This window comes from Equus przewalskii, chromosome 14, assembly GCF_037783145.1.
Source record: "Equus przewalskii isolate Varuska chromosome 14, EquPr2, whole genome shotgun sequence".
Classification (NCBI taxonomy): Eukaryota; Metazoa; Chordata; class Mammalia; order Perissodactyla; family Equidae; genus Equus; species Equus przewalskii.
This window is the reverse complement of record NC_091844.1, coordinates 16,339,851-16,411,939: the sequence shown is the minus strand read 5'-3', so window position 1 is coordinate 16,411,939 and position 72,089 is coordinate 16,339,851. Positions and strand designations below refer to the sequence as shown.

Below are 72,089 nucleotides of genomic sequence, written 5' to 3'. Positions count from 1 at the left end.
CACGCTTACCTGCATAACTGCTCCTCATAATTAGAAATATGTTTAAAGTATTGCTACTGAGGAATCCATGGAACTCATTCACTCGAGATTGTTTTTTGAGTTCTTCCTATGTGTCAGGAGCAAAAATATCTGCTTTCATTCCAGTTGGGGTAACCAGGCAATAAACAATTGCATCACTAAATGTTTATTGCAGTTTTCTAAGTGCTGAAAGAAAAGTAAAGCAAGGAAGAGGGTAAAAGATTGTGGGGGTAAGAGTGAGGAGAAATTTTAAACTAGATGATGCAGTAGTTAGCTATTGTCATGTAATAAACCAGCCACAAAATGCTGTGGTTTAAAATGGTGGCATTTTTATTGCTGTTATGCTAATGGACCAGCTGATTAGTTCTATTAATATGTGCCATACTCTATTGATCTTCACTGGCTTGCTTGTGTGCTTGAAGTCAGCTGAGAGGTCAACTGGGTGCTGATTAATACAGAAAGGCTCAAATTTCTTTAATCTCTTTCACATTTCTGTAGTTGACTGACTGGCAGCTGGAGCTATTAGGGTGACTAGGCCTCATGTCTCTCATTGACTGACAGACTAATCTCAGTTTTCTAAGGCAGTTGGCACGGTCTCAAGAGAGAAAGTCAAATGACCTAAGGAATCTTGTAGCCTAGATTGAGTGCTGTCTCAATGTCCCAATTGATGCATTGTAAGGATCAGTGTAATTTATCCTTTTGAAGGAGAGGATAAACAGCCCTCACCTCTTGATAAGAGGAACTACAAAGTTTACTGTAGGAAACATGGATTTGGGACTGATGAGGGATCCCCTTAAGAATGGGGGATCCCTTTTTGCAGTGAACCTACCATAGAATGTCACAGAGAGGTGAGAATAAGGTGTGACTATGAAGGTCTAAATGTGGTGTGAAAATGAGCCATAGAGATATCTCCAGGGAATAGAGAGAGCTTTAGCTAGAGGAAATAGCACTGCTCTGAGGCAGAAATGAGACCAGCATGTTGGAGAAATAGCAGGAAGGCAGTGTGAGAGAAAGAAAGAATTTACTATGTCTGGTACGACAATCAGAAATCTTTTGTTCCTGTTGGCTCAAGTGTTGGAACATAAGGTTTGAAGAATGTTTTTTCTTAGGGAACTGCAGAGGAAAAGGACCAGTGGAATGTATACCCAGAGAGAGAGATTTATGGAATTGCAAGTGTCAGGGCTGGTAAGTCAGAAATCTGTAGAGCAGGTTGGCAGGTTGAAAATTCATGTTACTGTTGATGTTGCAGCCTTGAGTCTGAAATCTGCAGGCTGGAAACTCAGGTAGGACTTCTAGTTTGCAATCATGAGAAAGAATTTTGTCTTCGTTGGGAAATCTCAGTTTTTGTTGTTAAATGTCTCAACTGATTGAATGAGGCCTACCCACATTATGTGGCATAATCAGCTTTTTGCAAGGTGCTGATTTAAATGTTAATCACATCAAAACATGCCTTCACAGCATCATCTCAACTGGTGTTTGTCCACACAACTGGTAACATAGCCAGCCATGTTTACACATAAAATTAACCTTCATAAGGGGAAAATTGAAGGCAGAATTGATCCTTTGTGAGGGCTGAGTTATTGATCTCCAGCTAGGGTCTACTTGATACAGAGCACAGCATGGTCTCAGGAAATTTCTCATTCCAAGAAGCAGTGCAGAGAACAGATGGACACCCATAGATCACCCCATATGCTGCCTGATAGAATAAGCGTTGAGGATCTCCCCAACTCTGAGAACAGATTGGCTAAGTCTCAGTAGCTGAACTTGTAGTACACCTGAAGCCACAGTAACCTGTGCCTTTTAAGGGATTTTCCCTTCACTCTGCCCTCTGTTTTAGAATGAACAGCAGGACTAGGAACAGGAGTAGGTACAAAATCTTACATAGTCTCTGTGACCAGAGGGGGTTTTGATAGTTATCCTGAGCTGGCTTTTCAAACTACTGGATGCAACTGAATTTACTTGAAAGCACCTAGATTTAATTACTTGGTTAATTCAACACATAATAGAAATATTGTGCTGAAAAAATAAAATAAATAAAACTCAGGATTCCACCAACAGATTTCACAGTTGATTAAACTCAGCTCAAGAAAAGTGAGTTAACTAAAAAGTAGATTAGAACAAAATTGTAGAATCAAGAAGAGACAAAAGGAAGGAAAATATAGAAGAGAGATTCTTAAATACGCGGGATTTTTTAAGAAGGCAATGTGCAATTGGAGTGACAGAAAAAAAGAAAGCAATGGAGGAAAATCAATGTTTGATGATATAATGCTTGGTCACTTTCCAGGCTGATGAAAGACATCAAGTCATAGATTCAAGAAGCTGCAAGAAACATAATCAGGATAAATAAAAGGGAAACTCAACCTAAGACCATGATAGTACAGTTGCTTCAAACCAAAGAGGAAAACAAAGCCTATGAGGCCAGACCTCTTGTGTAGTGCTTAGGTTTGGCATACTCTGCTCTGCTTAGGTTTGTGGGTTTGGATCCTGGACGTGGGCCTACGCCACTTGTCAGTCATGTTGTAGCAGCATCCCACATACAAAATGCTGGAAGATGGCACAGATGGTAGCTCAGGTCTAATCTTCCTCAGCAAGAAAAAAGAAAACAATGCAAAAACAAAAACAAAATAACAAAGCCTTAAAAGCAACTAGAGAAAAAGATAAGTTTCCTTTAAAAACACACAATGAAAATTAGAGCTGATTTCTGAGATGAAACAGTAAAGCAAGAAGACAATGAAATAGTATGTATTCAAATTGCAAGAAAAAATTCACTGCCAAATTAAAATTACCCACCAAAGGAAAGTGTCTTTCAAGAATAAAGACAAAATAAAGGCACATTCAGAAAATAATTGGAATACTTTATTACCAGCAGAGCTACAGTGACAGGAAAGCTAAAGGGGATATTTTAGGCAAGGGGAATACAATTGGAAACTCAGAGAACTTTATTCCTAGCCACCAAGAAATCTCCCAACGTACCCTGCCTCCTGGTATTCCTTTCTCCTGATATTAACACCCTCCTCTTCACATTAAATCAGGATAACCTGTGTAACCAGTACAATATTGAGGAAATAACAGTGTGTGATTTGAAAGGCTGGGAAGTTAAAGAGACTGTGACTTCTTACTACTCTCTTTTTGATAATTTTCAGTAGAGGAAGCCAGATGCCACCTTGTGAGGACAGAAAAGTAACTTTATGGTCAGAGCCACATGTTAAGAAACTGAGGCCTCTTGCCAATGGCCATCACTAACTCGCCACCAGATGAGTGGGTCACCGTGAAAGCTACTGGTCAAGTCCTTTGCTGACTGCAGCTCTGGCTGACATCTTGACAGCAACCTGATGAGAAACCTCGAGCCAGAACCAGCCAGGGAAGCCATCCTCAAATTCCTGACTCACGGAACTGGTGTGAGACCATGAATGTTTAATATTTATGTTGCTGAAATTTGGTACAATTTGTTACACAGCAATGGATAACTAATGTAGAGATGCTGTAAGAAATGAAGTAAAATATGGGCAGAATTATGATGTCTATCAGCTGTATAAAGCAAAAATAATATTTTTCAGGTTTAAAGTACACATAGAAGTAAAACATATGATAATCATTGCATATAAATCAACAAGAAGGTAAATGGGATTGATGGATTGAACAGTCCTTGAATTGTCCATGAAAGTTTCAAGGTACTAATTCATATAAGATTATTTTTCTGGAAGATTAAGTGAGTGATTATTTTTTCTCTCCTTTGTTCTGTTTTTTCACTTGATAAGGAGTAAATTAAAAAAACTTATTTCTTGTGGTAAAATTAACATCCAATAAATTGCACATATTTAAATGCACAACTTGACATGTTATATGTTTATACTCGTGAATTAATCTCTATAATTAAGATAGTGAATGCATCTACAAAAATGTTGAATATTTTTGTGTATCCTTGAAAACATGACCTCTTTATCATTGCCGAATGTCCCTCCTTATCCCTGGTAATACTCTGCTCTGAAATCAATTTCATCTGATATTAAAATAACCATCCTTTTTTGTTAGTGTTACAATGGTTAATCTCTTAAATTTTAATCTATTTGTATCTTGCTATTCATTTTCTATTTATCCCATCTGTTTTTTCTTACTCTTTTTCTCTTTACTTTTGGATTAATTGAGTATTTCTTATGATTCCTTTTGATTTCTTTTGTTAGCTTATAATATTTAATTCTTTATCTTTTATTAGCGGTTGCTTTGAGATTTATAGCACGTATCTTTAATTACCATAAGGTATTACCACTTTCTATCTAGTGTTAGAATTTCAATACTATATTCCATTTCTACCCGTCTGAACTTTCTGATATTGTTATCATGCTTTTATATGTGTTATAAGTTCCACAACCTTGCCATAATATTTGATTACATAGTCAACTAACTTTCAAGTAGATTTAAGTGGCAAGAAAAATTTTGTAAATTTACCCATGCTGTTACTTTTTCCAGTGCTATTTATATTTTCATCTGCTATCATTTTCCTTTTTCCTGGAGGACTTCTTTCAGTATTGCTTGTAGTGCAGAACTGTTAGTGATGTATTCTTTCAGTTTTGCTGTGTTTTAAAAGTTTTTATTCAATATTTGCTTCTGAAATATCATTTTTATGGGTATAGATTTTTGGTTGGCGCTTTTTTTCAATACTTCCAATATGTCGTTCCACTGTCTCTGAAATCTGCCAACATCCTTAGGTTTGTATGTAATATTTTTTTTCTCTCACTACTTTAAAGATATTCTTCTTATCATGGCTCTGAACAATTTGTTACGATGATAAGCTTTGGTGCATTTTTCTTCAGTTTTCTTCAGCTTGCAATTCCTTGAGTTTCCTGGATCTGGTCATTTATGATTTTCTTCAAATTTGAAAGATTTTTGGCTATTATTTCTTCTAGTATTTTTTCTGTTTCTGATGCTCCTTCTCCTTTAGGACTCCAATTACGTGTATGTTATCCACTTGAAGCTGTCCTATAGCTCACTGATGAACTTGCCATTCTTTCAGATTTTTTCTTCTGTTTCCTATTGAATAGTTTCTATTGTTATATCTCCATGTTTACTTATCTCTCCTTCTGTCATATCCGATTAATTCTACCCAGTTTTTCAATGTCACCTTTTCTCATCTCTGATTAATTCCATTCACTTTCTATATCAGACATGCTGTAGTTTTCATCTCTATCAGTTCACTTTAACTCTGTTTCTTATAATTTCTATGCCTCTGCTTAACTTTTGAACATCTTTAATACAATTATAGCAAGTTGTAATGTTCTTTCTTGCTGATTCTAACATTCATGTTAGTTCTGAATTGGTTAAATTGATTAATTAATCCCCTCATTATGGGTCATATCCCTGCTTTTTTGCATGACTGCTAACCTTTCATTGGATACAAGACCTAGTGAATTTTACTTTGTTTGGTACTGGCACACACACTCACACACACACAAACACACACACATCCAGGAATGCAAATCTCTGCCTTGTTTCCTGATTTTCCCTGGAAGTGGAAGTCCTCTTCTATTGATGCTAAAGACTGAATGTTTGATCCTTAAAAAGTTATTTATAAGGGTTCCTGAAGACTTTGGAATGATAAGCCCTTCTCCAGAGCAGCTTTCATTTGGGGCCTGTATCAGTAGGAATATCTTAACATGATTCCAGGATTAGAGAGTCCCAGACCCATATGAGCCATGCAGATGTGGAGTAAAAATCCTTGCAAAGGACACTGGAACCATAACTTCCTAAGGATATCTTGTTTGTCTTTTTCTCTCTACTGTTGCAATGAATGCAGAGGCCTCTATTCGGTTTCTAGCAGTTGTGGGAAGGATAGGTTCCAGTTTCTCTTTGGTTGACAGTTCATCTGAGATTAGAGTCCCTCTTGCCCCTAGCTCAAATTAGGGCTCCACATGTGTTTCCAAATGAGCAATTTCTGGGCCTGTTTCTATCTCTCTGGCCTTTGTATGTCCCCTAAATCCATGCTCATGTGTTTCTGGTGTTCTTACATATCTTTAGGATAAAAATGTCTTCAGAGCTCATTTGCTGCTCACAGATACTTTTACACAATTGGGCCAAAATTTCCCCATTGTTTTTTTGGACCCTTCTTCCCTCCCTCACTGCCTCCCTCTGTTCTTCCCTCCCTCTGCCCCTTCCTTATTTCATATCTTCCTTCCTTCCCTCTCTTTCCCTTCCTCCTTTCTTGCCCTTCCTTTCTTTTTTTTCCTTTTCTTTCTTTCGTAGTTTTTTTTCCAGCATGCTTTTTATTCCACCAGGATTATTGACATGAGGAAGCTAGCCCATCATTTCTGGAAACTGAACTCATTTAAAAATGATTTTGAGTTTAAAATAGAAACTCTTCATCAGATCATCTAGCAGTTTGTAGTTTTAGAGCTTCTAAGTAGACTTCTGGGTCTTCTGGTCATACAACCACATTTTTGGTGATGATATTTTTGGCTCTTGATTTGCATTAGATGCTTTCACAGCCCACTGCACATGCAAGTTGCTTCTGTACTCATTGAGGGTTTTGCATAGACCCCTGCAGGCCCAGATCAGCTGTTCAGGTTTTATAAAAGGTCTTTGCAGTGTGGGCTGAGGTTCATCATGCAGGCAGGGGCAGCAAGATGATGTCACAGACACAGGTCCTCTTGTCGGTGTTTCTCTGGGTCTCAGGTGAGAAATTTATAAGTCTCAGTGCTTTTGGAGTAATATCATTTTAGAATTAAAAAAAAACTTTAAGATATACTAGGAAATACTAGCTATTTCCAAAATAGACCCAATTATGTGCTGACCTGTAATGCCATTAGAAAGCACATTTTAAATTATGTATTTCAATGTGTCTATGATAAAGTGTGTGTGTATCATCATTATCCATTTGTGATTGCAGGTGCCTGTGGGCACATCGTGATGACCCAGTCTCCAGGCTCCTTGGCAGTGTCTCTAGGACAGAGAGTCGAGATGAAGTGCAAGGCCAGTCAGAGTGTTAGCAGCTACTTAGCTTGGTACCAGCACAAACCAGGACAGGCTGCTAAGCAGCTCATCTACAGTGCATCCAGCAGAGCGTCTGGGGTCCCCGACCGATTCAGTGGCAGTGGATCTGGGACAGATTTCACTATCACCATCAGCAGCCTCCAGGCTGAAGATCTGGCCATTTATTACTGTCAGCAGTATAATAGTGCTCCTCCCACAGTGCTTCAGCCTCGAACAGAAACCTCCTCCCCAAACCATGGGTCAGTGAGTCTTTTCTTCACCAGCTTCTTCCTCCCAACACGGCCGTGAACCTGTACATTCCTCTCTCTACCTGAGAAATCTTATCTCCTGACTTATTCCTTGAAGGATTTTTGGGCCCAGGAGAAAATTAAGGAAGTTTGCTTTTTATGGATGCTTTTTTGTAGGAGATCCTTGGGAAAAAAAGCTGTAAAGATCTCTTAGAGATCTGGGGCTTTGTTTCACAGGCACCTGCACGTTTCTCATGGACTGATTGCATGACTGAGCCAATAAGGTTTGTCTCTACCCTCTGGAGAATGTTTCAGTGAATCTTACTCGCTGATCGATCAATTCTCACTTCTCTGTGTCTCCTTGACTCTGCAATATTTGTATTTTAATTCTTGATTCTCCTGGTCTCCTTTCTTTATCTGCCATTACCTTCTAAATCTGGACCATCCCAGTACTAAATGCTTGACACTTCTTATTCAAAATCTTCCACAAAGAAGATAGTATCCATCTCCTGCTTCTTTTCTTTTCCTTGGATGCTGTATTCCAGCTAAGCTTTTATGGTCACTGCCACTGAAGTTGCTTTCCTACTCTTTCTCCTTTTGTACCACCATTTAATCTTCTCTCCAATTCCTCCATTGTACTGATTCTTACAAAGGCAATTCTCTAGTTCTTTAACTCTGTCACTCTAGAAATATATATTGTTGTCTATTACCTTTTCTCATCATATGTCAACTTTCTCTTTAAATCCATCTCAATGGGCACTCAAGGCTAACTTTGTTACTGAAGGAAATCATGGCTCTAGGGGTGCTATAACTTGAGTCCCTTGGACAACATTTAGTTAACCTGCTCAATTCAGTGTAAAAGTGGAAAAAATGAGTCTTCACCTTCTTCTGAAAAACATGGGTTAATGAAATTTAGCTTCACAAATGATCCCAGCAAACCTGATCTATGTACTCTGAGCACTCTTACCTTCATAACAGCTTCTTATAATAATTAGAAATATGTTTAAAGTATTGGCATTGAGGAATACATGTCATTCACTCATTCAAGATATATTTTTCCAGTGCTTACTATGTATCAAGTGCAATAATATCTGCTTTGATTCTGGTTGGGTGAGCCAGACAAGAAACAATTGCTTTAGTATATATTTACTCTGTCCCTTTTTAAGTGCTATGAAGAAAACTAAAGCAAGGAAAGCGTAAAAGCATAAGGGGTAACAGTGAGTAGAAACTTAAAACTGGATGATGTAGTATTTAGCTATTGTCATGGAATAAACCACTCAGAAAATGGAGTGGCTTAAAATGGTAGCATTTTTATTGTTGTTATGTTTATGGGTCATCTGAGTAGTTCTGTTAATATGGGCCAGACTTGATTGATCTTGGCTGGCTTGTTTGTGTGTTTGAAGTCAACTGACAGGTCAACTCATGCTAGTTAGTATGGAAGGGCTCATGTTTCTTTCATCTCTTTCACATTTCTGTAGTTGGCTGACCATCAGCTGGGGTTGTCTGGGTGATGACCTCATGTCTCTCATCAACCGGCTGACTAGTCTCAACTTCCTATGGCCGTTGGTAGAGTCCCAAGACAGAAAGTAAAACCACATAAGGTACCTTGAAGCCTAGACTCAGCACTGTCACAATGTCCCATTTGATGCATTCTAATGATCAATGCAATTGATCCTATTGAAGGAGAGGGTAAATAGCCTCTACCTCTTGATAAGAGGAAATACAGAGTTATACTGCAAAAAGAATAGATAAAAGAAGACATGGAGGATCCCCCTTAAGAACAGGGGATCCGTTTTTGCAATCAATCTATATCAATGCAATCAATCAACTCTAGTTGGTCATGGAGAAGATAAGGCTGAGAAGATATGACTTATTCAAAGTCTTAATGTGGTGAGGTAATAAGCCATAGAAATATCTCTAGGCAATAGAGTTTTAGTTAGAGGACACAGCAAATTTCTAAGGCAGAAATGTGATCAGCATGTTGGAAAAATAGAGGGAAGCCATGTTGCTAAAATGGAGTGTGAAAAGGGGACAGTAGTGGAAATAAGATCAAATAAGTAATGAAGTTGCCACATTGTATAGGATTTAGGAGACTTCTCTATGATTTGAGTTGTATCTTGAAGGGTATGGTAAGGGGACAGTTTTGGACAGAGGAGGACATGATTTGATATGTAGTTGTAGCGGATCTCTCTGTTTTCTGGCCATTGCTATCGTCCATGCTAGAGAGGATGACAGGTTTGGTCTATGGCAATAGCAGTAGAGGTGGCGAGAAGTGTTATATTTTGAGGATAGAGATAATAATACTGATGGTTTTGACAAGGAGTGTGAGAGAAAGAGAGATCTGGGGACTGCAAGGTTATTTTCTGAATACCAGAACAATGGAGTTGTCATTTATTTAGATAGAGATAACTGTGGTGAGAGTAGATTTGGGGTGGAAGAGCAGGAATTTGGTTCTGGACATTTTAAGTTTGAGATGTGTGTTAAACCTTCAAGTGTGGTTGCAAAGTAGACCACTGGATATATGAGTCTAGAGTTCAGGGGAGAGAACTGGACTGGAGATTGAAATCTTGTAACTTGCTACAATGGGATAAGTGTTGACTTGATTAGATGCCCAGTGACTGAGCCCTGAAGCAGGAGAGATGAGCAAGAAGCAGTCAAGGAGTCTGAGAAGGAACAGCGGGTTGGAAGACAAGCAAGATAGTCTGATGTCCTGGAGCTCAGAGAAAAAGGTGCGTCAAGAGGGAGGATGTGTCAACATGCTAAATGCTGCTGATGGGTCTAGCGAGGTGAGGACTGGGATGTGAGCATTGAATTTGGCAATATAGAAGTTACTAGTGACCTTGAGCAGAACAGTTTCAGTGAGATGGTGTGGGTAATATCTTGAATGGAAGAAGCTAAAGAAAGAAAGAGAATAGAAGGTTTGAAAGTGGTGACTGTATTAGCTGTTTCAATGAGCTTTACAGTAAACAAGATGAAGCTGGCCACGACTGGAGAGAGATGTGAGGTCAAAGAGTTTTTACAAAAGATTTTGCATGCTGACACGAATAGTGCTAAAGAGAGAATACTGATAATTCAGGAAAGAGGGAGAAATGTCAAGCAATGCTGTTAAGGAGGCAAGAGCTATGGGATCAGAGGAAGTGTCCTCAGATGGGAGGGTCGTCTGCTCCTCTACAGTAACAGGAAGGAAAGTAGAATGTGGCAATACAGATGCCAGGGGACCAGAAGAACCTATGGGAGGGACCAGTGCAAGTTCTCTTCTGATTGCATCTCTTTACCTCGGAAACAGGAAATGGGGTAATTGGCTTACAGTTAGGATGGAGTAGAGATGTTAGAACTTGAAGTAAAGAAGGAAAGAGAAAGAGTGAAAACTGAATCAACCAGGGAAAGGAAACGTGATAGCAGTGCAATATTTGGGGTCCTCAGGAAGTTCATGGTTATGAATCTGAAGTGAGATCTCAGAATTATTGTGTTTTTGTCCAGTCATATCAGAAATGTGAGGGAAGGCACATAGAGATTTGGGATTTTGCTGTATGTAACGAAACAATAGAAGACCAAGGGACTTCTTGTGTATAAGGGAGTCATTATAAAGAAGGATCATGGAATTTAAGGTGAGCAAGGAGGGAAATGAGAATATGAGGGGCTTAGGGACAGACAAAATGTAGAAAAGTCAACAGATTTGTTAAAAGATAATTTTCAAAGAACAGTAAAATTTTGACTCTCATAGATAAATAATAACAATAAACATGCATAAAATAATTTATTTTACTCACATGATATGAGTGAGATAGGAAGATGTATTTGGCTCAAGGGAAAAGTCAAAACAGCATGGATATATATGAAGTAATAGAAAGAATTGCAAATAGAGACAAACGAAGTGGTTTTTCCAAGTGGTGGTAAGGAAGTCAGTTAGGGCCTCAGCGGTTAATTGCAAAGTTCTGCTTTGGCAGTCTGGGTTTGTCAGTTCAGATCCCGGGTGCAGACATGGCACCTCTTGGCAAGCCATGCTGTGGTAGGCGTCCCACATATAAAGTAGAGGAAGATGGGCATGGATGTTAGCTCAGGGCCAGTCTTCCTCAGTAAAAAGAGGAAGGTTGGCAACAGATGTTAGCTCAGGGCTAATATTCCTCAAAAACAAAAAAAAAAGAAAGTCAATTAAATCTCTACTAGACAGGACAGAATTCAGGTATCTATCAGTTACCTACAATTTATAAAGAGTTACAAAACATTTCAAAGACAGTAAACAGGGGTAGACTCTGATAACCCAGAAAGGTATGTTATAGATATGCCTAATTTTCCATTGAAACACAAGATTAGTTTCCCTACAGATTTCAGGTCCTGATGAAGGCTAGAAATTATTGGCAATGGCATACCAGATGGAGAGAGCTCTTAGAAGTGGTCAAGAGTGAAGTGTTTAACATTTTGGTGATAAAGAAGTTGCAATTATTTTCTAATGCCACATCTAAGACATGGTCATGGAAGTGAGTGATCAAGACTGAGTAAAGAAGAGACAATTGGAGGAGATTCAATCAAAGAACTGACTGATCAGTATAATGGAAGGATTATATATGAGTTTATTGAAATTACCAGGAATAGTGACAGGCTTGGATTTGAAGAGAGTGTCTGTGAGCCAGGAACAAAAATATCCCCCAAATGAGAAGAGGCCTTGGAGCTGGTAGATGACTGCAATAAGGAACGATACTGGGTCATGTAGTCTACCTACACAGAATTCAAAGATTGTTTTTATTATTTTATTTTTTAGGTAGGAGATATGGAAGAGATCTAGAAGTGGCAAGTGAAGTGGGCAACAGGAACTCCTTGAGAAGGCTGCAGAGGAAGCACTGTACTCAGGGGAGACCAGAAGGCCAAAGAGCACACAAGCTAAGAGAGTATTCAGAAGAGATGGAAACTCTAGATCTTATCAGTGGTTGGGAAGGCGTGTGAGTTGGGGAGATTTTTAAAGTCCTGCTAGTTAGGAATGAGTCTTTCATCCCTCAAGTCTTCCATGTATTTGTTTGCTTCTCTCTAAATTTTGCTTTACAGTTGTTTTCAAACTTAAAAACTTTTCTAATTATAAAAGGAAACTGTTCTTCACTTCTCAGTTTTGACTAGGAGTCCTTTTTTTTTTAATGGTAAAAACGTATTGGGGGGTGACCTGCCCATTGGTGCAGTGGTTAAATTTGTGCACTCTGCTTCGGAAGCCTATTGTTCGTGGGCCCAGAGCCTGGCGAGGACCTGCACACTGCTCATCAAGCCATGCTGTGGCAGCATACCACGTAAAAAATATAGAGGAAGATTTGCACAGACTTAGTTTAGGGCCAATCTTCCTCATCCAAAATAAACAAACAAAACATATTGGGAAAAGTATAATTTGCATTGGTTCTATCACAAGGATAGGCAGAGATCTAGTGTTTTCTCATTCCTGGGATGTTTTCTCTGGAATCAAAGTTAAATGGCAAGTAGGGAAATAGGGATGCTCAGTGGACAGTGACTACAAACTTGCCTAGGGAGGAGGTTCTATCTGGGGAACATGTTTGGGATCTGAGTGGAGGGGACTACATTGGGCTGCATGACTTCACACTGAGACTCAGAGTTAGGGCTGAAATAAAATTTAAAGGAAGTGGATGGAAATATAGAAAAGGAGACTCACTCTCTTTTGGAATAAGAGGAGTCCCAGCTGAAGATTTTTAAACTATACCATTCCAACTCTTTTTTTCCCCAACAAACCAAACCAAACCAAATCAAACAAACAATAAAAAACAATCCTATGTTTGTACAAGTAGCTAGAAAGTGAAAAGTAGCTGGACACCTATCTCACTTGCCCTGCTAGGAAGGTTTATATTTGGGGTCATGTTGTTATGAGAATACATCTTGAGGTTGAAAAACAGTAATTAGTTGTACTATCTTTAGCTTCCAGGCTGCTGATGATAGGAGTGAAGTCTGTCCCAGACCCACTGCCACTGAACCCGGTGAGCATGCTGTTAACTCGAGTGGAAGCATGGTAAATGAGGGCCTTGGGGGGCTACCCAGGTCTGTACTGGTACCACGCTAAGTAATGCCTGACATCCACATAGAGGAGGCTTTCCGTGGCTCTGCAGCTGATAGAGACTCTCTTTCCTGGGGAGACAGGCAAGGACTCTGCAGCCTGAGAGAGCACAATCTACCCACTGGAACCTGCAATCAGAGGCACATGGGGCTGATCCAGAAATGCTGTGTAACTCAGGGATAGACGAAAAAATCAAGCTGAAATGTAGTTTCTGTGACAGGTGGACAAGTGTATGTTGCTTGTAGCCTTTATTTTATATCCAATTTTAAGATTATGGGTCTTTATGAAGAGGAGGATTACTTTGGAGGGAAAATTTCATTTCTGTGTTTGTAAATATTCTCTCATCTGAAACATGGTACAGCAAGAACCTGAGGATCTGGGCTGGTGACATCACCTTGTAACTTCTCTTTTTGCTTGATGTTGCTCAAGCTCTATCCCCCAGATATGGCTCCGTTTATGTGGCTCAGATCACCCTCTCAGGATGTCGTAGGGGCTGGAGGAACACATGTAAAGAACCAAAGAGTATGATGTGAAATTCATAGAGCACAGGCTTGTGTTTAAAAATCTTGTAAGCTGTGCTTTCCTTACTTTTTAAATAACAGTAATTGGTGCCTAAGCATTTGCTCTTAGATTCTTTGCCAAAACTAAGATGAAATTAGTTATGTTTTAGCATCCCTAGTACAGTTGCTAGAAACAGAAATATATTCATGATGAAGCATTTGTTGAAGTGTACATGTGGAAATTGTTTTAACACTCAACTCATAGAGTCTAAAATGTTTGCAAATAGAGCGATCTCCCAAGATGGCAGCAGTAGAGGCCTCCAACATCCAATGTGCCATGTCTGGTGTAGAGCAGTGGTGGTACCAGTAGGACTGCCACTGCCCATCTGTGGTGGCAGTGGTGTCATATAAAATCTCTTTCTGTGATTTTTCCTGGACAGTTATGCCATCCAACTCCCATGCCTTCTCTATAGCATGTTACCAGAACTTCCCATCAAATCTGTAAGTCATATAATAAGGTTCAGTCATTTCCTTTTGTGCTTAGGTTAGACCCGGTTGGTTTCTGTTGTTTCTAATCAAATGCCCGGACTGATAAAAATGTTTCCATATTTGACAGCATTATGTCTTCGTCAAAGTTTCTTTCCCACAAAATATTTATATTTGTACTAAACTCTTTACACTTCTATCAAAATTTAGAACAATTTATAGGGTTGCAAAAAACATCTCATTAGTATATTGCTTAAGATTATGTTACAATTGAAAGTAAACTTGATAGACTTGCTGTTTTCTTTCCTTTATTTTTTTTTCATTCACGCATTTCTTAAACAAATGCTAACTGAAGATCAACTATATTCCAGGTACTTTTCTGAGTACTAGTGTTATAATAATTGTGGTGACCAATGAAAGACATGATCCATACTCTCAGGAGTTTATGTGGTAGGGATATACACATTGGTAAAAGAATGCTACAAAAATGCAGATTTTGAGGTAGGAGATGTATATATGAGGCCATCCGGAAGGGAATTCTAAGTGTCTTTTTTGTTTATCCTATGCAGGATAGCAAGATTTGGAAGTCTTTTAGGCAAAGAGATGACATGATCAAATTTGCCTTTGAAAAAGATCATTCTTGTTTCAGTGGAGAACATTTTGGAGTGAGACAAGAATAGATGCAAGAACAGAAGTTAGGAATCTATTTTAGGAATCCAGAAGAGAGATGCTCATGGCTTCGTCTAAGGCCATGACTCTGAAGATGGAAAGAAGTGGATGGATTTGGGAATATGTATGTTGTAAAATTGGCTATGAGGATTGAGGTAAAAATCAGTGTCACAGATATCTCCAATGTTTGTAGTTTACTCAAGATGCATGGTGTCCCCTTTCTTAGGATGTGGTTTGGCCGATTGAGATGTAGAGGGGGAGACGATAGTGATTTATATATTAAAGATACTAAGTTTAGGGTGTCCTTGAGATATCCAAGAATAAATTTAATATTTTGGAATTTGAAAGAGAAGTCTGAATTGGATGTATCAATTGATGCAAGATGTACTCTTCTAGCCAATGATATGAACTTTAATACAATTAATGCTTTCTGCTATTCATTTTCTTTTTTATTTATTCACTTATTCAACAAATATTAATTGACCAGTCTATGGCAAGTACTGTGCCAGGTACTTTGTGGATATAATTTTTAGTATATATCAATAAAATTGTGAGATTATATTATAATAAATATATTTAAAAGTTTATTATTAATATAACACCAATATGTGCACAACATACACATATGTACATTTTTTATTGACTAATATTTTAGTACTCCTCAAGATATCATCAATATCTAGTATTTTTCTGGCCTCCTGCTTCCCTGAAATCCCATGTGTCCTTTAATAACCATAACCTTTCCTTCCGCTCAAAATTAAACCCTATCTCCAATATTTGTAGTGGTCGTTTCCTGCATTTTACATTCTAGATCTCTAAACCATAAAGCTTTGCTTGGTATGGTACTATATACAAATGGAGTCAAAAGACCCAGAATAGCCAAAGCAATCCTGAGACAAAAGAGCAAAGATGTAGGTACCACACTCCCTTATTTCAAAATATACTACAATGCTACAGTAGTCAAAATAGCATGGTACCTGCAGAAAAACAGACACACAGATCAATGGAACTGAACTGAGAACCCAGAAATAAACCCATCCATCTATGGAGAGCCAATTTTCGACTACAGAGCCAAGACCATACAATGGAGAAGGGAAAGTTTCTTCAATAAATGATGTTGGGAAAACTAGAAAGCCACATGCAAAAGAATGACAGTAGACTATTTTCTTATACCATGCGCAAAAATTAGCTCAAAATGGATGAAAGACTTGAATGTAAGACCTGAAAACATAAAACTCCTGGAAGAAATCATAGGTAGTATGCTCTTTGACATTGGTCTTAGCAGTATCTTTTTGAATATCATGTCTCCTCATGAAGGTTAACCAAAGAAGAAATAAACAAATGGGACCACATGAAACTAAAAAGCTTCTGTATGGTAAAGGAAACCATCAACAAAATGAAGACAACCCACCAACTGGGAGAAAATGTTTGAAAACCATATATCCGATAAGGGGTTAATATCCAAAATATTTAAGGAACATTCAACTCAACAACAAAAAGATGAACAGCTCGACAAAACGGGCAGAGGATCTGAACAGTTGTTTTTCCGAGGAAGATATACAGATGGCCAACAGGCAAATGAAAAGATGTTCAACCTCACTAATTATTAGGGAAATGCAAATCATATCATATATTTGTGTACATTCTTTTGTTACTAGCATTTTCCCCCAGATTTATTGAGATGTAAATGACATATAACATTGTGTTAGTCTAAGGTGTACAGCATGTTGATTTGACACACATATATTGCAAAAGGATTACTACCACAGTGTTAGCTAACATCACCATCATGTCACATAATTACCATGACTGTTTGTGGTGAAAATATTTAAGATATACCCTTATAGTAACTTTTAAGTATATAATACAGTGTTATAAACCATAATCATCAAACTGCACACTAGATCCCCAGGACTTTTTCATCTTATAACTGAAAGTGTGTACTCTTTGTCCAGCATCTTCTCATTTGTCCCACCCCCAGTCCCTGGTGACCAACTTTCTATCTCTGTTTCTATGACTTTGGCTTTTTCAGATTCCACATAGAAATGATAAGTGTTCCTGTTGTTCCACATCCTCACTAGCATTTGGTATTGTCAGTGTTTTGGATTTTGGTCATTCTAATAGGTGTGGAGTGCTATGTCATTGTTTTAATTTGCAATTCCTTAATGACATGTGATGTGGAGCATGTTTTCATATGCTTATTTGCCATCTGTATGTATTCTTTGGTGAAATGTCTTTTCTGATATTTTGGCTCTTTTAACTGGATTGTTCATTTTCAACTGTGACTTTTAAGGCTATTTGGATATTTTGGATATTACTCTTATATTAGAATATGCGTTTTGAAAATATTTTCTTTCAATCTGTGGCTTGCTTCTCATTCTCTTAACAGTATCTTTCATGGGGCAGAAGTTACTAGTTTTCTTTTTAATTTTTTTTTATTATTTTGAGGAAGATTAGCCCTGAGCTAACATTTGTCACCAATACTCTTCTTTTTGCTGACCAAGACTGGCCCTGAGCTAACATCTATGCCCATCTTCCTCTACTTTATATGTGGGACACCTGCCACAGCATGGCTTGACAAGTGGTGTGTAGGTCTGCACCCAGGATGCAAACAGGTGAACCCTGGGCTGCTGAAGTGGAATGTGTTAACTTAACCACTGCACCACTGGTCTGGCCCCCAGAAATTACTAATTTTAATGAAGTTCCACATATATATTTTTTCTTTTATGGATTGTGCTTTTGGTGTTATATCTAAGAAGTCATCACTAAACTCAAGGTCAATTAAATTTCCTCCTATATTATCTTCCAGGAGCTTTAAAGTTTTGATTTACATTTAGGTTTATGATCCATTTTGAGTAAAGTCTGTGCTAAGATTTATTTTTCTTTTTTTATGTGGATGTCCAGTTGTTTCAGCACCATTTGCTGAAAAAGCTCTTTTTTCCATTGAATTGCCTTTGCCGCTTTGTCAAAGATCAGTTAACCCTATTTGTGTAGGTCTGTTTCTGGGCTCTCTGTTATGTTCAATTGATCTGTATTTGTCTACTCTTTCACCATTGTCAAGTTGTCTCATTTACTGTAACTTTACAGTAGGTCTTGAAGTCAGGTAGTGGCAGTCCTTTGACTTTGTTCTTCTTCAGTACTGTGTTGGCTGTTCTGGGTTTTAGTTTGGTTCTTCTTAAAGACTGTAATATCATCATTTATAGTGTCCTTTTCCCTCTAGATATATCCATATTTGTTATTCATTTTTTAAAAAAATAAGCTATTTATGCTAATTTCAAAATCTGAAATCCTATGGGTACTTTCTTGTCTCCTTTCTGTGATTCTGTTGTTACACATGTTGTTCATGTTCAGGCAGTCTCATTTTCTTTTATTTCAAGAAACCTCTGACATCTTGCTCATGTTGGCCCTTCAAAAATTATTTGAGAAGTCTCCTGAGAGTTTAGAATGGATGTATCCTCCTCAAGAGGAGTTTTGTGTTTCTTTATCCAGGTGCTTGGGGGCTCTACTAGTTGAATGGGCTAAATCAAGTTCAAAGTTGGAAAGTTCCAGACTCACTTAGGCCATGTATGCTTGGGATGTGAAACCATGTGGGAATTGATCTACCGTCACAACTTCTTAGGGAATTTTTTTCTTCCTACTTTCCGTTACCAACATATAAAGGCCACCTTGAAAGCCAGCAGTCAAGTCTTTTGATGACTGCAGCTCTGGATGACATCTTGACAGCAGCCTGATGAGAAACCTGGAGCCAGAACCAGCCAGGGAAGCCATCCTCAAATTCCTGACTCACAGAACTGTGTGAGACCATAAATGTTCAATATTTATGTTGCTTAAATTTGTGGCGATTTGTTACATAGCAATGGATAACTAATGTAGAGATGCTGTAAGAAATGCAGTAAAATATGGGCATAAGTGTGATGTCTATCAGCTTATAAAACAAAAATAATACTTTGCAGAGTTAAAATATACATAGAGATGAAACATGATAATAATAGCATATAAATCAAGAGGTAGGTCAATGGCGTTGAAATTGAACAGTCGTTGAATTGTCCATGAAACTGTAAATATGCTAATTTAAGATTTTTCTTTTCTGGCAGAAGAAAGGGAGTGATTCTCTTTTCTCTCTCTCTCTTTTCTTTCTTGGCTCAATGATGTGTGATTAAAAAAAGTTTTATTACAGTAAAATTAACAAGCAATAAACTACACATATTTAAAGTGCACAACTTGACAAGATATGATATATGCATGTACCTGTGAATTAACCTCTACAATCAAAAAGTGAATGTATCCACATAAATGTTTAATAGTATTATGTCTTTTTGAATAATTGACCCCTTTATCAGTACAAAATGACCTTCTTTGTTCCTGGTAGTATTCTTTGCTCTCCTAAATCCATCTGATATTACAATACCCACTCCATTTTTTTTGGTTAGTGTTAGAATGGTTAATCTTTTAAATTTTAATCTCTTTGTATCTTGCTATTTATTTTCCATTTGTCCCATCTCTTCTTTCTTCCCCCTTTGTTCTTTTTCTGTTTACTTTTGGAGTATTTTGAGTATTTCTTGTGATTCCTTTTATTTTCTTTGTTGGCTTATCATGTATAATTCTTTGATTTTTCATTTAAGTGGTTATTTGGGGGTTTGTAGTATATGTCTTTACTTACCATACTCTATCATCACTTGCTATCTAGTGTTAGAATCTTTCAGCAATATATTCCACTTCTACCCCTTGACCTTTATGCTATTTTTGTCGTGCATTTTACTTTTATATATGTTGTAAATCCCATAATACATTGTTATAATTTTTGACTACATAGTAAACTAAGTTTTAAAGAGATTTAAATAATAAGAAAAATATCTCATAAATTTACCCCTGCAGTTACCTTTTCTGGTGCTATTTGTATTTTCATCTGCTATCATTTCCTTTTGCTGGGAGGACTTCTTTCAGTATTTCTTGTAGTGTGGAACTACTGGTGACGTGTTCTTTCAGGTTTGGTTTGTTTTAGAAATCTTTATGCTATATTTGCTTTGAAATATGATTTTTCTGGGTATAGAATTTTTGGTTGACAGTTGTTCTCAATGCTTCCAAGATGTTCCTCCACTGTCTTTGGGCTTGCATTGTTACCAAGAGAAATCTGCTGACATCCTTATTTTTGTTCCTCCCTATGTAATGTGTTTTTTCTCACTGTGGTATTCGTCTTATCATTTGCTTTGAAGAATTTGATCATGAAGATAAGCTTTGGTGAATTTTTCTTCATGTCTCTTATGCTTGCCGTTCATTGAGTTTCCTGGATCTCTTCATTTATAATTTTCATCAAATTTGGAATATTTCTGGGCATTTCTTCTTCAAATATTTTTTCTGCCTCCTATCTTCCTTCTCCTTTGGAACTTCAGTTAAATGCATGTTAGCCACTTGAAGCCATCTTTGGCTCACCAATGAACTTGCCACTTTTTCAGGATTCTTTTTCTTCTGTTTCATGTTTGATGGTTTCTATTGTTATGTCTTCATGTATACTAATCTATTCTTCTGCCATATCTGATTAATTCCACCCAGTATATTTGTACCAGTTTTTGTCATCTCTGATTAATTACATCCACTATTTTATATCAGACACACTTAGTTTTCACCTCTAGTAGTTCACTTTAACTCTCTTTTTAAATATCTTCTATGTCTCTACCTAACTTTTGAATATATGTAATACAGTTATAATAACTTGTAACATTCATGCCTGCTAATTCCAGCATTTGTGTCAGTTCTGGTTTGGTTTAGATTGATTAAGTATTCACCTCATTACAGTTCGTATTGCTGATTTTTTGCATGATTGGTAATTTTTCATGGGATATAAGATCAAGCGAATTTCACCTTGTTGTGTGCTTGCCATCATTGAATTGATATATATATTCTTAAACTTTGTTCTGGAACATAGTTAAATTACTTGGAAAAATTTGATTCTTTTGGGTCTTGCTTTTAAGGTTTTGTTTGTTGGGACCAGAGCAGTATTTACTTTAGAGCTAATTATCCTCAATAGAAAGACAAAGTCCTTCTTATTACTTTACTCCATGTCTTGTGAATTATGAGGTTTTCATGTGGAAACAGGCATTATTTCTGTCCCTGTGTGAGTGCCAGATAGATAGATATTGTTACCTCCAATTTTCTTGGAAAGTTCTTTGCTTGGCATCAGGCAGTTTCCTTATAAACATGCATCAAACAGCTCTCTGTTGAATACTCTAGATGTATTGTCAACAGATATAAGGAGTTCTCTCTATCTCTGCAGCTTTTTCTTCTGTGGTACTTTGTCCTGCAAACTTTAGCCTCTTCAGTCTTTCTGGATTTTCAGCTTTGTTTCCTCAACCAGGGAGTCTACTGGGCTCTCTCTGATTCCTCCTCCTTATGCTGCAGACTGAAAACTCTCTCAAGACAATAAGCTGGTACACTCATCTGACTCAGCTCATTTGTTTCTTGTCTCTCAGGCTGTCCTTCATTGCCTGATGTCCAGTGTCCCGAAAACCACTGTTTTCAAAGACACACACTCACACATGTGGGAATGTAAATCTCATTCTTGTTACCCCATTTTGCCCGGAAGCGGAAATCCTTTTCCACTGATGCTAGAGACTGAATGTTTACATCCCCCCAAATTCATATGCTGAATCCTAACCCACAATGTGATGGTATTAGTACATGGGGGCCTTTGGAAAGTGATTAGGTCATGAAGGTGGAGCTCTCATGAATGGGCTTAGCACTCTTATAAAAGAAACACCAGAGAATTCCTTCATCCCTTCCATCATGTGAAGACGCAGCAAGAAGAGGGCCATGTATGAACCAAGAAGTGGGCTTTCACCACGCATTGATCCTGCTGGTACCTCGATCTTGGACTTCCCAGCCTCAAAAACTGTGAGAATTAAGTTTCTGTTGTTTATAAGCCACCCAGTTTATGGTATTTTTGTTAAGATAATTGATGTTTAAAATTGTGGTCATTCCATTTCTAACTTTCAGAAATTTTGTTTGGTTCTTTTTCAAATCTTATTTTATTTTAATTTTCCTTTTTATTGTATGCAATGACAAATTTCTAATTTATTTCTTTAAATAAGCTCTCATAATTTCCTAATTTCCAAATCTTAAGTCTGGGCAGAACTCTTTGTTCTTTGTTATTTTCATTTTTTCTTATTCGTATTCAAATTATCTTATTTTCTTGGATGCCAAGAATCCTTGATTTCTTGGTGGTATTGATCCTTGAAAAGTTACTTGTGCGGTTTCCTGAGTATTTAGGATAGAGATGTTCTTCTCCAGCGAGGCTTTCATTTGGAGTCTGTACCACTAGGAATATCTTAACCCAATTCCAAGCATGGAGAGTTCTAGACTCATATGGGCCATGCATACATGGAGTAAAAATCTTTGCAAAGGTTGGCCTGCAGCCATAATCTCCCAAAGAACTCTTGTTTGCTTTTTTTTTAATCCATTTTTGCAATGAATGCAGAGCCCTCTTTTCAGTTCCTAGCAGTTGTGAAAGGATAGGTCCCAGTGTCTCTTTGATTGACACTCCATTTGAGGTTAGAGTCCCTCTGGCCCCTAGCTCAAATTATGGCCCCATATGTCTTAATAAATGCATAAATTCTGGGCATGTCTTTTATCTCTATGGCCCTCAAACCAAGCTCAAGTGTTTGCAGTGCTCTTACACACCTTCAGCATAAAAATGCCTTTAGAGTTTTGACATTTTTAAAAAAATTGGGTGAAACATTCCCCATTTTCTTTTTATTCCTTCTTCCTTCCCTCACTTCCTTCCTTCCTCGCTTCCCTTCTTTTTTCACTTTCTAGTATTTCTGCAACATGTTTTATTATTTCACCAGGATTGTTGGTGTGAGGAACCCACTGCTCAAGCAATTTGCTACTATACTCACTGAATGCTTTGCACAGGCCCCCGCAGGCCCAGATCAGCCACTGAGGTTTTATAAAAGAAGCCTTGCAATGTGAGCTAAGCAACTTCAAGCAAAAAGGTACAAAAAAAATGATGTTGCAGAAACAAGTCCTTATGTCCTTGTTGCTCTGGGTCTCAGGTGAGAAATTTAAAAGTGCCTCAGTCCGTTTGGAGTAATATCTTATGAAATTTAAAAAAAAAACTAATTCTAAGATATAGTGAGAAATATAGGCTATTTCCAAAATAGACCCAATTATTTGCTGAAATGGAATACCATTAGAACACACATTTTAATTTATGTATTTCTATGTGTCTGTGATGAAGAGTGTGTGTATCATCATTATCCGTTTGTGATTGCAGGTGTTTGTGGGGACATCGTGATGACCCAGTCTCCAGATTCCTTGGCTGTGTGTCCAAGACTGATGGTCACCCTTGGCTGCAGGGCTAGTGAGAGTGTTAGCAACTTCTTAGTCCAGTACCAGCAAAAACCAGGACAGGCTCCTAAGCTGCTAATGTATGCAGCATCCACCAGGTCATCTGGGTTTCCTGACTGATTCAGTGGCAGTTAATCTGGGATAGATTTCACTCTCACCCTCGGCAGCCTCCAGGCAGAAGATATGGCTATTGATATCTGTCAGCAGTATGGTAGCTATCCTCCCACAGTGCTTCAGCCTTGAACACAAACTTCAGTCCGAGAACCATGGGTCAGTGAATCTTTGCTGAACCAGCTGCTTCCTCCCTACAGAGTCCTGAACATGCACAATCCTCTGTCTATCTGAAAGGTAGTATCTCCTGACTTATTGCTTGGAGGGATTGCAAGGCCCAGGAAAATATTCTGGCAGATGACCTTTTCTGGACCTCTGGATCTGGATTTCAGGATCTGGATTGTGTGGGAGGTTATAGAAGAAAAAATGCTGTAGAGATCTCTTAGAGATCAGGAGTTTTTGCGTCATGGGAACCTGCATGGTTCCCATGGACTGATCACATGATTCAGTCAGTGTTTGTCTCTACCTTCCATAAAAGTGTCTAGTGAATTTATACCCTGATGGAACAACTCTATCGTCTCGGTCTCTCTTTTACTCTGGAACATTTCTATTTTAATTCCTGATTCTCCTGGTCTTCTTTCTTTATCTGCTATCACCTTCAAACTCTGGATCATCTCAATATTAAGCACTTGACCTCTCCTATTCAAAACCTTCCACACAGATGGTAGAATCCCTCTTTTGCTTTTTCCTTCCATGGGCCTATTTTCCAGCTAAGTCTTTCTGATCAAAGTCACTGAGTTTCTTTCCTTCTCAGTCTCCTTTGTACCATCCTTATCTTCTCTCCGTTTCCTTCAGTCATACTCATTCTTACAAAGGCATTTCTCTAATTCTTTGACTCTGTCACTCTAGAAACACATGACAGTGTTCCCCATTGCCTTTTCTCATCATTTGTCAACTTTCTTTCTCTCCCTCTTTTTTTTTTTTAAAGATTGTCACCTGAGCTAACATCTGTTGCCAATCTTTTTGTTTTTCTTCTTCTCCTTCTCCCCAAAGCTCCCCAGTACATAGTTGTATAGACTAATTGTAGGTCCTTGTTCTGCTATGTGTGATGCCACCTCAGCATGGCTTGATGAACGGTGCTCAGTCCATGCCCAGGATCCCAGTTGGTGAAACCCTGGGCCACCAAAGAAGAGTGCATGAACTTAACCACTCAGCCACTGGGCTGGCCCCTGAACTTTCTCTTTAAATCAATCCCAATCGGCACCCAAGTCTAACTTCGTGACTGAAGGAAATTGTGATTCTAAGTGTGCTGTAATTTGAATCCCTTGGAAAACATTTAATTAACATGCCCATTTCAGTGAAAATAAGGAAAAACTCCAGTCATTTCAGCATTATTTCTTCACCTCCTTCTGAAATACATGGGTTAATGAAATTTAGTTTCAGGAAAGATCCCAGCAAGTGTAGTCCCTGATCCCTGATCAGTGTAGTTGAACACTCTTTCCTGCATAACAACTTCTTATAATAATTAGAAATATATTTAAAGCATTGATATTGAGTAATTCATGTTTTACTCATTCATTCAAGACATGTTTTTTGGGGTGCTTACTATGTGTCAAGAGTAAAAATATTTGTTTTCATTCCAGTTGAGGGAGCCAGATAATAAACAACTGTGTCACTAAACATTTACTAAGTGCTGTGAAGAAAAATAACCAAGGAAGGGAATAAAAGCTGGCTGGTATAACAGTGGGTAGAAAGTTAAAACTGTATGATGTGTTAGTTAGCTCTGGTGTAGTAGACCACCCACAAAATGCAGTGGCTTAAAACAGTAGCGTTTTTATTGCTGTCATGATTATTACTCGGCTGAGTAGTTCTGTTAATATGGGCCTGACATGTTTGATCTTGGCTGGCTTGCTTGTGTATTTAAAGTTAGCTAAGGTAAATTTATCTTCTGGGTTTTAATTTTAGTTCTTTGTAAAGACTGTAATATAAACCAACAACCCAATTAAAAAGTGGGCAGAAGATCTGAACAGAAATTTCTCCAAAGAAGATATACGGATGGCCAACAGGCATATGAAAAGATGCTCAACATCATTAGCTATCTGGGAAATGCAAATCAAAACTACAATGAGGTATCACCTCACTCTGGTCAGAATGGCTGTAATTAACAAGACAGGAAACGACAAATGTTGGAGAGGGTGTGGAGAGAAGGAAACCCTTGTCCACTGCTGGTGCGAATGCAAACTGGTGCAGCCACTGTGGAAAGCAGTATGGAGTATCCTCAGAAAATTAAGGATAGATCTACCATATGATCCAGCTATCCCACTGCTGGGTATTTATCCAAAGAACTTGAAAACACAAAGGCATAAAGACTCTTGCACCCGTATGTTCATTGCAGCATTATACACAATAGCCAAGACATGGAAGCAACCTAGGTGCCCATCAAGGGACGAATGGATAAAGAAGATGTGATATTTATACACGATGGACTACTACTCAGCCATAAGAAATGATGAAATCCGGCCATTTGTGACAACATGGATGAACCTTGAGGGTATTTTGCTGAGTGAAATAAGTCAGAGGGAGAATGTCAAATACCATATGATCTCACTCATAAGTAGAAGATAAAAACAACAACAAACAAACACATAGCATTGGAGATTGGATTGGTGGTTACCATATGGGAAGGGAGGAGGGGGGAGGGCAAAAGGGGTAATTAGGCTCACATGTGAGGGGATGGACTATAATTAGTTGTTGTTGGTGAACATGTTGTAATCTACACAGAATTTGAAATATATTATGATGTACATCCAAAAATAAATAAATTAATTAATTAAAAATAAAAAAAAAATAAAATGGAAAAAAAATACTGTAACAACACCCTTTACAATTTCCTTTTCCTTCTAGATATATCCATGTCTGCTATTCATTTAAAAACTAAACTATTTGTGCTCATTTCAATATCTGAAATCCTACAGGGACTTCCTTATCTGCTTTCTGTGATTCTGCTGTCACTCATGTTGTTCAAATTCAGGTAATCTTGTTTTCTTGTTTATTAAGAAATCTCTGACATCTCTCTCATGTTGGCTTTTCAAAAATTATTTCTGAGGTCTCCTGAGAGTTTAGAATGGGATTGTCCTCTTCAAGAGAAGTTTTATGTTTGTTTATTCCAGGTGCTTGTGGCCTCTACTAGTTGGATGGGTAAATCAAGTTGAAAGTTGGAAAGATCCAGACTCTCTTAGGCCATGCATGCTTGGGATGTGATCCCATGTGGAGATTGATCTACAGTCACAACTTCCTAGGGAAGGGTATTTTTTTCTTCTTGCTTTTCCCTTTCATCTCTAGTTCTGCAACAAATCTAAGCGGTTGTCCCCGCAGTTCAGTTCCGAGAAGTTGAGGGGAGGGGAGAGTTCACTCCAGATTTGGTTTACTCTTATCCTGAGAGATCCTGAGGGGCTCCAGACTAATGTAGGATTGATCTGCCTCAGAGTTTCTCACCTAGATGGTCTCTGAGCCTCCACTTCAGCCTCTCTTTCCTTTGCACGGTCCTGGTACCCAAGCTCACAGGTTTGTTGTATACTTAGATGCCTTCAGGAAAAAGCAGCTTTAATAATAAAATATTTTTTGGTTACAGAAAATTGAAAATTTCACATTATCTTTTCAGAGCCTCAATGTTTTTAAGGACACACACACACAGACACACTCTTATGTGTATGTGTGTTTGTATTTAACATAAAGGTTCTTTGTTAGATTGTCTTGTGTTGGTTGTAGCTTGTGTAAGAGACTGTTGTTGATTTTGAGAAATATTTTATATTTCAACTGGTTTCTGAATACTTATTGGAAATTGCAGTTTCTAAATTTGTGTGTGTGTCTTTCACAGCCAAACAGTCACCTTTTCTGGTATTATTTTTGGCTCTTTCTTTAAATTACGTACTTCCACAACCACTGCTATGATTTACTTCCATAATCACTATTTGTTTGCATGGTCTCCTCTGGGCCCTGGCTGGCTGCTGAGAGCTTTACAAATGTGCTTTTTCCCTCCACAGTGTGGACTGGGCTGCCTCAGGCAGAGCAATGGGAGAACAATATCACAGGCCAAGCTCCTCATGTTTTTGCTGATCTGGGTCCCAGGTGAGAGGTTTAAAAGTACCTCAGTCTCTCCAGATTAGTATTTTTGTGGATTAGAAAATGATTTCAGATGCAGAGCAAAATAAGTGTTATTTCCAAAACAGACTCTATTAGGTATAACAGGGTCTGTGTGGTATGTAGCATTATAAAAAATGTTTTAAAACTTCTTGGCTTAATGTATGTGTGTATGGTCACTGTTCATTCCTGATTGCAGGTGCCTGTGGGGACATCATAATGATCCAGTCTTCCCGGTTGCTGGCTGTTTCTGCAGGAGACAGGTTCACCATCAACTGCAAGTCCAGCTGGAGCATTAGCAACTACTTAGCCTGGTACCAGTAGAAACCGGGACAGACTCCAAAGCGCCTCATCTCCTGGGCATCCACCCAGGCACCTGAGGTCCCTGACTGACTCAGTGGCAGCGGATTTGTGACACATTTCACTCTCACCATCAGCAGTCTCCAGGCTGAAGATGTGGCCGACTTTTACCATCAGCAGTGTTATAGCTCTCCTCTCACAGTGCTCCAGCCTTGAACAAGAACATCCTCGGGTCTGCTTTTCAGCTTGTCAGCATCTAAAGCACCAGATGCTTCCTCCCCACACAGCCCTCGACTTGTGCACTTTCTCTGTCCGCCAGAGAGGCTGCGTGTCCTGACTCACTTATGGGTTGGTTTGCAGGGCTAGGAGATAATTAAGGGTCTTGATGTCTCTTTGACCTCCTGTTGTGGAAAGTCCCTAGAGGAAAATGCTATTAAGACCTCTGTATTTCTTTTCTATTGCTGTTGCAACAAATTACCACAACCTTACTAGCTTAAATATTAAAAACTTATCATTTCATAGTTCTGGTGTCAAAAGACAAAAATGGGTCTCACTGGGCCAAAAGCAAGATGCTGGCAAGGCTGCTTTCTCTTCTAGAAGTTCTGGGAGAGAATCTGTTTTCTTGCCTTTCCTGCTCCTAGAGACTTCTGAGTTCCTTGGCAAGTGGCCCCCTTCCTCCATATTCAAAGCCTGTGACATTGCATCTTTCTAACTTTTCTTCTATAGTCACATCTTTCTCTGGTCACAGCCAGGAGAGATTCTCTGCTTTTAAAGATTTATATAATTAGATTGGCCCCACTCAGAGAATCCAGGAGAATCTCCTCATCTCAAGGTTCTTACCCTTATTCACATCTTCGAAGTTCCTTTTGCCTCCCTGTGAGGTAACATATTAATAGGTTCTGGGGTAATACGGCCTTGACAGCTTTGGGGGCCATTATCCTGCCTTCCCACAGCCTCCCTTGAACTCTTCTATTTCATTGTCAGGAACTTAGTCAGTGTGTTTTATTCCGTTAGATGCACATGACTGAACCCAGTCAGGCTCCAGCTCGACTCAGTAGTTTATAAGATCCAATGAAATTCATGCCATGATGAATCACTATACCCTGACAAATCACTTCCCTTTGACTTCTTGCTTCCAATCTTTCCTATTTTAATTCCTTCTCAGGCTCCTTCCCTTTCTCTTTTCCTTGCTATTATCCTCTGAATCTTGGAGCTTCAGGTTCAAAGCCTCCACCACCGAGCCAGATCTGCCTCTTGCCCTCCCTGCTTATGGACCCTTTTTAACAGCCAGGCCTTTTGTGTGATGTCTTCCGATTGGCTCCTGGTAGTCCTACCTCAGTTTCTCGGCTTAGTACTGCCTTTATTTTGAAAGCAAAAGAAAGCAACAACAAAAAAAGAAAAGGAAAGTGAAATATCTTCATCAAATTCTTTCTTTTCAAATTATTTTATTGAGGCCACCTAGGTTTATAACATCATGTAAATTTCAGGTGTACATTATTATATATCAGCTTCTGTACAGGCTGCATCATGTTCACCACACCAATAGTCTAGTTTCTTTGTCTTTTGCTGAGGAAGATTTGTTGTGAGCTAACATCTGTTGCTAATCTTCCTCTTTTTGCGTGTGAGCATGACTACAGCATGGCCATTGACAGACGAGTGGTGTAGGTCTGCACCTGGAAACTGAACCCAGGACGCCAAAGCAGAGTGCACTGAACTTAACCACTAGGCCACTGGGGCTGGCCCACTAATAGTCTAGTTTTTATCCATCATCATGCATATGTGCCCCTTTACCCATTTGCCCTCCCCCAGACCCCTTTCCCTCTAGTGACCACCAATCTGTTCCCTGGATCTATATGTTCGTTTGTTTCTCTTTCACATGAGTGAAATTATACAGTGTTTGTATTTCTCTGTCTGATTTATTTCATTTAGCATAGTAGCCTCAAGGTGCACTCATGTTGTTGCAAATGGCACGATTTTGTCCTTTTTCATGGGTAAGCAGTTTTCTACTGTATATATATACACCACATCTTCTTTATCAATTCATGTGTTGATGGGCACTATGGTTGCTGCCACATTTTGGCTATTGTGGATAATGTTGCAATGAACATAGCGGTGCATATCTTTTTGAAATAGTATTTTCATGTTCTTTGGATAAATAACCAGAAGTGGAATAGCTGGATCATCTAGTATTTCTATTTTTAATTTTTGGGGGAACTTCCATACTTTTTTCCATAGTGGCTACCCCAATTTAAATTTCCACAAACAGTGAACAGGGTTTCATTTTCTCCACATCCTCACCAATACTTGTTATTTCTTGTCTTTTTGATAATATCCATTCTAATAGGTGTGAGGTGATATCTCATTGTGATTTTGGTTTGCATTTCCCAGGTTGATGAGCAATGTACAGCACCTTTTCATGTACCTATTGGCATCTGTATGTCTTTTCTGGAAAAATGTCTATTCAAATCCTCTGCCCATTTTTTAATTGGATTGGTTGTTTTTTGTTATTGAGTTGTATGAGTTCTTTATGTATTGTAAATATTAACCCCTTATCAGATATATGATTTGTAAATATTCTCTCCTATTCACCAGGTTGCCTTTTCATCTTGTTGATGGTTTGCTTTGCTGTGCAGAGGTGTGAGATAGTGGTCCAGTTCCAGTCTTTTGCATGCGGCTGTCCAGTTTTCCAGGGGGGAACATTTTAATGCATTTGCTGAAACCCAGTGAAAGAATGAAAAGTGACCCTGTGCACCATGAAAATATGCTTATTTCTTCAGCATGACAGCTGCTCCAAGACTCAGTCAGGGTCCCAAACATAATTTTTAAATTGGAAAGAACCTTTACTATTTGACTTCGACAGCTGAGGAATCCAAGGTTCCCTTAAAGAAACTGAGGTTGTGGGCGCACAGCCAAGGTCTAAACCTTTACTTTATAACACCCACTTCAGTGATTTCCACAGAATGGGGCTGTCTCAGCCACCCTGCAGAATGCATCAGATTGGTACAGGAATAATCTTTACCATGATGAGTGTATTAATTAAGGGCAATGATGGCTACTCTAACAGATATGATCTGAAACTTGAATGATTGAACACATTAGAAATTTATTTTTCACTCACAAAAGTTCTAATTGGCAGTGGAGGGTGGGGTTTCTGTTCCATCCTGTTCCTCAGGGACACAGGCTGACAAAGGTCATCTTCAATATAAGGCTTCCACAGTGAGTTGCAAGACTACTGATTATCAGAGAAAAATTGACCTCAGAGTCACTGCCACTGAATCTGGCTGGAATTCCAGACTAGGATGGAGGCTTTGGGGATGAGAAGCTTTATACAAAGTAAAGTTCTCCATTGCTGCCAAAGAGATTTGGTTGTTTAAGGAGACGGTGAAAATAGAGTAAACACAAACTCTCCAGGTAGATCTCCAATCACTTTGGTAGTGTGGTCTTTATTATCCTTCCCACATCCTGCCTTGCATCATGGAATTTTGCACTCAGATTCTAATCTTCCTACGAGAGACTGACCAGCTGGAGGTGAGTGACTCATCCAGGCACTTCTCTATTCTCCAGGTGCCTTGAGACTGATACTCAATGATTGCTCCTCGAACAGAGTTTGGTAAATACGTGTGTTTGCAGTTCTGTCACATTGAAGCTACCTGTATATATAATTTAATTAGAAAACAATTAGGATTTTTATGCATCAATCATCAAGTGCCTTTTTCTTTCTTTCCTTTTCTTTCTTTTTTAACTCTAGCCTGGTATTGCTGAGGTTCAGGGTTGTGCAGACAGCAATGACATGATGTCATGGGCACATGAGTAATGACAAAAGTGTATAGGTCCCTGAAGAAGGTGGAGAAGTAGATTTCTTATGAATTATTTTCTAGACGATACGGGGCCTCTTCTTCCAAGTGTCATGTGGCCCTTTATCCCAAATGGTGTCACAGCCTGTTTATGTCTCAGAGCAGGTGGGCAGTGACTGAGGAGGAGAGACGGATTGTAGCATTGACTTACATGGGATAATCAGAGAGAAAGGAAATGAGAAGTATGAAAATCCTTACTTCTGGATAGATGTTTTCTATTCCAGCCTTGGCAAAATTACTGCTGATTATTATGTTTTCCTGAGGGACTGGACACCTTCTCATAGTCTTGGCAACAGGACAGAAGATTGGGGTAAAATGTGGTGGGCCATCTGGTTTGGAGGTACAGCTCCATGTGAGCCACAGACTCCAGTCATATTATCTCTGCTCAAGCAGGGGGAACAAAATTCTGGAGGTTAATACAAAGGACAGTCTCTAGGGAAATAGCAACAGGGACTGGATACCGTAGAACAAAACTAAAACTGCATATTCTCTTCGTGTCAGAGACCAAACGGACTGAACAAAGAAAAGTCGAGGACCAGATGGCTTCACTGTTGAATTCTACCAAACATTTAAAGAAGAATTAAAATATATTTACCTTCAACTCTTCCAAATCATAGAAGAGGAGGAAACATTTCCAAACTCATTTTGTGAGGCCAGCATTACTCTGATACTGAAGCCATACGCGGATATTACAAGAAAAGAAAATTACAGGCCTATATCCCTGATGAACATGGATGCAAAAATTCTCAACAAAATATTAGGTAACTGAATGGAACAGTCCAGTAAAGTAATCCTACACCGCGATCCAGTGGGATTTATTCTAGGGATGCGAGGAAGGGTCAACATCTGCAAATCAATCAATGTGGTACATCACATTAACAAAGAAGAATTAAAGTCACATGATCATGTTAACAGACACAGAGAGAGCATTTGAGAAAATTCAACACCTTCTCACGATAGTAACTCTCAACAAACTGAGTATAGAGGGAACATACTTCAAGATAAATAAAAGCCAAATGTGGCAAAGCCACAGCTAACATCATACTTAATGGTGAAAATCTGACAGCTTTTCCTCAAAGTTCAGGAAAATGACAAGGATGCCCACTCTTGCCGTTTTTATTAGCATAGTACTGGAAGTCCTAGCCAGAGCAATTAGGCAAGAAAAAGAATTAAAAGGCATCCAAATTAGAAAAGAGGAAGTAACATTACCTTTATCTGCAGATTCCATAATGTTATACATGGAAAACCCTAAAGATTCCACCAGAAAACTCTGAGAACTAATAACCAAACTCAGTAAAGTTGCAGGATACAAACCCAGTATACAAAAATCAGTTGTGTTTCTGTATACTAACAACAATCTATCAGAAAGAGAAATTAAGAAAACAATTCCATTTATAATAGCATAGAAAAGAATAAAATATCCAGAAATAAATTTAACTGAGGAGGTAAAAGATCTGTACACTGAAAACTATAAGACATTGATGAAAAAATTGAATAAAACACAAATAAATGGAAAGACATTTTGTGCTCATGGATTAGAAGAATTAACATTGTTAAAATGTCTCTATTACACAAAGGATTTACAGATTTAATGCAATCTCTATCAAAATTCCAGCGGCATTTTTAACAGAAATAGAAAAAAACAGTCCTCAAGTTTGAATGGAACCACAAAAGACCCTGGATAGATAGACAAAGTGATCTTGAGAAAGAGAAGCAAAGCTGAAGACATCACACATCCTGATTTCTAACTATATTACAAAGTTATAGAAATCAAAACAGTATGGTATTGCATAAAAACAGAGACACACAAAAAAGAAACCATATGGAATGCAGAACAAGATTGTTTTATAGAGTCTCTTTTTTTTTTTTATTAATGTTATGATAGATTACAACCTTGTGAGATTTCAGTTGTACATTTTTGTTAGTCATGTTGTGGGTACACCATTTCCCCCTTTGTGCCCTCCCCCCACCCCCCCTTTTCCCTGGTAACCACCGATCAGATCTCCTTATCAATATACTAACTTCCACCTATGAGTGGAGTCATATAGAGTTCGTCTTTCTCTGACTGGCTTATTTCGCTTAACATAATACCCTCGAGGTCCATCCACGTTGTTGTGAATGGGCCAATTTTGTCTTTTTTTATGGCTGAGTAGTATTCCGTTGTGTATATATACCACATCTTCTTTATCCAATCATCAGTTTCTGGGCATGTAGGTTGGTTCCACGTCTTGGCTATTGTAAATAATGCTGCAATGAACATAGGGGTGCAACGGACTCTTGAGATTTCTGATTTCAGGTTCTTAGGATAGATACCCAGTAATGGGATGGCTGGGTCATAGGGTATTTCTATTTTTAACTTTCTGAGAAATCTCCATACTGTTTTCCATAGTGGCTGTACCAGTTTGCATTCCCACCAACAGTGTATGAGGGTTCCTTTTTCTCCACAACCTCTCCAACATTTGTCGCTCTTGGTTTTGGATGTTTTTGCCAATCTAACGGGTGTAAGGTGATATCTTAGTGTAGTTTTGATTTGCATTTCCCTGATGATTAGCGATGATGAACATCTTTTCATGTGTCTCTTGGCCATATTCATATCTTCTTTTGAGAAAGGTCTGTTCATGTCCTCTGCCCATTTTTTGATTGGGTTGTTTGTTTTTTTGTTGTTAAGCAGTGTGAGTTCTTTGTATTTTATGGAGATTAACCCTTTGTCAGATAAGTGGCTTGTAAATATTTTTTCCCAATTAGTGAGCTGTTTTTTTGTTTCAATCCTGTTTTCCGTTGCCTTGAAGAAGCTCTTTAGTCTGATGAAGTCCCATTTGTTTATTCTTTCTATTGTTTCCCTCAACTGAGGAGTTATAGTGTCCAAAAAGATTCTTTTGAAACTGATGTCAAAGAGTGTACTGCCTATATTCTCTTCCAAAAGACTTATTGTCTCAGGCCTAATCTTTAGGTCTTTGATCCATTTTGAGTTTATTTTGGTGTGTGGTGAAAAAAAATGGTCAATTTTCAATCTTTTGCATGTGGCTGTCCAGTTTTCCCAGCACCGTTTGTTGAAGAGACTTTCTTTTCTCCATTGTAGGCCCTCTGCTCCTTTGTCGAAGATTAGCTGTCCATAGATGTGTGGTTTTATCTCTGGGCTTTCAATTCTGTTCCATTGATCTGTGGACCTGTTTTTGTACCAGTACCATGCTGTTTTGATCACTGTAGCTTTGTAGTATGTTTTGAAATCGGGGATTGTGATTCCACCGGCTTTGTTTTTCTTGCTCAGGATTGCTTTAGCAATTTGCAGTCTTTTGTTGCCCCATATGAATTTTAGGATTGTTTGTTCAATTTCTGTGAAGAATGTTCTTGGGATTCTGATTGGGATAGCATTGAATCTGTAGATTGCTTTAGGTAGTGTGGACATTTTAACTATGTTTATTCTTCCAATCCATGTGCATGGAATTTCTTTCCATCTCTTTATGTCATCGTCAATTTCTTTCAAGAAAGTCTTGTAGTTTTCATTGTATAGATCCTTCACTTCCTTGGTTAAGTTTATCCCAAGGTATTTTATTCTTTTCGTTGTGATTGTGAATGGGATTGAGTTCTTGAGTTCTTTTTCTGTTAGTTCATTGTTAGTGTATAGAAATGCTACTGATTTATGCACGTTAATTTTATACCCTGCTACTTTGCTGTAGTTGTTGATTATTTCTAATAGTTTTTCTATGGATTCTTTGGGGTTTTCTATATATAAGATCATGTCGTCTGCAAACAGCGAGAGTTTTACTTCTTCGTTACCTATTTGGATTCCTTTTATTTCTTTTTCCTGCCGAATTGCTCTGGCCAGCACCTCCAGTACTATGTTGAATAGGAGTGGTGAAAGTGGGCACCCTTGTCTTGTTCCTGTCCTCAGAGGGATGGCTTTCAGTTTTTGTCCATTGAGTATGATGTTGGCTGTGGGTCTGTCATATATGGCCTTTATTATGTTGAGGTACTTTCCTTCTATACCCATTTTATTGAGGGTTTTTATCCTAAATGGTGTTGGATCTTGTCGAATGCTTTCTCTGCATCTATTGAGATGGTCATGTGGTTTTTGTTTTTCATTTTGTTGATGTAGTGTATCACGTTGATTGGCTTGCGGACGTTGAACCATCCCTGTGTCCCTGGTATAAATCCCACTTGATCATGGTGTATAATCTTTTTGATGTATTGCTGTATTCGGTTTGCTAAAATTTTGTTGAGGATTTTTGCATCTATGTTCATCAGTGATATCGGCCTGTAGTTCTCCTTCTTTGTGTTGTCCTTGTCAGGTTTGGGGATCAGAGTGATGTTGGCTTCATAGAATGTGTTAGGGAGTACTCCATCTTTCTCAATTTTCTGGAACAGTTTGAGAAGAATAGGTATTAAGTCTTCTTTGAGTGTTTGGTAGAATTCTCCAGAGAAGCCGTCTGGTCCTGGACTCTTATTTTTGGGGAGGTTTTTGATTACCGTTTCTATTTCCTTACTTGTGATTGGCCTATTCAGATTCTCCATTTCTTCCTGATTCAGTTTGGGGAGATTGTAGGAGTCTAGGAATTTGTCCATTTCTTCCAGGTTGTTCAATTTGTTGGCATATAGTTTTTCATAGTATTCTCTTATGATCTCTTGTATTTCATTGGTATCTGTTGTGATTTCTCCTCTCTCATTCCTAATTTTATTTATTTGCAATTTCTCTCTTCTTTTCTTGGTGTAGAGTCTCTATTTTTTAACTGGTTCAAGTCCTCAACTTGAAACCTGGGAAATTTCAGCTACAAGATACTTTTTATTTATGAGGTGTCCAGCAACAATACTTAGTTATTAAAAATTTTTATATTCTTAAAAAACAGAATATTTAATTATTGAGAAGCTGATGATTCAGTTCCTAGAGGAAGAATCATGTCCTGAGGGTGGACGGGCGAGGACAATGCTCTCCCTGTGCTGCCCCCAGCGGCCGGGCAGCTCAGCATCAGCTGCCAAGTCACCTTTCACAAGGAATGGGGCTCTGTCTTTTTGTCAAGCACAAAATCAGTGCTTAGTGAGTGTAAGATGTCTTCAAGTTTTACTATATGAGTAATTATAAATATAAATTATTGAAAACCCTGGATATTCTGATTCCTTCCTGGTTAAGCAAACTTTGAATGTATATTTGGATCATTGAATTTTTTACCTGAAGCTAATCCCAGTTCCTTGTTTTATTTTGTTTTGTTTTTTAAAGTTAAAACATTATACTAGGTGGCTTCGGCTTCCCAAAATATGGAAAAAAGGTACTTTTCCCTCCTCCTCTGACTAACTACAACTAAAACCCCTAGACATGATATGCAAAAAAAGAAAAAAAAGGAAAACTCTGAAAAGTGATGCTATGGGTTGAATTATGTCCCCCCCCCCCCAAAAGATATGTTGAAGTCCCAACCCCAGGACCTCAGAATGTGACTTCATTTGGAAATAAGGTTGCTGTAGATATAATAATTAAATTAAGATGAGATCATCCTGGTGTAGGGAGGGTCCCTAATGCAATATAACTGGTGTTCTTAGAAGAGGGAAATTTGGACACAAACCCAGATGGAAGAATGGCACGTGTGGACACAGGCCGACCCTGAAGAGATGCAGCTGCAAAGCAAGGAACGCCAAGGATTGACAGCTGCCACCCGGAGCTAGGACCAGGCAGGGAAGGATTGATTATCCCCCGCATGTTTCAGAGGGAGCAGGGCTCTGCCCACACCTTGGTTTGGAGCTTCTGGCCTCTAGAACTGGGAGAGGATAAATCTCTGCTGTTTTAAGCCATCCAATTTGCGGTGCTTTCTTTTGGCACCTAGGAAACAAATACAGGTGGAGAGATTAAGTCATTCCATGTAGGGATATTGGGACCTGAACAATGACAGAAAACTGCCCGGGTTTTCTTTTTGCCTCATATATCGCAGATTAGGTGCTGGGGAAGTTGGCAACGTGGAAACACAAATGGGTACAGACCAAAAAGAGCCCTAACACACTCCGGCTCTCTCCAGGCAAAGGGCCAGGGCAGGGGAGCCTAGAAAGACAGAACACTTTTTAAAGTTATTTTGCTGAGGTCGTAATAGTTTATAACATTGTGAAATTTCAGTTGTACATTACTATTTGTCAGTCACCACATGTATGTGCCCCTTTACCCCTTATGCCCACTCCCCACCCCTGTACCCTCTGGTAACCTCTAATGTGTTCTCTCCAGATGAAGTTCTAACCGAGGCAGCTTTCTGAGATTTCTCTTGGAGCTTTGATTTTGGATCAGAAGGGAGTTTAGTCTCTACTTTTCTTCATGTTCAGCCTTTGATTTTGGTTTCAAGATTATCATGACATGATATCATTTATGTGTCTAAATAATGGTAGTTTGCCCTCTTTTACTATTCCGTGGACAATATTTTTTAAAATAGGGATTTTTTTTGTGGGTTTTGATAAAATTTAACCACGCATTTATCTGGACCTGGACCTTGATTTAAACAAACACTGTAACAACAGTGTTTAGAGACAATCAAAGAGGTTTGAAAAGATGTTGGGTATTAGATAATATTAGAGAATTAATTCTGTATTGTAGTATGGTGGCTATTTACAAAAAAAACCTCCCTTTGTGCCGGTTGCCGCTGCGGAGCGCGGCGGGTCCGTGTGCGCAGTGAGCGGCCCTTTTCCTGGTCCTGTAGCACCCGAGCCTCGGGTTTGACCGAGTCCATGCTCCGATGGACCCCAATACCATTATCGAGGCCCTGTGGGGCACCATGGACCCAGCCTTGTGTGAGGCTGCGGGGCGCCAGCTCAATGAAGCACACAAGTCTCTGAATTTTGTTTCAACACTGCTTCAGATTACTATGTCGGAACAACTGGATTTACCTGTGAGACAGGCAGGTGTTATCTGTTTGAAAAATATGATAACACAGTATTGACCTGATCGGGAAACAGCACCAGGGGATATATCCGCTTATACTATTCCCGAAGAAGATCGACATTGTATTCGAGAAAATATTGTAGAAGCCATTATCTACTCTCCTGAACTTATCAGGGTACAACTTACTACTTGCATTCATCATATCATCAAACATGATTATCCAAGCCGCTGGGCTGCCATTGTGGACAAAATTGACTTTTATCTTCAGTCTGATAACAGTGCTTGTTGGCTAGGAATTCTTCTTTGCCTTTACCAGCTTGTGAAAAATTATGAGTACAAGAAACCAGAAGAATGGAATCCATTGGTGCAGCAATGCAGCATTTCCTGCCAGTTCTAAAGGACCATTCTATCCAGCTTCTTTCTGATCAGTCTGATCAATCTGTCCTCATTCAGAAACAAATTTTCAAGATCTTCTTTGCTCTTGTTCAGTATACACTACCACTGGAGCTGATAAACCAACAGAACCTGACAGAATGGATAGAAATTTTAAAAACTGTTGTGAACAGGGATGTACCTAATGAAACACTTCAAGTTGAAGAAGATGATAGACCTGAGTTACTGTGGTGGAAATGTAAGAAGTGGGATTTACATATCTTAGCAAGGCTTTTTGAAGGCTATGGAATCCCTGGCAATGTATGCAAGGAGTATAATGAATTTGCCGAAGTATTTCTGAAGGCGTTTGCTGTTGGTGTCCAGCAAGTTTTATTGAAGGTGTTGTATCAGTACAAGGAAAAGCATATATGGCTCCTTGAGTTTTACAGCAGACATTAAATTATATTAATCAAGGAGTTTCTCATGCCCTCACCTGGAAGAATCTGAAGCCTCATATACAAGGCATTATCCAAGATGTTATTTTTCCATTGATGTGCTAGACAGATGCTGATGAGGAACTTGGGAGGAAGACCCTTATGAATATATACACATGAAGTTTGATGTGTTTGAAGATTTCATTTCTCCTACCACTGCTGCCCAGACACTTTTGTTTACAGCCTGTAGTAAGAGAAAAGAGGTACTACAAAAGACTATGTGATTCTGCTACCAGATTCTTACTGAACCAAATGCCGATCCTCGAAAAAAAGAAGGAGCCCTGCATATGGTTGGCTCTTTAGCTGAAATACTTTTGAAGAAAAAGATCTACAAAGATCAGATGGAATACATGTTGCAGAATCATGTATTCCTTCTCTTCAGCAGTGAACTAGGCTACATGAGAGCAAGGGCTTGCTTGGTCCTTCATTATTTTTGTGAAGTGAAGTTCAAAAGTGTCCAGAACCTGCAAACAGCTTTAGAGCTGACACGAAGATGTCTGATTGATGATAGGGAAATGCCTGTGAAAGTGGAAGCTGCCATTGCACTTCAAGTGTTGATCAGCAATCAAGAAAAAGCTAAAGAATATATCACACCGTTCATCAGACCTGTAATGCAGGCTCTTCTTCATATTATAAGAGAAACAGAAAATGATGATCTTACCAATGTCATTCAGAAAATGATCTGCGAGTATAGTGAAGAAGTTACTCCTATTGCAGTAGAAATGACCCAACATTTGGCAATGACATTTAATCAAGTAATCCAGACTGGGCCAGATGAAGAAGGAAGTGATGACAAAGCAGTTACTGTTATGGGAATCCTGAATACCATCGACACACTTCTTAGTGTAGTTGAAGATCATAAAGAGATAACCCAGCAGCTTGAGGCAATCTGCTTACAGGTCATTGGAACTGTTTTACAACAGCGTGTCTTAGAATTCTATGAGGAGATCTCTTTAGCACATAGTTTGACATGTCAGCAGGTGTCTCTGCAGATATGGCAGCTAGTACCTCTGGTATTTGAAGTTTTTCAGCAAGATTGCTTTGATTACGTCACAGATATGATGCCTCTGCTCCATAATTATGTAACAGTTGATACAGACACACTTCTGTCTGATACCAACTATCTTGAAATGATATACAGTATGTGCAAAAAAGGTTCTTACAGGAGTTGCAGGAGAAGATGCAGAGTGCCATGCAGCAAAATTGTTAGAGGTCATCATTCTACAGTGCAAAGGGCATGGCATTGATTAGTGAATTCCCTTATTTGTGGAAGCAGCTTTAGAGAGACTGACAAGAGAAGTGAAGACAAGTGAACTTCGAACAATGTGCCTGCAAGTTGCCATTGCAGCTTTGTATTATAATCCACACCTGCTTCTCAATACCTTAGAAAATCTTCGCTTCCCTAATAATGTTGAACCAGTTACAAATCATTTTATCACACAGTGGCTTAATGATGTTGATTGTTTCTTGGGGCTTCATGACAGAAAGATGTGTGTTCTGGGCCTGTGTGCTTTTATTGATATGGAACAAATACCACAAGTTTTAAATCAGGTTTCTGGACAGATTTTTGCCAGCTTTTATCCTTTTATTTAATGGATTAAAAAGAGCTTATGCCTGCCATGCAGAACACGAGAATGACAGTGACGACGATGATGAAGCTGAAGATGATGATGAAACGGAGGAACTGGGGAGTGATGAAGATGACATTGATGAAGATGGGCGGGAATATTTGGAGATGCTGGCTAAACAAGCAGGTGAAGATGGAGATGATGAAGACTGGGAAGAAGATGATGCTGAGGAGACTGCTCTGGAAGGCTATTCTACAATCATTGATGACGAAGATAATCCTGTTGATGAGTATCAGATATTTAAAGCTATATTTCAAACTATACAAAGTCGTAATCCTGTGTGGTATCAGGCTCTGACTCATGGTCTTAATGAAGAACAAAGAAAACAGTTACAGGATATAGCAACTCTGGCTGATCAAAGAGCAGCCCGTGAATCCAAAATGATAGAAAAGCGTGGAGGATACAAATTCAGTGCTCCAGTTGTGCCAAGTTCTTTCAATTTTGGAGGCCCAGCACCAGGGATGAATTGAGTTATCCCTTTCTTTCCTGCTGTGTGATTGTAGTGAAGAGCTTATGTTCCTCCTAGTAGCGGTTCCAGAACTGGTTCATGTTATCTACTCTAATTGATCAATAGATGGACAAAAAAAAAAAAAAAAAAAAAAAACCCAGGAGGTGGGACCTGATCATGCAACTTGGCACTGAAAAAGAAACCAGAGGGATTGGGGGAGGGGAGGTACTTGGGGGGTATTTTCTTTATTTTTTGAAGAAAGTAAGATTCTGAGTGAAAGTTCAAGTGACACTGTGGAAACTGAAACAAGAGGGGATGTCATGAAGGCAGCTTTTCTTTGTCTGAGTGAAAAATAGGCATGGGCTACAGGACTATTTAAAACGTCTCATTTACAGCATAAGCTCAAAGGTAGATGTAATTTTTACACCTATGAGTATTTGTCCGATTTCTGTCTCTTCCTCACCATTGGGTAGCTATCCTTTATATGTAAATAAGATAAGGTAATCAATAGCCTTATTCAGTCTTCATCATTTTCATTCATCAAAGATTGTTCCTATGTAGATTATTGGACATTTTATTGTAGCACTACATAACTGATTTAAAAAATCTGTAAATGAATTAGCACTTTCGTATTGAAACAAGCCTGCTAGCCTATGTATAAAATAGCAAAATGTTTGCTGTTTATAAAAAGAAGGGATGTAATGGGGTGGGGGGCAGGGCTAATTTCAAGTTATTAATTTACAAGTGAACTAGCAATTTTGTACCTGATGACTTTGTGGTGCACTCACCTCTGATAGTGACTTGAATTCGGTATGTTAAAAGGGGTTAGTGATACTTCATTGCTGCTAAAAAATGGCAACTCCCTCTGTGTCCTGTTTTTTCTTAAAGCTCTCAGTGTACAAGTGGATATTTGGATACGAGACTTTACTGTAACAAATAAGAAAGGTGATATTTGAAGCATGTAAATTGGATATAAAGTTCTACTCTTAAAGAGTTGATCAAAGAGTATGACTAAACATCTATATATGCACTCTATTAAAAGAACTTAATTCAGCTGTTATGTCTTGATTTGATTGCAGTTTTTTCCTAATTATAATTTTTTTTCTCGTTGGCCTGTTTTTATCCTGTACCTAGAAAGAGTGCAAAATGCACACCTTTAAAATTTGACATTTAACACCTGGTCACCCCGTTTCCCCATCTCTCCCCTATCCCTCCTGTTGATTGTGGTATCTGATCTTAACTAGATAGGCTGAAGGTACATGGTTCCCTCCAAAAACCGCTATTGATACCACTGTAAAAACAAGCCAGCAACAAAACAATGTAGAGAGGTTGGCTTTCTTCCCTCTCTCCTAACAGCATGTTCAAAAATCAGCCTTTATTGATCTTAAACATCTGTCAAATGAGTCATACATTGGGTTATTTTTTATATATATATGTATACACACAATTTCAAATTGAAAGCAATACCTTAATGGAGTCAAAACTATTAAATGCTGTTGTCTATAACAGACTAGAAAATTTGTAACTGTAAAAATGAAACAAATGCACATATTGATATTTAAAATGCATAACGAAGAAAACCCATTGATGGTGTGTTTTTCTTGTATGCCAGTGATTAAGCCACTACTGTTGGCACTGTTTGGTTTTCTATTTTAACACTGAAGGAGTGAAAGTATTTCCTATATTTATGAATTTACTATGAAAATCTTGGCAAAAACAGAAAAAAAAAGAATTGTCTAAAATGTGTGGGTGAAAACTGTTAATCAAGTGTGTTTCTACTTTTTTCCTCTAAGTTGGACACCATCTGTATACCCAAGGTTGCTTAAGGGGATTTCACTAGTGTATAAAATCAGTAAAATTAAAATGGCGTAGTTGTATATATGCAACATTGTGTACAGAGGGGAGATATTGAATAATATTAACATTTTCATCTTCCTTTACCTTTTATCCCTTATCTACTTTTTTAAATTTCAGACTTCACTGCTCTTTGAATTGATAATTCGAATTTTCACATTGTTATTGGAAAACCATATCTAATAAAGGTTTAGTTATTCCCATGCACAGTAAAAAAAATAAAAAAAAATAAAAAATAAAAAAATAAAAAAAATCCTTATCAGCAATGTAGTGACATTCTTAATAGATTAGCTTCAAAATGCTCTAGTGTGTGTGTTTTTTATCGATCTCTATACATGTTATACTCTTTCTATAAACATTAAAAATGAAAATAACTGAAAAGAAGCATCATCAACTTGCTGACTGTGATTCAGGGTACACTGACGTCAGGGTGCTGTTAGGACGTTATGTCAGCAGCCGGCAGTGTTGTATAGCCAACAAGCCTACACCTGCCTGACTCTTCAAGGGATCATTGGGGTCTCTAGGTAACAAAAGCAAACATATTAAAAGCCAGGTCAGATTTTACTGTTTTTAGACAAAAGGTCGTGGTAAGATTTGCAGAGCTAAAAAGCAAGTACAGTGAAATCTTAAATTATTTTATTTACTATTCATTTTTATTGAGGTAACATTGGTGTATAACTTTATATAAATTTTAGGTGTACAACATTATAATTCAACATCTGTATATACTACAGCATGCTCACAACCAAAAATCTCGTTTCCATCCATCACCATACAATTGGCCCCTTTACCCATTTTGCCCTTCTCCCACCCCCCTTCCACTCCGGTAACCACCAATTTCTTGTCTGCTTCTCTATGAGTTGCTTTTTCTTTTATTTTTGTGTGTGTGTTTTATTTTGTTTTTTTTTATATTCCACATATGAGTGAAATCACACAGTATTTATCTTTTCTCTGTCTGACTTATTTCACGTAGCACAGTACTATTCAGGTCCATCTATGCTGTCACCAATGGCAAGATTTCATCTTTTTATGGCTGTATAGTATTCCACTGTATATATATACCACATCTTCTTTATCCATTTCACCTGTTAATGGGCAGTTAGGTTGTTTCCATATTTTGATTATTGTAAATAGGATTGCATTGAACATAGGGGTGTACATATCTTTTTGAATTAGTGTTTTTGTCTTTGGATGAATACCCAGAACTGGAATAGCTGGATCACATGGTAGTTTTAGTTTTAATTTTTTGAGTAATGTCTGTTTTCCATGGTGGCTGCACCAGTTTATATTTCCACCAGCAGTGCACAAGGATTCCCATTTCTCCACATCTTCTTCAACATTTGTTTTCTTGTCTTTTTAATAATAGACATTCTGATAGGCATGAGGTGATACCCCATTGTGGTTTTGATCTGCATTTCCTTAAGAATTAGTGATGTTGAATATCTTTTCATGTGTCTGTTCATCTGTATATCTTCTTTGGGAAAATGTCTATTCAGATCCTCTGCCCACTTTGAATCATGTTGCTTGTTTCTTTGTTGTCGAGTTGTATGAATTCTTTATGTATTTTGGATATTAACCCCTTATTGGACATACGACTTGCAAATATCTTCTCCCAATTGTTAGATTGTCTTTTGATTTTGTTGATGGATTCCTTTGCTGTGCAGAAGGCTTTTAGTTTGATGTTTGTTTATTTTTTTAGCCTCGTTTGTTTATTTTTTCTTTTATTTCCCTTGCCTGAGGAATCATATTAAAAAACGTACTGTCAGGACTGATGTCAGAGAATATACTATCTATGTTTTCCTCCAGAAGTTTTATGGTTTAAGGTCTTACATTTAAATTTTTAATCCATTTTGAGTTAATTTTTGTGTATGGTGTATGGTGTTTGTGTATGGTGTAAGTTTCATTCTTTTACATTTGGCTTTCCAGTTTTACCAGCACCATTTGTTGAAGAGACTTTTCTTTTTCCATTGTGTGTTCTTGGTTCCTTTGTTGTAAATTAGCTGTTCATAGACTTGTGCATTTCTTTCTGGGCCCTCAATTGTGTTCCATTGATCTGTGTGCCTGTTTTTCTGCCAATACAGTAGGGTTTTGGGTTTGGGTACTACAGTTTTGTAGTACAGTTGGAAATGAGGGAGTGTGATACCTCTGGTTTTGCTCTTTTTTCTGAAGATTGCTTTGGCCATTCGGGGTCTTTTGTGGTTCCATTCCAATTTTAGGACTCTTTTGTTCTATTTTTGTGAAGATTACATTGGTATTTTCATAGGGATTGCATTGAATCTGTAGATTGCTTTAGGTAATATGGACATTTTAACAATATTAATTCTTCCAATCTATGAGCATGGAATATCTTTACATTTCTTTCTTGTGTTCATTTTCTTTCAAGAACGTGTTATGGTTTTCAGTGTACAGGTCTTTCACCTCTAGGGTTAAGTTTATTTGTAGTTATTTTATTCTTCTGTTGTGGCTGTAAGTGGGATTGTTTTCTTAATTTGTCTTTCTGATAGTTGTTAGTGTATAGAAAGACCACAGAATTTTGTATATTATACCCTGCAACTTTACTGTATTCTTCTGTTAATTGAGCAGACTTTTGGTGGAGTCTTTAAGATTTTCTTTATATAAAACCATGTCATCCACAAATAGTGACAACTTTACTTCTTACTTTCCAATGTGGATGTCTTGTTTTCTTTTTCTTGCCTTATTGCTCTGGCTAGGACTCCCAATTCTATGTTGAATAAAAGTGGTGAGAATGGGCATCCATGTTTATTCCTGTTCTTAGAGGAATAGTTTTCATTTTTTCACCGTTGAATATGATATTGACTATGGGTTTGCCATATATGGCCTTCATTATTTTGATATACCTTCCTGCTATACCCATCTTATTTAGAATTTTTGTCATAAATGAATGTTGAATCTTGTCAAATGTTTTTGTTGCATCTATTCAGGTGATATGATTTTTGTTCTTCATTTTGTTCATGTGGTGTATCACACTGATTGACTTGTGAGTGTTGAACCATCTTTGCATCTCTGGAATAAATTCTACTTGAGCATGATGTATGATCCTTTCAAGATAATATATTTGATTTACTAGTATTTTTTTAAGAATTTACATGTGTATGTTCATCAGAGATATTGGCTTTTAATTTTCCTTTTGTGTGTTGTCCTTGTCTGGTTTTGGTATCAGGGTAATGTTGGCCTCATAGAATGAACTAGGCAGTATCCTCTCCTATTCAATTTTTTGGAAGAGTTTGAGAAGGATAGGTTTTAAAATCTCCTTTTAATGTTTGGCAGAATAAACAGAAGCTGGGTATTCCTCGATTTTTGTATTTTGGGAGGTTTTTGATTATTCTTTGAATCTCCTTATTAGTGGTATGTCTATTCAGATTTTCTATTTCTTCATGGTTCAGTCTTGGAAGGTTGTACAATTTAAGAATTTATCCATTACTTCTAGGTTATCCAATATTTTGGTATATAGCTTTACATAGTATTCTCATAATCTTTTGTATTTCTGAATTGTCTATTGTAATTTCTCCTCTTTCATTTCATTTGTTTATTTGAGCCTTCTATCCTTTTTTCTTGGTGTGTCTGGCTACGGGTTTGTCAATTTTGTTTATCCTTCCAAAGATCAAGCTCTTAGTTTCATTGATCTTTTCTATTGTGTTTTAAAGTCTCTATTTCATTTAATTACACCCTGATTTTTATTATTTCCTTCTTTCTCTTAACTTTGGGCTTTGTTTGTTCTTTTCTAGTTGCTTTAGGTGTAGCGTTAGATTATTTGTTTGAGATTTTTCTTGTTTTTGGAGATGAGTGTATATTGCTATATACTTCCATCTTCCTGCCTCCCTTGATGCATCCCACAGATTTTGATATGTAATATTTTCATTTTCAATTGTCTTGAGGTATTTTTTGATTTCTCCTTTGATTTATTCATTGATTCAATAGCTGTTTAGGAGCATGTTGTCTAGTCTTCACATATTTGTTAGTTTTCTAGTTTTTCCTTGTAGTTGATTTATAGTTTCATACCATTGTGGTCAGAAAAGATGCTTGACATGAATTCAATCTTCCTAAATTTATTGTGACTTGTTCTTTTTTCAACATATGGTATATCTTTGAGAATGTTTCATGTACACTTGAGTAGAATATGTATTCTGCTGCTTTTGGATGGAATGTTCTATATATATCTATAAAGTCCATCTAGTCTAATGTGTCATTTAATGCCCATGTTTCCTTGCTGATTTTCTGTCTGGATGATCTATTCATTGATGCAAGTGGGGTATTAAAGTCCCCTACTCTTGTTGTCTTACTGTCACTTTCTCCTTTTAGATCTGTTAATTGTTGCTTTATATATTTTTGTCCTCCTGTGTTTGGTGCAAGTATATTAATAAATGTTATGTCTTCTTGATAGATAGTCTCCTATATTATTACATAATGTCTACCTTTGCCTCTTGTTTCCTTTTTGGCTTGAAGTCTGCTTTGTATGATTTAAGTATGGCTACAACCACTCCTCTTGGTTGCCATTAGCGTGCGGTACTGTCTATCATCTCTTCTGTCTGAGTCAGTGTTTGCCTTTAGAGCTGAGATGAGTTTCCTGGAGGCAGCATATGTTGGGTCTTGTTTTCTTCATACATCCAGCCACTCTGGGTCTTTTTATTGGTGAATTCAATCCACTTAGATTTAGCATGATTATTGGTATATGAAGACTTAATACTGCCATTTTATCTTTTGTTTTCTGTTTGCTCTATATGTCCACTGTTTCTCTTCCCTTGGGTTTCTGGGTGCCATTTCAGTTTGGTAGTTTTCAGTGATGTGTTTCTCAGTTTCCTCTTTATTTATGTCTTGTGGCTCTGCTCTAGATTTTTGTTCTTGATTCCCATGAAATCTGTATAAAATGTCTCACAGATAAATATTTTTTTGCTGATAGCATCTTATTTTAGTTTGCCTACACAAGTTATATTATTTTCCTTGTCGCCTTCTATGTTTTGGTTGTAACAAATTATCTCTCTTTTTTCTTTTTTTTTAGTGAGGATGATTTTCCCTGAGCAAACATCTGTGCCAATCTTCCTTTATTTTGTATGTGGGACACCGCTACAACATGGCTTGCTGTGCAATGCTAAGTCTGTGCTCAGGATCTGAACTGGTGAACTCTGGTCGCCAAAGCTGAGCTCGTGAACTTAATCACTACACCACCATGCCAGCCTCAAATTATCTCTTTTCACATTGTGAGTTTATTACCGCATTGAAGTAGCTTTAGTTATTTTTAACGATTTTTCCACTTTAACTGTTATGCTATCATTGTTTAATAACAATCTTAACTTATTTTAAATATTATAAGTGATTTATAAAGGTTCTCTAGAGAATTTAGGTAGACCATTAAAATAAAATAAAACCCCCATAAACCTGTAAATTCTTTACACCTTTATAAACATTTTTGTTTATCTCTGTCTCACTTTCTCTTTCCTTCTCTCCATCTCCCCCTCTATCTCTCTATCTCATTTACCTCTATCTGTATTTTTAATATCCATCTATCTATGTTTTTACCAATGATTTTAGACTTTGATTTCATAAAGATCACCATTTTTAGTTTGTGTAGTTCAATCTTTAGAAAGAGATGCATACTTTAAGAGATTTTCTGAGTACAAAAATAGGCAACATTTCATCAATGATAAACTATTTATTCAACCAATAAAATTATATGTTAACTTAAGTTAACTTAGGTCATCTAAAATAGCTTTCAGGAGGGGTGTGGAATATGATGTATAGAAATAATATAGACCCTGTCAGTGGCCCAATCCATGTTAGAATCATTTCTTGTGTGATTGTAGAGAAATTACTTAGATTTTGAACTCCAATATTATCATTAAACAAGCCTGTAATATGAGCATCCTTGTGAAGCAATGAAATATAAAATTAGACAATTAACCTAAAAGAGCTAATTTCCTTTCTCAGCAAGTCAAGATGACTCTACAATTTGTGCACAAGTTAGTCTGTTTATACTTTGCCTCCATCTCCAAAAATATTTGAATTGAATTAAAAATTAGGAAAATAAGAATAAAAATGGAGAAATCAAATTGAGATTAAAACAATGCTAATCACAAAAATCAAAACAAGTGTTACATGATACAAAAACGAAAAGAAAAGAATACAAACTAGACTTCACCAAAATGAAACCTCTGCTCTTCAAAAGACACAGTTAAAAAAGTGAAAAAACAAACCACATACTTGGAAAAAATACTCATAAAACACCAATATGAGAGAGGAATTGTGTGTAGACTGTACAAAGAACTCTTACAGGCAATAATAAGAAAACAAACACTCCTATAAAAACTTGGCCAAAAGTTTGAACAGATACTTCACCAAAGGAGATATTCAGTAAAATAACAAAGGCTGCCTGAGCAACTGGAAGCCCAGGCATTAATGATGGGCATGCAAAATGGCAGACATGTTGGAAAACAGTTGGGCTGTTTCTTGTAAACTTAAGCCTACAGATACCTTATGACTCAGCAGTCAATAAGTAGATATTTACCCAAGAGAAACGAATCCCTATTTTCACACAAAACCTTTACTCAAATGTTACGGAGACTTTATTCATAATAGTCAAAAATTGGAAACAGCTAAACGTCTTTAAATTCATAACTAGATAAGCAAATTATTGTATAGTTGTGCTGGAATACCACTCAGCAATAAACAGAGTGAACTACTGATACATACAGCAACATGGATGAGCCTCACTGCCTTATGCTAAGTGAAAGAAGCCAGACTCGAATGTCTACACACTGGATGGTACTGTTTCTATGACATTCTGGAAGAAGTAAACTATAGGATCATGGGACAGATCAGTGGTGGCCAGGGGCTAGGGGTGAGGAGAGGTTGATCACAAAGGGACTCAAAGGAACTTTTAAGGGTGATGGGTCTGTTCTCTATCTTGGATGTGGGGTGTGGCTACATAGCCATGCATTTGCCAAAATTCATAGAAGTTTACACTAAAAATGGTGGAGTTTATTGTATGTAAATTATACTTCAGTAAACCTCATTCAAAAAGAAAAGTGCTACGATGGAACATAAAACCTATCTCTGAGCTTCTTGGAAGTCAATAAAAAGTAAACATGCTAACTTACATACTTCATATCTACAGGAAAAAAAATGCCAGTTCCTGTGTTTGAGTAACGGTTTTCCCATTATCAACTTGAAGACAATTTCTATCTTGGCAGCATTGGATAGGAGCTGTGTATTGAGCAACATTATAAATAATAATTTCATAGGAAAAACAGAAACAGAATTCATATGATTATATCTTGTACAAATGTAGACTGTGAATAAAGAACCACAGATGGTAAGGTTGACGTGTGGCCTGGGGATCATGTGGATTGGGAATCCATTGACCTCAGCAGGAGTTTTCCTTGGTGAATTCACCAGAGCCAAGGGTACACCACTTAGACTTGTAGCTCGTAACCCTCTTGCCGCTATTTTAGAGCTGAATGGACTTATCCTAATGCCAAGCCAAATGCTCATTGATTCATTTGCAACCAAAAATCTAACTATATGGTAAACTGGATGGTGGTGTCCTCAGGCCAGCACATCTCTTCCCAGCTGGGGAAGGTGTGGTGTAGTCATCGGAACATCACCTGAACCAGGATTAGAACCGTGACCCTGCATTTTATGAGCTGAACATTATATAAGGTAAATGACTTAACTTTCCCTAAGCCTCGTATTTCTCATCTGAAATGTGGGAATAGTAACACCTGTCTTACAAAGGTGCTGTGAGGAGTAAATAAAATAGTATACGTGAATGACTTTGCAAAGTTCCTGGGCGTGCAATAACTTCTTAATATGTGCTATTCTTCATTGGTTAGACCCAGTTACAGAGGAAGCAAATTTACTGACAGGTGGCTGATGAACAGCAGGTCTTTTGGATTTTTCTCCTTCACACAGTCACCAGAGTGATCATGAAAGAAAAGTAAACTAGATCAAATTATTCCCCAGGCTAAAACTTCTCAGACATTTCTTATTTCCCCTAGAAACTCCCTGTCATGTTCTCCCAGGCCTACGTCATTGGTTCTCATCCTTGGCCACTGTGATTGGAATCTCCTGGGGAACTTTAAACACTGATGATGCCTGGATTCCACTCCGAGAGATTCTGATGAAACTGGCCTTGGTGGTGACTGGGTGTCGGATTTTCATGAACCCTCCAGGTGATTCCAGGGTGATCTGGTCTGACCCCTCCCTACTGTCCAACCGTGTTTCTTACCATGCCTCCTTCCCTTCCTGCTCAACCACGGGGCCTCCTGTCTGATCTTTGCCTGTGCTGAGTTCTTTCTCCCCTCAGGAGGACCTAGGACTTCCTCACTCCTGAGGGACCAGCCCAGATGCTGCCAACCCTTCAATGTTCTGACTCTGGCCCCTGCGAAGAACCTGGGGTTCTCTTTCACCTCGGGAATCTGGTGCTTTGGAGGGCTGCGACTTTCACAAGCACTGTCTCATCACTGGTCGTAGTTGGAAAATCTTGCATCTTCATGTATCGAGTACGAAGTTCACAGGGCTAATTTGATTTTCACGGTGAAGATGTTTAAGCCTCAGTTACTGAAAAGTTTTTCAGGCTCTTTGGAGTCTCCAATGGGGCGATGTGGGTGGGGCACTTGCTGTAGGCACAAAATTTAAGGAGGTAGCAAAAAGCTCAATATTCAGATAAATAATATTTTAATGGAATATTTACAAAATCAAAGTTAATGCAAAAAAATCCATGATTAAAACAATCAGAATTTTAATTAAAGACAGAATAAAAAAGTGAATAAAAAGTATCAATAAAGATTGTTTTATTATTTGGCTATAGTGTACGTGAGAGAATTTGATTCTACGTACTTTCTTGGGTCGTCTTTCTTAAACGAGGGTGATGAAGATTTCCAGAGGCATAAAATTTGTGATAAAACATTTTATATTAAAACACAAGTAGAACTATTGTGGAAAAGAATGCAAAATTTCTATGAAATTTTAAAGAAATCAAACACAAGGCTGAAGAAATATTTCCCAAGAAAGCTTTAGGAGGAAGTCCTCAGAATTTTGGAAGACGTGCATTTTCTTTTTCTGCCACTAGGTGTGGTCAGTGAGAGTGAGGAGCAGTAAAGGAGAGAGCACAAGATGGTAGAGGTGGTACAATGTGCAGATTATCTTGTGCCTTGTACCTGGTTGCAAATGGGAGGGGGACTTGAAATAGTGAGAAAAACACTAGGATTCAAGTCTGATGAACTTTCCCAATAACCTTACACAAAAGTTTTTGGGTTGAGCCTCTGCTTCCTATATGTAAAACAAAAATGTTGGAACAGATGAGGTGTAATATTCAAGATATTTTGGAACAGATATGCTCCAATGTTGGAACAGATGAGGTTGATAGTCAAGATAATTTGAAAAACAAGGAGTGATGAGCAATCTTCCCTTTAAACAGAAAAGTAGGAGACAGTAAAACCCTCGTGTGACTGTTTACACAAGTTCTTGTTTAGAGAACAAGTGATTAGGGTACCTTTGCAGGTCAGAAATTTGTAGTGCACGGATATGACCAACAGATGGCAGCAAGTATCCACTCCACTTTGAAAGTAACCTTCCAAACCTCGCATTCCCCCAAAGGGAAGCACTGTTTGAACCATTAATAACATCCAGCCCTAAAAGAGATTTTCTTTGTAAGTTGAAAGCTATTATTTTATTTTATTTTAACTGAGGTATAATTGACACGTAACATTCTGTTTCAGTTGTAGAAAATAATGATTTGATATTTGTATATATTATGGAATGATCACCACAATAAGTCTAATTAACATCTGTCACCACATGTAGTTACAAAAAATTTTTTCTTGTCATGAGAACTTATAAGATTAACTCTTAACAAATTTGAAATATGCAAAGCAGTATTATGAACTGTAGTCACCATGCTGTACATTACTTCCCCGTGACTTATTTATTTCTTAAGTTGAAGTTTGTATTTTATGACTCCCTTCACTCATTTGCCCACCCTCATCCCCTGCCTCTGGAGACCACCAATCTGTTCTCTGTATCTCGGAGCGTGGTTTTTTTTTTGTTGTTGTTGTCGTTTTGTTTTTTTAGTTTCCACATATAAGTGAGATCATTCGTTATTTCTCTTTCTCTAATTTTATTTCTCTTAGCATAATGCCCTCAAGGACCATCTGTGTTGTCACAAATGGCACAATTTCATTCTATTTCATAGATAAATAATTTTGTATTCTCTCTCTCTCTCTCTATGTATATATCCACACACATATACCACAATTTCTTTCTCATATCTTGGTTGTTGTAAATAATGCTGCAATGAACATGGAAGTGCACATATCTTTTTGAGTTATTGTTTTTGTTTTCTTTGAATAAATATCCAGAAGTGGAATTGCTGGGTTGTTTGGTAGTTCTATTTTTAATTTTTGAGGAACTTACATACTATTTTTCACACAGGCTGCATTAATTTACTTTCCCATCAACAAGGGATCCCTTTTCTCCACATCCTTGCCAACACTTGTTATCTCTTGTATTCTAACAGGTATAAGATGATAACTCATTGTGGTTTTGATTTACATTTCCCTGATGATTAGAAAAGCTGAGCACCTTTTCATGTAATTATTGGAGCACTGCTTGTTTCGTTGGGAAAAATGGATATTCAGATCCTCTTCCCATTTTATAATCAGATTGTTTATTTCTTTTGCTTGAGTTGTATGCATTCTTTACATATTTTAGATGTTAACCACTATCAGATATGTGATTTGAAAATATTTTCTCCCGTTCAATAGATTGCCTTTCCATTTTGTTGATGATTCTTTTTGCTGTGCAGAAGCTTTTTGATTTGATGTAGTCCTACTTATTTATTTTTGATTTTGTTGCCTTTGTTTTTGGTGTCAGATCAAAAAAATCATCACCAAGATCAATGTCAAGGAACTTGCTGCCTATGTTTTCTTCTAGAAGTTTTGTGGTTTCAGATCTTACATTCAGTCTTTATCCATTTTGAGTTAATTTTTGTGTAAGATAGGGTCCAGTTTCATCCTTTTGCATGCGGCTGTCCAGTTTTCCCAACAGCATTTATTGAAAAGACTGTCGTTTCCCCATTGTATTCTTGGCTTCTTTATCATAAATTAATTGGCCATATATGCGTGGGTTTATTTCTGGCCTCCCTATTCTGTTCCATGGTTCTATATGTGTGTTTTTATGCCAATATCATACTGCTTTGATTACTATAGCTTTGTGTGTAATGTAGTTTGTAATCAGGGAGGTGGTGCCTCTAACTTTGTTCTTCTTTCTCAAGATTGCTTTAGCTATTTGGGATCTTTTTTGTTCCACACAAATTTTAGGATTTGTTCTATTTCTGTGAAAAATGCCATAGGAATTTTGAAAGGGATTTCATTGAGTTTTGGTAGTATGGACATTTTAACAATATTTATTCTTCCAATCCGTGAATACAGAATATCTTTGCACTTACTTGTGTCTTCTTCCGTATCTTTCATTAATGTCTCATAGTTTTCAGCGTACAGGTTTTTCACCCCCTGGTTAAATTTATTCCTAGGTGTTTGATTCTCTTTGATACAATTGTAAAAGAGATTGTTTTCTTAATTTCTCTTTCTGATAATTTGTTATTAGTGTATAGTAATGCAACAAATTTTTATGTTGAATTTGTATATTAATTTTTAGATTGGATTTGTATCCTGCAACTTTAGTCAATTTATCTATTGATTCTAACAGCTTTTTTGATGGAGTCCTTAGTGTTTTATATATAGAATATCATGACATCTGCAAATAGTGACAGTTTTACTTCTTCTTTTGTGATTTAGATGACTTTTGTTTCTTTTTCTTGCCTAATTGCTCTGGCTAGGGCTTTCCAATCTCATGTTGAATAAAAGTGGCAAGAGTGAGTATCCTTCTCTTGTTCCTGATCTTACAGGAATAGCTTTCAGCTCTTCACCAATGAATTTGATGTTAGTTATGGTCTTGTTATACAGGGCCTTTACTATGTAGAGGTACATTCCCTGTATACCTCCTTTGTTATAAAGTTTTCTCATGAAAGGATGTTGAATTTTGTCAAATGCTTCTTCTGCATCTAATGAGATGATCGTGTGATTTTTATCCTTCATTTTGTTGTGGTGGTCTATCACGTTGATTGATTTGTGGATGTCTCATTTTCAATGGCACCATTAAAAAATACCATGGAATAAATTTAACCAAACAGTTGAATATCTGAACACTGTAAACTATGAAACAGTAATGAAAGTAATGAAAGTAGCTACAAATACATGGGAGTGATGTCACCAGACTTGCAGAGTAAGAGACCCCAGCCTCCTTCCCAGCCAAAAATCCCCAACAATTAGACAGTATTCATGAATAAAAATAGGTCTGAGAGAGCTGAGGAGACAACTCAGAAGCTTCAGCTACACAGTGGAGCAAAAAACCTGAGAATAACTACACAAAAATGGTGGAAAGAACAGGTTCATTTTGTATGCATCAACCCATCCCCCACATCAGTGGTTCTTCATGCCAAGAGAGTTCCCCTTGCTTGGAAAACGAGTGAGGCAAGTGACCAGCTTTCCAAGCTTTCCAGGGCACTGGATGAAAGGCCTGGTTCAATTTCACTCCACCAAGAGACTGGCACAGCTGAGAGGTCTGGTGATGACTAGGAAGCAGGAAAATGTGTAGGGAGTTCAGTATCAGCTGCTTGGCAGGAGCCACCAGAGTTCCCAGTGGTTGGCTCTGTAGAGGACCATAGCAGCCTTTGCTGCTGAGGACCTCAACAGTCCTTGTGGATGCTGCAGATCCCCACAGATTTCATCAGTCAGGATCCCATCACACACTCCAGCAGACTGCTCCACAAAGGTCCTCAGGAGCTTTCACCATTGAGGAAAACCATGGCCAGCACATCTGCTGCGGACCCTCTGCAACTTTTGCCACTGAGAGCCTCCCAGGTTTTGCATTCTCAGACTCGACCTTCCTGAGTCCCTCTCTGCATCCCCGACCCCCCTGTGGAGACACTCCAGTCTGTGTTGCCATGGAGGTCTCAGGCCCTGGGATCACAAGAGCAGCTAGCCCCGCTTCTGTGGCTGCATGTGTGCATGATGCCAGCCAGGTCCCCAATGCCCCATGTGCAGTTGTGGCTAGTCCCTGCATCTGCATGAGGGCACATCAACAGCCCAAGCGTCCACAGCTTCTCTAGAGCCTGGAGACAGCCCCAACTCCTGTCACTGACCTGCACCACCTGTGTGCCTGCAGCCAGTCTCTGTAGCCACTCATTTGCATATTGCTGACCCTGACTCCCATAACCAGCTTCCACCTCCCTGAACATGCACACAGCCAGCCCCTGCATCTATTCCTCAGCATGCCACTGACTTATGCCACTATCTTTATCACTGTACATGCACCTGCAGCTGGTATCTGTAGCCACATGAGTGTGCCTATCTGACCCACATACTACTAGCTGCTCATGCACTCACAATCAGCTCCAGCCTCGGCTGCTGGTTCTGACACCCACAACTGCATGACTGCTTGCAGCTGGCACTTCCACCATGCAGGCAACTATAGACAGACATCCCCTGCCACTGAGTGTGTGCACACTGCTTGTTCTGGCTACCACTGCTGCCTAACCTGTTCTTCACTGCTGAACCTGGAGCCACTGCTGAGGACCTAAACAGCCCTTGAAGCTACCACAGAGCTCCCATTGTTCTTACCATCAAGGATCATGCAGTTGTCTCTATCATGGATTCCAACTGCTTGAGCTAATTAGACACCTTCCCCCCGCCAGGTCTGAAGATGGCACATGCCCCCACATTTGATGCTCTGCACCACTAGACCTGGAGCCACAGCACACTCCAGCTTGCACCCAACTGCAAGTGAAGGTCTCCCCTTAATGAAGTCAGTCCCAAAAGTTTGGAAGCACTGATTAATTTTTCAAATGTGCAGACACCTAAGCAAGGATACAGGGATCATGAAGAATCTGGAAAACATGATACAACCAAAGGAACACAATAAACTTCCAGTAGTTGATCCCAAAGAAATGGAGATCCATGAATATTCTCCAAAGAATTCAAAGTAATTGTTATAAAGAAGCTCAGAGAGATCCAAGAAACAAAGCTAAACAATTTTAAAGAAATCAGGAAAACTGAATAAGAACAAAATGAGAATTTCAACAGAGATAGAAAATATTTTAAAAACACAGCAAAGTAAATATTTTGGTGCTGATGAATACAAAGACTGAGCTAAAAAATACAGTAGAGAGTTTAAATAGTAGACTCAATCAAGTAGAAGAAAATGTCAGTAAACACAAAGAAAGATTGTTTGAAATTATGCAAAGGAGAAAAAAATACAATGGGACGGAATGAAAAACACCTCTGGGACTTACTAGACAACAGGAAGTGAAAGAATATTCTTATTATGGGAATCTCAGAAGAGGAAAAGAAAGAGAAAGGTCAGAAAGATTATTTAAAGAAATAATGGCTGAAAGATCCCTAAATCTGGGGAAAGATGGACACACAGGTACATGAGGCTCAAGGGTCTCCAAGCAGGTTCAACCCAAAGAAGACTTCAATGAGACACGTTATAGTAAAAAGGTGAAAAATAAAAGAAAAAGAGAGAATCTTGAAAGTAACAAGAGAAAAGCTTGTAACGTACAATCCCCTAATGTTATCAGTGGATTTCTCACCAGAAATCTTGCAGAACAGAACAGAGTGGATGATATATTCAAAATACTAAAAGAAAAAAACTGCCAACCAAGAATGCTTTGCCTGGCAAAGATATTCTTCAGAATTGAAGAGAGAAAAAGACATTCCCAGGCAAACAAAAGCTGAAGGGATTCATCACTCCTCGACCTGCCTCACAAGAAATAAGTGGAATTCTTCAAACTGAAAAGAAAGGATGCTAACTCCTAACATGAAATCGTACAAAAGTATACAACTCACTGACACAGGTTAATATATACTCAAATCCAGAATATGCTAGTGTTTTAACATACTGTAATTAAAAATAATTATAGCTACAATAATTTGTTAATGGATACACAATATAAAGATTTGTATCATGTGACATCAAAAACAAAATGTGGCAGGGGAGTAAAGATGTCCTGCTTTTGTGTACAAAATTAAGTTGTTATCAGCTTAAAATAGGCTGTTATAATATACTTTAGGTAAGCCTCATGCTAACCACAAAGCAAAAAACAATAATAGATATACAGAAGATTAAGAGAAAAGTATCAAAGCATACTATTATAGAAAATCATCAATTCAAAATGGAAAACAGCAAGAGAGGAAGAAAGAAACAACGGGTCTAGACCCATAAAACAATAAACCAAATCACAATAGTATGTACTTACCTATTAATAGTTACTTTAAATGTGTATTGACTAAATTCTCAAATGAAAAGACATAGAGTGGCCGAATGGATAAAAAAATAAGACCCAAGATATCCTCCCTGCAAGAGATTCACTTCAGCTTTAAAGACACACATAGGCTAGAATGAAGGGATAAAAAAAGATATTTCATGCAAATGGCAACCAAGAGAGAACAGGCATTGCTAAGCTTACATTAGACAAAATAGACTTTAATTCATAAACTTCAATAAGAGACAAAGAAACACATGATGTAAATATAAAGGGGTCAATTCACTGAGAGGAAATAACTACAGTAAATATATATGCATCCATCATCAGAGCACCTAAATATATAAGGCAATTATTAACGTAACTGAGGAAGAAATAGATAGCTATGCAGTAATAGTAGAGGACTTCAATAGCCAAAATTCAACAATAGATTGATCATCCAGACAGAAAATAAATATGAAAATATTGGACTTGAACTATACCTTAGACCAAATAGACCTACCAGATAGTTGTAGAACATTCCATCCAATAGCAGCACAATGCACATTCCTCTCAAGTGTACACAGAACATTTCCCAAGATAGATAATATATTAGACCACAAAACAAGTATTAACAAATACAAGAATATTGAAATAATAACACTATCTTTTCTAACCACAAATACATGAAACTAGAAATCAATAATGGGAAGAAACCTGGGAAAATTCACATATGTGGAGATTAAACAACAAACTCATGCACAACCAATGGGTCAAAGAAGAAATAGAGAAGTGAAATAAAAAAATTTCTTGAGACAAATGAAACTAGAAATACATCATACCACAATTATGGAATGCAACAAATGCAGCTCTTAAGAGGAAAGTTTTTAGTGATAAACTTCTACTTTAAGAAAAAAAATCTGAAATAAACAACCTAACTTTATACCTTGAGGAACTAGAAAATGAAGAGCAATTTAAGCCCAAAGTTGGCATAAGGAAGGAAATAACAAAGATAAGAGCAGACATAAATGAAATAGAGACTAGGAAGACAATAGAAAAAAACAATGAAACTAAGAGTTTATCTTTTTGAAAAGATAAACAGAATCAACAAAGATTCAGTTAGACTAATTAAGGAAAAAAGAAATAGGACTCACATAAATAAAATCAAAAATGAAAGAGGAGACATTACAAGTAGTACCACAGAAATAAATAGGATCATAAAGGACTATTTTGAACCACTATATGCCAACAAATTGCATAACCTGGAAGAAACGGATAAATTTTTAGAAACATACAACCTACTCAAACTGAATCAGGAAGAAATAGAAAATCTGAACAGACCAATTACTAGTAAGGATATTGAATTGATAATCAAAAATCTCCAACAAAATGAAGTTGAAGACCAGATGGCTTCCCTGGTGAATTCTACCAAACTTTTGAAGAAGAATTAACTCTTCAGAAAAATAGAAGAGTAGGGAACACTTCCAAACTCATTTTATGAGGCCAATAGTACACTAATATTCAAGTGAAAGACACAAGAGAAGAAAACTACAGACCAATATCCTTGATGAACATAGATGCAAAACTTCTCAACAAAATACTAGCAAAATGAATTCAACAGTCTATTAAAAGGACTATACACCATGATCAAGTCAGATTTATCCCTGGGGTATAAGCTTGGTTTAACATATGCAAATCAATAAACATGATACACTGCATAAAAAAAATGAAGGATAAATATCATATGATCATCTTAATAGATGCAGAAAATTCATTTGATAAATTAAACTCCCTTTCATGTAAAAACTCTCAGCAATTTGGGTCTAAAAGGAATGTATCTCAGCATAATAAAGGCTATATATATGAGAAACTCACAGCTGACATCCTAACTCAATGGTGAAAAGCTAAAAACTTTTCCTCTAAGATGAAGAACAAGACAACCGTGCCCACCCTCACCATTCCTATTCAATATAATATTGAAAGTCCTATCCAGGTCAAGTAGACAAGGAAAAGAAATAGGAGGCACCCAAATTTGGGAAGGAAGAAGTAAAAATGTCTCTGCTTACAGATGATATGATCTCACATATGGGAAACTTTAAAGGCTCAATACCCAAAAACTAATAAATGAATTCAGTAAACTTTTAGGATACAAAGTCAACATACCAAAATCAGTTGCATTTATATGCACTAACAACGAACCTCCCCAACACATTAGGAAAATATAAGAATAGATGTACCATATGATCCAGCTATTCTGCTGCTGGGTATTTATCCAAAGAACTTGAAAACACAAATGCGTAAAGAGACATGCACTCCTATGTTCACTGCAGCATTATCACAATAGCCAAGACTTGGAAACAACCTAGGTGCCCATCAAGGGACGAATGGATAAAGAAGATGTGGTATTTATACGTGATGGAATACTACTCAGCAATAAGAAATGATGAAATCCGGCCATTTGTGACAACATGAACGGACCTTGAGGGTATTATGCTAAGTGAAGTAAGTCAGAGGGAGAAAGTCAGATACTATATGATCTCACGCATAAGTAGAAGATAAAAACAATAACAAATGCATAGAAACAGAGATTGAATTGGCGGTTATCATAGGGGAAGGGGGGGCGGGGGAAGGCAAAGGGGGGATTAGGCACACATGTGAGGTGATGGATTATAAATAGTCTTTGGGTGGTGAACATGATGTAATCTACACAGAATTCCAAATATATTATGATGTACATCTGAAAGCTATATAATGTTATACTCCAATGTTACTGCAATAAAAATTAAAATTAGAAAAAGAAAATGTAAATTTTGGACATTGTGCTGATCAATAGACAAGACAGAAGTAGAGAGAGAGAGACAGAGGAGAGAGAGAAGGAGACTGGAAAATTGCACGTGGTCTTTTTCCCTGCCTCAAGTTGTAAGGGACAAATATTACTTTCATTCGTATTTTATTGGCCCAAACTAGTTAAATTTGTACAGAGACTGAGCAATACAGGTGAGCAAATGGATTATATAGAGAGTAATAATGTCTCTGCCATAATAACTTACTGCCCACGTGTAAAAAACATAATTTTAAGGCACACCCATATTTCATGTTTTTATATCACTACTTTCAAATAATATTTCATGAAATATTTTAATAAGTTTACATGATCTTCATATTTATTATTTTATGGCTTTACAATATTCTATTTTATTTACATAGTTTATAAATTTATGCTCTTAATGCTAGATATTTATGCATATAATTTATTATTTTTTTCTATTAGAACACGTTGAGGTAATAAAATCACATGTCTTTATTGACATTTTTTGAAGATTAATTTCTATGTGTAATAAGGGAAAATGAGAAAAAATCTTACATATATGCATAAATTAATTATGTGTTATGAATTTTATTTGTTTTGGTGTTTTATTTGTTTATGACAATTCTTGTTCATTTTTGGTAAGAAAACTCTAAAGCATACAAACCCTCCATCTTATGTGCTTTCTTTCACAAAATCCCAGTGACCTGTTGGGGTGCATCATAGTTTAAATTAGAGCTGGAATAGATAGAATCATGCAACTTGTGAGCTTATGATGGGTATTTAACATTGTTTTGCGAAGTTTGAGGCTGAAAGCAACAGAGTTAGATATTTCTCTGTGAATCTCCTGTTATAATGATCAGAATGTTTTGCTTCTCCCAGTAAAAGACTTCCCCTGATTCATTTTCTGCCTACAACGAATGATCAAGAGAGTGTGGGACATTGTTAAGTAGAAGTATCAGCAGGATGAGCCTGTTCTCACAGTTATACTAGCAAGTGCAGTCACCTGTTTTATGGGATTTCTAGCATCTTAGTAATGTGAAAAGGGCCTTTGGAAGTGTTTATGTTTTAATGGGCGGCTCATCCCTAGGAGTTTTTGAATATCCTGAGCTGTCTTCAGAAAATGTTACTGTTGGGCATGAATTGAGCAGCATCAATGAACTTTATTGAGAATGTTTACTGTTCTCAATAAATAGGCTGGCATATGATTCATTAACTTAGATTAGAGTCAGTGGAGAGATAAGAATATCTTTTAGTTATAATGGAGAAGGTATTTCACATCAATGCTCCTGATTAAAATGACTAGACTGTGAAGAATTTCCAAGATCTTGGAAAGAAGAAAACTTATAGAGGTGAAGCTAGTATATGAGGCCACATTCCCACTGGGATATCTTTCAAGTCCATAAAAGCAACTGAATGTCAGAGAAACTGAACAGAGCTTTTGACAAAGTTGTGAGACTAGATGAACAAAAATTTGGAATTGGCAGTTTTTCAAGCAAGAGGAGGCTAATTACCAACCCCAAAGGGGTGCTTTCTAGTAGTAAGGGTAAACCAGAAATAGATAAGCCCTTGCAGAGACTAAAGGCAGCTTCTAGTTATCTAAATTCCTAAAATTGAATTAAAATCATATAGGACTCCTAGCAGTCTGAATTGATGCCAATATCTGAAAGACAGTATCATCGCAGCCTCAAATTATTTATACAGTTTTTCATGTAAAGTGTCCAGGAATCAATAAAAGTTAACTAGGTGCATGAGGAGAAAAAACCACAAGATTGAAAACTAAGAGAAACGACATATAATAGAATCGTAGGATTCAGATAATGGAGTTAGATATTTAATAATATACTTTACTTAAATGTTCAAGAAATGAGAGAATAAGACTAATCCTTTCATCAGAGAACTGAAAACAATAATGAAGAACATAATGGAAATGCCTCCTCTAAAACAATTAGAATAGCATTTATTTACTTTACTGAAAGTGAGTACAGTAAACATTTGAATTAAAATATATAATATAATTCTACTGGTAGGTCTTTACAAAGATATTGACAACGTGGAACATTTTCCATTACAACAGTTTGCTTTCAGTTTATTTTTAAAGTCTATTCAAGGAGCTGTGAGTTAACAAGGTCTCAGTTCACATGGTCTTTCACTTTTATTACCTGTGCTTAGATTTTCTTTCCCTGCCTGAATTAGGGGCAGAATGTACCTGTAGAGCCAGGACTAGTTTCATGGTGTACTCAATACCTTTGAAATTGGGGCCTCTCACATCACCTGACTTTGAGTGGCCTTCCTACCTGTAGGATCTGACTGCTACTGCTTTTCTCAGCCAATCTCCCTGACCCTGCCACCTTATGTAGTCATTGACAGCTGAAAGACCATTCATGTTTATCTTCGTTCTCATTCATCTCCTCACGGCAAGTTTGGTCCATTTGCTTGTCTGTCGTGAATGTGACTGTGGAAGGTTGGGGACTGATAATACCATTTCCACATTTTCTGTTTTTACTAAATCATTAAAAATAATATTTCCTACACTCCAGGATATTATTGATTTTAAGATAAATCTTCATTGTAGAAAATTTATATCAATTGATGCAAAATTTTATTTAAAACCTGCAGCAATATACATTTTTCATTTAAAAAGCCACTTTGCTTGTGCCACAGTCATAGTTTGAGTGTATGCCTTCTTTCATAATCCATGCCTGATTCATTATTTCTGAGGATTAATAAATAATTTGGAAGATTATCCAAGAAAAATCTTAGCTTAATGTATTAACTATTTTGTTGACAAATTAATATGTTGAGACATCATATAGTATGTAAGCTTCTTCTGCAACCACCCCTACCATGATTCAGAATGGAGACATGAACTCTCCTTTTGGTGAGAGAGTTAGCAGGGACTCAAATCTGCCAGATTATTGACTTCAGAGGTTAAAACCCAGGGTATAAGTGATAGATAGAAAATATTTCAAGAAATATTAAAGGAGACAACTTGATAGGTTGGCCTGATTTCCTGTCTAGTTTAGTCAATCTTTCCAGGTTTCCTTGGAGTAAGGGTTTCTTAGGGCCTGAGATTTCAGTGCTAAAATCAGGGAAGTCCTGCAAAAACTGGGATGGCTGGTCACCACATCTATTCCCTCACTACTCTGCCTTTCTGAGGTTGTTGAGGGTTCAGAGAAGGGAAAAGAAATTGAGGTGGAGACAATCAGTGTTTCTGTTACCCAAAGTAATTCAGGAATAGAGAAAAACAGAAACACAATTGGATTTTCCTTTAAATTGTTTTTTGAGGGGTGAGAATTTGAGAGTTCTATGTTGGACCACACTCAATCCTGCCTAGATTTCCAATATATGCTGCCCAACAGTTGAGTCTCACCCCATCGGGACTTGGAGAAAATAAGAGAAGTAATAAGAATGGTTCAGTGAGAGAGCAGAAGGAGGGAAAGAAAGCAACTATTATGCCTGGCATGAAAACCAGGAATGTTTCATATCTCTAGGCTTGAGTAGTGGAACATTAGGTATTTGAACAGTATTGTTTGTTAGGGAACTGCCGAGAAACAGAACCAATGGCATATACACATGGAAAGAGATATTTTAAGGAATTGTTAGTGTGGGGCTGGTAAGCCCAAAATCTGTAGAGCAGACTGGCAGGTTGGAAATTCAGGTTAATGTTTATGTTGCAGTCTTGAGTTTGAAATCTGCAGGCTGGAAACTCAGGTAGAGCTTCTATGTTGCAGTCTTCAGGAAGAATTTCCTCATTTTTGTGACACCTCCGTCTTTGTTCTTAAAGCTTTCAACTGATTGGATGAGGCCCATCCATATTTTTGGGTGTTATCTGCTTTATGTAAAGTCTACTAATTTAAAAGTTAATACACCAAAACCTACCTTCACAGCAACATCTAAACTAGAGTTTGACCAAACAAACGGCATCACAGCCAGTCAAGTTGATGCATAAAACTAGCCATTACAAGGGTAAAATTGAGGGGCTTAGTGAAAGAAGAATTGACTCTTTGTCAGGGCTAAGGTATTGATCTCCAGCTAGTGTCTAATTAATACAGAGTACAGCTGGGTCTTAGGATATTTCTCATGCCCAGAAGCAGTGCAGAAGACAGATGGACACCCATACAATACCCAATATGCTGCCTCATAGAGTTAGCTTTGAGTCTCTCTATCCGTCAGAGAACAGATTACAAAGGTTGCATTAGCTAAACTTGCAGTATACCTCAAGCCAGAATAACCTATGACCTCCTCACCATGAATGCATACTCAATTTCTTAAGTGACTTTCCCCTGTGTTTAAGAAGGAAGAACAGGTCTAAAAACAAGAGAAGGAGCAAAATCTTACATGGTACCTGTGACCAGAAGGAGGTGGAGATAGTAACCCTAAAGGGGGTTTTCAAACCACTTGTTGGAACTGAATTTACATCTAAGCACCTAAATTTAATTATTTGGTTAATTTAATGAAAATGAAAATGTTTAACTGAAAAATGAAAACCTAAAATTCAGGGTTCCAAGGACATATTTCACAGGTGATTAAAGTTAGCTGATGAGAATGTAGTTAACTAAAAGACAGATTAGAAAAAAAATGTCCGTAATTGGGAAAAAATAAACAAAAGAAAGGAAAATTTAGAAGGAGGTTCCTAGGGGATTTGTTGAGAAGGCAATGTGCAATTGAAGTGATAGAAGACAAGAAAGTTAATGGAGGAACAAGCAATGTTTGAAGATGCAATGTTCAATCAGTCTCCATGCTGATGAAAGACATTGAGTCACAAACTCAGGAAGCTCAAAGAAACATAGAAGCATAAATAAAGTGAAAACTCAACATACACACATCATAGTAAAATTGGTTAAATCAAAGAGAAAACAAAAGCCTTAAAAGGAACAAGAGAAAAAAGATAAATTTCCTTTAAAAAAACAGTAAAAATTACAGCTAACTTCAGATATGAAACAATAAAGCAAGAAGATATTGAAAGTTTTTATCCGAAGTGCCTGAAAAAGCTCACTACGAAATAAAATTACACACCAAAAGAAAGTATCTTTGAAGAATAAAGATGAAATAAAGAACTGTTAAAAAATTGGAATACTTTATTACCAGTAGACCCATGCTGAAAGGAAGGCTAAAGGGGTATTTTAGGCAAGAGGAATCCAGTTGGAAAGTCTGAAATCCTTATACCCAGCCACCAAGAAGTCTCCCAATGTCCCCTGCCTCCTGGTATTCCTTTCCCCTGGTATTCACATCCTCCTCTCCACATTAAGTAAGGATAACCTGAGTAACCAGTACAGTGTTGAAGAAATAATAGTGTGTGACTTGAGAGGCTAGGACGTTAAAGAGTTTGTGCCTTCTTACTACTTTCTTTTGGATAATTTGCTGTAGGGGAAGCCAGATGCCACCTTGTGAGAACAGGCAAGTAGCTTCATAGACAGAGTCACAAGAAACTGAGGCCTCTTGCCAATAGGCAGCACTTACCTGCCAGCATGTGAGTGGGTTACCTCAAAAGTTACCAGTCAAGTCATTTGCTGAATGCAGCTCTGGTCGACAACTTGACAGCAACCTGATGAGATACTTGGAGCCAGAGCCAGACAGGGAAGCCATCTCAAATTCCTGACTCACAGAAATGGTGTGAATAAATAAATGTTTAATATTCATGTTGCTGAAATTTGGGGCAATTTGTTACACAGCAATGGATAATTAATGTGTCATTGCAGTAATAAATGAAGTAAAATATTGGCATAAGTATGATATCTACCAGCTGTATAGAACAAAAATAACATTTTGCATGGTTAAAATATACATAGAAGTAAAACGTGTGATAATCTTAGCATATAGGTCAAGAGGAAGGTCAATCAGCTTGAAGTATTGAATAGTCACTGAATTGTCCATGAAAGTGTAGAAGTGCTAGTTTATATAAAAATTTTTTTTTCTAGAAGAATAAAGAGAGTGCTTCTTTTTTCTGTCTTTTCTTGTCTTGACGTTGAGTGATTTAAAATAATTTTTTTCAGTGAGTTAATATTAACATACAATAAATTGCACATATTTAAAGTGTGCAACTTGAAAAGTTACTAGCATATTCTTGTGAATTAATCTCTACAATCAAGATAGTGAATGTATCCATACAGAAGTTTAATATTGTTATGTCCTCTTGAATAACTGACACGTTTATCATTACGAAATGACGTTCTTTATCCCTGGTAACATTTTTTGTTGTGAAATCAACTTCATCTGATATTAAAGTAACCATACCATTTTTTAGACTAGAGTTAAAACAGTTAATCTTTTACATTTTAATCTGTTTGTATCTTTCTATTTGTTTTCCATTTGTCCCATCTGTTCTCCCCCATCTTTTTTTTTACTTTCGATTAATTGAGTATTTTTTATGAATCCTTTTTTCCCCCTTGGTTGGCTTACAGTGTATAATTTTTTAAGTTTTTATTTAGTGTTTTTTTGGGGAGTTTGTAGAATATAACTTACACTTACCATTCTCTACCATTACTTCCTATCTAGTGTTAGAATATTTCAATAATATATTCCATTTACACTCCCATGATCTTTTTGCTATCTTTGTCTTGCATTTTACTTTTTTCACATGTTGTAAATCCCACAATACATTGTTATAATTTTTGAATATATAGTCAATTAACTTTTAAAGAGATTTAATCAGAAGAAAAAATCTTATGAGTTTTTCCATGAAGTTACCTTTTCCAGTGCAATTTGTATTTTCAATTGCTATCATTTTTCTTTTGTTTGTAGGCCTCTTTCAGTATTTATTGTAGAGTAGAACTATTAGAGATGTATTCTTTCAGGTTTGGTATCTTTTCAAAGTTTTTATTCCGCATTTGCTTTTGAAATATCATTTTTCTGGGTATAGAATTTTTGGTTGACAGTTTTTCTCAGTGTTTTCAAAATGTTGTTCCACTGTCTTCTGGCTTGCATTGTTACCAAAAAGAAATCTTCTGACATCCTTATCTTTGTATGTAATGTGTTTTATCTCTCAGTACTTTCAAGATATTCTTCTTGTCATTGGCTTTGAACACTTTGATTATGATGATAAGCTTCAATGCATTTTTCAGCCTCTTTCTTGTGCTTGCGGTTCATTGAGTTTCCTGGATCAGTTCACTTATAGTTTTCATCAAATTTGGAATATTTTAGGCTATTATTTCTTCAAATACTTTTTCTGTTACTGAATCTCCTTCTCCTTTGCAACTCCAATTAAAGTATATTAGCCACTGGAAGCTTTCCTAGAGCTACTGATGAACTTGCCGTTGTTTTGGATTTTTTTCATCTGTTTCATATTTAATACTTTCTATTTTAACATCTTCATGTTTACTAATCTATTCTTCTGTCATATCTGATTAATTCCACCCAGTTTTATATTAGACACAGTGTAGTTTTCATCTCTAGCAGTTCACTTTAACTCTCTTTGTTAATATCTTCTATGTCTCTACTTAACTTTTGAATATATGTAATACAGTTATAATAACTTCTAATATTCTTCTTTTCTAATTCTAACATTAGTGTCAGTTCTGGGTTGGTTAAATTGATTAATTTTTCTCCTCATTATGGGTAATATTCCTGTATTTTTGCATGATGACATTGGATACAAAGTCTAGTGAATTTTACATTGTTGGGTGCCTGACATCATGGTATTGCTATAAATATTCTCAACCTTTGTTCTAGGACATAGTTAAATTACTTGAAAATAGTTTGGTTCTTTTGGGTCTTGTCTTGTTGAGACTAGAGCAGTATTTAACCTAGAGCTCTTTATTCCCCACTACAAAGAGAAAGTCCTTCCGAATACTTTACTCAATCCTGTGAATTAGGAGGTTTTCAAGTCTGGCTGGTGGAACCAGTTACTGTTTCTGTCCCTGTGTGAGTGCCAGATACTGTAACCTCCAATTTCCTTGGAAGGTTCTTGGCTCAGCCTCAGGCGGTTTCCTCACAGACATGCATGAATTGGCTATCTCTTGAATATTTTTGATGAACTATTCTCAACAGATATTGGGAGTCCTCTCTATCTCCGCAGCTCTTTCATCTTTGGGACTTTGTCCTGCAAAATTTAGCTACTTCAGCCTTTCTGGACTTTCAGCTTTGTTTCTTCAACCATGGTGACCACTGGGCTCTGCCTGGGTTCCTCCTCCTTGTGCTGCAGCCTTAAAACTCTCTCAAGGCAATAGCTGGTACATTCATAGGACTCAGCTCCTGTTTCCTGTCTCTCAGACTGTCCTTCATTGCCTGATGTCCAGTGCCTTGAAAACCATCTTTTTCAAAGATACAAACACACACGCACACACACACACACACACACGGGAGTGTAAAGCTCATTCTTTTTACCCCATTTTGCCTGGAAGTGGAAGTCCCTATTCCATGGATGCTAAGGACTGAATGTGTGTGTCCCTCAAATTCACATCTTAAATCCTAACCCAAATGTGATGGTACTATGTGGTGGAGTCTTTAGAAAGTGATTAAGTTGTGAAAGTGGAGCAATCATGAATGGAATTTGTTTTCCTGTAAAAGAGACCCCAGAGAGTTCCTTCACCCTTTCCACCATGTGAGGATACAGCAAGAAGATGACCATCTAAGAACGAGGTGGCAGGTACTCACTAGACACTGAATCTGCTGATGGCTTGATTACAGGCTTCCCAGCCTCTGGAACTGTGAGAAATAAACTTTTTTTGTTTATAAGCCATCTCGTTTATGGTACTTTTGTTAAGACAATTGACTTTTAAAATTGTGGCTATTTTATTTCTAATTTCTAGAAATTTTATTTGGTTCTTTTTAAATCCACAGTGGGTTTTTTTTTTTTTTTCAGTTTCCTGTGCCTTCCACACAATGTCAAATTTGGAATTTATTCCTTTAAACAAGCTCTCATATGACATAATTCCCAAATCTGAAGTTTGGGCAGAACTCTATTTTTTATTTTTATTTTTCTCATTCATATTCAAGTTATCTTATTTTCTTGGATGCTAAGAATCTTTGATTTTTGGTGATATTGATCCTTGAAAAAATTATTTGTGAGGATTCCTGTGCCCTTCTGTGGAGCAACTTCCATTTGGGGTCCATATCAGTAGGAATATCTTAACCCATTTCCAAGGATGGAGAGTTCCAGACCCATATAGGCCATGCACATGTGAAGTAAAAACCCTTGCAAACGTTGGTCTGCAGCCACAACTCCCCAAGGAAATCTGGATTGTTTATTTTTGTTTCTCTCCATTTCTGCAATGAATGCAGAGCCCTCTTATCAGTTCCGAGCAGTTGTGGGAAGGATAGGTTCCTGTTTCTCTTTAAACTTTAAACTTTGAGATCAGAGTCCCTCTTTCCCCTAACTCATATTAGGGCCCAATGTGTTTATTCAAATCAGTTCATTCTGGGCCTGTTTTCCATCTCTCTGGCCATTGCATGGCTCCCAAACCGAAGCTCAAGTGTTGCCTCTGTCCTTACATACCTTAAGGATAAAAATGGCTTAGAGCTGAGACATTTTCTGGTCATAGATTTTTTAAAATTTGGGCCCAAAGTTCCCCATTTTCTTTTTGTCCTTTCCCTTCTCCTTCCTTCCTCCCTCCCTTCCCTTTTCCTTTCTTTTTACAACATTTTTCTAACATATTTCATTATTCCACCAGGATTGTTGATATGAGGAACCTAACCAATCGTTTCTGGAAACTGACCCCCTTTAAAAATATTTTTGAATTCAAAATAGAAGCTCTTCATTAGATCATCTATCAGTTTGTCGTTTCAGAATTCTAAGTTGATCTTAGAGCTTCTGCATTAACTTCTTTGTCTTCTGGTCATACAAGCACACTTTTGGTGATGATATTTTTGGTTCTTGATTTGCATTAGATACTTTCACAGCCCACTGCACATGCAATTGCTTCTCTACTCATTGAGTGCTTTGGATAGGCCCCAGCAGGCCTAGAGCAGCCGGCCAGGCTTTATAAAAGGGATCTTTGCAGTGTGAGCTGATCTGCATCAGGCAGACAGGGGCAGCAAGATGATGTCGCTGACAAAGGCGCTTATATCTGTGTTGCTCTGGGTCTCAGGTGAGAAATTTAAAAATGCCTCAGTGCTTTGGGGGTAATATATTTTTAGAGGTAAAAAAACATTTTTAAGATATACTTGGAAACACAGGCTATTTCCAAAATAGACCCAATTATGTGCTGACATCTAATACCGTTAGAAAGCACATTTTAAATTACATATTTCAATGTGTCTATGATAAAGTGTGTGTGTATCATCGTTATCCATTTGTGATTGCAGGTGCCTTCGGGGACATCGTGATGACGCAGTCTCCAGACTCCTTGGCAGTGTCTCTAGGACAGAGAGTCGAGATGAAGTGCAAGGCCAGTCAAAGTGTTAGCAGCTACTTAGCCTGGCACCAGCAAAAAACCAGGACAGGCTCCTAAGCTGCTCGTCTACAAAGCATCCAACAGAGCATCTGGGGTCCCTGACCGATTTAGTGGCAGTGGATCTGGGACAGATTTCACTCTCACCATCAGCAGCCTCCAAGCTGAAGATGTGGCAGTTTATTACTGTTTGCATGATTATAGTGCTCCTCCCACAGTGCTTCAGCCTCGAACACAAACCTGCTCTCTACAACCATGGGTCAGTGAGTCTTTTCTGTACCAGCTGCTTCCTCCCCACACAGCTGTGCACATGCACATTCCTCTATCTCCCTCATAGGTCTTATCTCTTGACTTATTTCTTGAAGGATTTGTAGAGCC

General features: G+C 37.6%; 1 long non-coding RNA gene, 2 pseudogenes and 1 gene segment (V, D, J or C); all 4 read left to right on the top strand.

Annotated features, from left to right (window-relative positions):
- The first annotated feature begins 6,607 nt into the window (after positions 1-6,607).
- Positions 6,608-12,277, top strand: LOC139075709 (immunoglobulin kappa variable 4-1-like). The segment is given in 3 exon segments: positions 6,608-6,684; positions 6,899-7,241; positions 11,989-12,277. Coding segments are annotated over 3 exon segments (396 nt in total).
- A 9,780-nt stretch (positions 12,278-22,057) lies between these two features.
- LOC139075706 (uncharacterized) lies at positions 22,058-30,304 on the top strand. Its single transcript, XR_011526370.1, has 3 exons — positions 22,058-23,618; positions 25,287-27,449; positions 27,661-30,304. It is a non-coding gene; the product is annotated as an uncharacterized lncRNA (long non-coding RNA).
- Positions 30,305-38,219: 7,915 nt separating this feature from the next.
- Positions 38,220-41,531, top strand: LOC103541961 (importin-7 pseudogene; annotated as a pseudogene).
- A 29,828-nt stretch (positions 41,532-71,359) lies between these two features.
- On the top strand, positions 71,360-72,048 carry LOC139075666 (immunoglobulin kappa variable 4-1-like; annotated as a pseudogene).
- The last annotated feature ends 41 nt before the right edge of the window (positions 72,049-72,089 follow it).